General features: G+C 44.5%; 5 protein-coding genes across 14 annotated transcripts in view; 2 read left to right on the top strand and 3 right to left on the bottom strand.

The window, feature by feature from the left end:
- The window catches only part of brsk2b (BR serine/threonine kinase 2b), a 102,937-nt gene extending 74,774 nt beyond the window's left edge, over positions 1-28,163 (bottom strand). For 2 of the 8 annotated variants that reach the window (XM_076997635.1, XM_076997644.1), the window contains exon 1: positions 27,760-28,163. In XM_076997635.1, the coding sequence (XP_076853750.1) occupies positions 27,760-27,850 (91 nt within the window). In that variant the 5' untranslated portion in view covers positions 27,851-28,163. The remainder of the gene's footprint in view (positions 1-27,759) is intronic. The other 6 variants (XM_076997652.1, XM_076997661.1, XM_076997671.1 and 3 more) reach the window with 3 other exon arrangements.
- Positions 28,164-34,606: 6,443 nt separating this feature from the next.
- Positions 34,607-39,424, bottom strand: tsg101b (tumor susceptibility 101b). The gene is made up of 10 exons (XM_076997574.1): positions 39,209-39,424; positions 39,033-39,120; positions 38,851-38,916; positions 38,552-38,715; positions 38,226-38,352; positions 37,847-37,907; positions 37,550-37,638; positions 37,200-37,402; positions 36,486-36,725; positions 34,607-35,906 (listed from the first exon to the last, which is right to left on the bottom strand). Exons 1-10 carry the CDS (start codon positions 39,248-39,250, stop codon positions 35,817-35,819), a joined length of 1,170 nt encoding a protein of 389 aa, XP_076853689.1. The 5' UTR covers positions 39,251-39,424; the 3' UTR covers positions 34,607-35,816.
- Positions 39,425-40,552: 1,128 nt separating this feature from the next.
- On the bottom strand, positions 40,553-45,906 carry hrasb (HRas proto-oncogene, GTPase b). Of its 2 annotated transcripts, none has more exons than XM_076997592.1 (6): positions 45,541-45,906; positions 43,558-43,691; positions 43,202-43,380; positions 42,946-43,105; positions 42,572-42,695; positions 40,553-41,917 (listed from the first exon to the last, which is right to left on the bottom strand). In XM_076997592.1, exons 2-5 carry the CDS (start codon positions 43,666-43,668, stop codon positions 42,576-42,578), a joined length of 570 nt encoding a protein of 189 aa, XP_076853707.1. In that variant the 5' UTR covers positions 43,669-43,691; positions 45,541-45,906; the 3' UTR covers positions 40,553-41,917; positions 42,572-42,575. The 2 variants fall into 2 exon arrangements, with proteins under 2 accessions (XP_076853707.1, XP_076853703.1); XM_076997588.1 differs by having other exon boundaries at positions 42,568-42,695; positions 45,541-45,884.
- A 1,086-nt stretch (positions 45,907-46,992) lies between these two features.
- Positions 46,993-60,938, top strand: rassf7b (Ras association domain family member 7b). Of its 2 annotated transcripts, none has more exons than XM_076997561.1 (6): positions 46,993-47,120; positions 56,958-57,116; positions 57,322-58,193; positions 59,656-59,812; positions 60,146-60,253; positions 60,627-60,938. In XM_076997561.1, exons 2-6 carry the CDS (start codon positions 57,014-57,016, stop codon positions 60,656-60,658), a joined length of 1,272 nt encoding a protein of 423 aa, XP_076853676.1. In that variant the 5' UTR covers positions 46,993-47,120; positions 56,958-57,013; the 3' UTR covers positions 60,659-60,938. The 2 variants fall into 2 exon arrangements, with proteins under 2 accessions (XP_076853676.1, XP_076853674.1); XM_076997559.1 differs by lacking the exon at positions 46,993-47,120 and adding an exon at positions 51,490-51,765.
- A 7,021-nt stretch (positions 60,939-67,959) lies between these two features.
- Positions 67,960-69,397, top strand: ascl1b (achaete-scute family bHLH transcription factor 1b). Its single transcript, XM_077021334.1, has 2 exons — positions 67,960-68,724; positions 68,828-69,397. Exon 1 carries the CDS (start codon positions 68,107-68,109, stop codon positions 68,716-68,718), a length of 612 nt encoding a protein of 203 aa, XP_076877449.1. The 5' UTR covers positions 67,960-68,106; the 3' UTR covers positions 68,719-68,724; positions 68,828-69,397.
- The last annotated feature ends 1,804 nt before the right edge of the window (positions 69,398-71,201 follow it).

Below are 71,201 nucleotides of genomic sequence, written 5' to 3'. Positions count from 1 at the left end.
GCTGCTCCATATCTCAGCTCTCATATCTCCCAGTCCACGCTCGCTAAGGCCGCCACCATGTACACGCTATCGGTCCCCCACTGTCCTCTAGCAGTATAGCCCAGATTGTGCACACCACCCTACACAGCAACACCACCCCCCCCCCCCCCCCCCCCCCCCCCCCCCCCCCTTTCTCTCCAAGGGGAAGTGGCGACTGCATTCCCCACTTTGTCATTGTGGAAACAAATCCGATTGGCTAAGGCGGTTCAAGCTGTGGAATATCCAGAGGCTTTGCATTATGGCGCTTAAACGGGATGGGAGCCCTGACAGAGCAGGCGCCCAGGGTTGGGGAAGCCTGAAAACGGGGGGGGGGGGGGGGGCACGGCCCGCCGTAATCCCTCAACTATCAATTAGGATTCCCAAACGGAGTGTTCACAGCAGGCCGCGCTGCACTCTTCTGTTTCTGATACGTCTCCCTCACCCTCCACATCATTAAGCAATGTACCAGGGTCACTGATTCATTACCAAACTACACTGCACACAACGGCGTGCGGTGCGTGCGTGTGCGCGTCTCTCTGTTCGTGTTTTAAACACAGGCAGTCAAGAGGCGTTAGTGCGACACTCAAGTCAAAATCAAAATGAGGTAAGCATTTGGAGGACTGAATTATGTTTAAAGTGAGCGCATCTCACCGCCACTCAACCAGCTGGGAAAAAAACAGAGCCATCAGCGTATTCAATGGAAAACAACAGGCCATTAGGGTCATCACCACGAGCGGCAACACCACCCGGCAGCACCCAGCCTATCTCAGCTGTGGGGAAGGTGGAAAAAGCACCAACGCTAGACCGTCTTGAACAGCAATTTGCAATAAGGGGCAAGTGCAACCTGTCATGGGCTGCAAACATGCTCGTGCCAATGACAAAGTTGCATATTTTGGCACAGGAGAGTCAGTGTGTATACACAACTAATGGCCCATTCACGATATATTCGACCATCGTCAAACAGAAGGTTCCACCACATCTCACAGGAAATTGGAGTTTGAGGAGAGGTCATCATTTTTGGTACCAAGATCTCTGCATTATTGTGTGTGTGTGTGTGTGTGTGTGTGTGTGTGTGTGTGTGTGTGTGTGTGTCGATGTTAGAGTTTGAGCGAAAGAAGCAGGAAACCAGGAAACAGAGAGAAGGGCAGAGAGAGAGAGAGAGGGGGGGGGGGGGATCAGAGAGGAGGCGAGAGGGAGCTGGAGTCCTGCGTGATGTTTTCCGACGTGCAGCGTTGAGAGGAGAGGCCAAGCTGATGAAGGGGAGGTGAGAAACGATGTAAAGGTCAGCCAGTAATGTCTCTCCGCCCCTGAACTCCCTCCATCCCATCTGAGCCGCCACCAACCAAGAGGTGAGCGTGGGGTTGTTGGGTAGGGCGGGGAGGAGGTGAGGGGAGGTGGTGGGGGGGAGGAGCCAACGGGGGGGGTTAGAGCCACTGCTCTTAATGCCTGTCATTTCAGTCGTGTCTAACAGCGATTTCTCTTCTCGCCCGGCCCATTTGGAGCGCGTTAAAGCATGATGGGGAAGAGGGGAACACCTCTGGACATCGCCGATGCATTATTCACCGACACTCAAGCAGTCACGGAAAAGCGTGAAGTGCAACAGAAATGTCCCGCTGAAGGCAGCAAGCGTGGATATTCTGCTGACCCTCCAGCGGCGGTGTCCAAAGGCCCGCCGCCCCTTCACTCGCGGAGAACGCCTTACGCTTATGTGGTGCTGGGAGCCTGCACAATCACACACTGGGATTACTCCGTCCGTCATGCCCTTACTGGAAGAGCTCAACTGTGTTTTTTTGTATTTTCTTTAGTGACAAGCTTGAGCACAAACAAACTAATGCACAGACACACACTGGCAACATGAATATAATAACTGCGAAGGCATTACCAAGTAAATAACCGCTGAAATATAGGGGTGGAATGTTCCATGCGGTCAGCTCCAGAGGACAGTAATGCTATTTGAGTTGCTCCAGAAAGGGGCATTCGGTGGAACCTCCTTTTGGGGAGTAATCTACATAAATTCCACCATCTCCTGGGAGAGTGACGCCACATGACAAATTACAGCCCCAGGCCAAATGTGATTGTGCAACCTTCCTCATGCCACTGTGTGCATGTGTGTGTGGTGTGTGTGTGTGTGTGTGTGGTGTGTGTGTGTGTGTTAAATGCCTTCTGACCGCAATTTACAACTCTAGTGAGCACCTTCCCCTCCCTTGTGTGAGTTACCATCAAAGGTGTCGGGCAGAAAATATCACGGCTGCAGGCTGAGACTCGGTGCTAGCAAAAGACTGGGCAAAATCATCTGAGAATTACACAAAGATGTGCTCTCCCTCAGTGTTACACCGACACCTACACACACTCGCACACACATACAAGGATCGAGAACGCATGATTAACAGTGCATGACTTCACATCGCACATTTCCAAGTAAAAAGAGAAAAAAAACGGTTGTTACAACCATGCAATAAAGAGTAAGCATGTATTCATAAGGGTGTTACAAGTACGTTTACATTGCTTGTGAGGATAGGCATTTACATTGTTTGTGAACAAGTTCATATTTTCAGTGGGTTACTGATACAGAGAGAGAAGAAAGCTGCATTTAACCACATCAGCACCATGGACAGTTCCCTGAGCTCTGTAATCCCATGTATCAGACTCTTAGTGCCTCTACTTATATTCCTACGCTTATATTTATATTTGAAAGACACACCAATGATCTGACATTAGAGACCTCATGGATGAGGACATCATTTTTTGTTATGTACTTTCAGTCCACCACAAAAAAGTCCTTGCACCATTTATTTCAAATCCTACCCAGAAACAAAGGCACTCAGACACACTATTCAGATCCTATCCAGAACACCATGTACAATAGACTGTTCACACACTGACCAGAAATCTAAGCCCACCAATGCTGCACACTGTTCAGATCCAGAAAGCCAATCATAGTTGTCACTTCAGGCCCAGTAGAGCTCCGCCCCCACTTGTTCCGCTCAACACTGTGGCAGTCAGCAAATGTGACTTAATAGGTGGAAATTATGAATACACATGCGGGGAAGTGTTCCTGTCCGCCCGCATCGTCTCACCCATTCCTCACCGGAGTCCTCCGCTCACCGAGTACGCCCTGCCAGATAAATGATGGTGAGACCTGAAGGGCACTCAGGTGGAACATCTCACACTTCAGAAGACATGGTTCCCTCTATCTTCTAAAGATATGGTTCTCCCTTTCGCAAAGCTCCATCACCACCCCACTGCTCCCCTCCAACCCGTCTTCTCCCCGGCACACCTACGAGCCCAGCTTTGATTCGCTGATGAACAGAGAAGGGAGGAGTCAGCTGCTCATTTAGAGAGAACTAAACTGAATTTACTGATTGCGACGGCTTGATTACACTGAAACAAAATGTACGTGGTGGTGGGTGGGGGCAGTGTAAAGGGTGGGAAGGGTTAAAAAAGGTGGAGGGGTGGGGGTGAAGGGTGGGGGAGGATTAAAGGGAGGGGGAGGGGTGTTTGGAGGCGTGTTATACTGGTGAAATCCCCCTGGAGCAATTCTCAGTGACATTAATACCAGAACCACTGAGGCAAACAAGGTCAAATCTGTTCAAATATGCAGGTGCAGGTCTGTCCTCGTATTATTTCATGCTTATATGATGTCACTGAATGTAGTGTTTTAGGAGAAGTGGTACAGTCTGATGATCAACAGACAATTCTGAGCAAAAGAATGCAACGGCCACTTTTTTTTTTCCTTTTTTAGACATTGCCAGCTCTATTTCTGAAACTGGTCTCTTGCATCTAAGTGTTGGGGTGGGATGTTGGTACAAAACAAAAAAAACAGTGTCAAGAGATAATGGGCAAGTGGGGGTGGGGAAGGACAATGGGGTAGGTTAAAGCTGCCTCTACCTCAGTCCCTACCCCAACCTCAGTCCCTGCCTCTACCTCAGTCCCTACCCCAACTTCAGTCCCTGCCTCTACCTCAGTCCCTACCCCAACCTCAGTCCCTGCCTCTACCTCAGTCCCTACTCCAACCTCAGTCCCTACTCCAACCTCAGTCCCTACTCCAACCTCAGTCCCTGCCTCTACCTCAGTCCCTGCCTCTACCTCAGTCCCGCTGCCTCTACCTCAGTCCCAGTGGCAGCTGCTAGTCTTTCAATTGGTCTTTCTCTTCAATTTATTTTTATACATAAATTCTGCCCTCCGTTCAATGGTCAGTGACCCTATCATACAAAGTAGGCATCCTTTCCAGGGACCTGACCAGTGTCCTGTCAATGGCCAGCAGAGGTATGCTCCTGAGGCAGCCTTGGCGCATTGTGTTGCGGGTGTAAGACTTAAGCCTTTTTAAACAGGAGAAGCTTTTAGAGCCCAGTCAAGGTTTGACAGATCCCCAAAACCCAGTTTTGAACAGACATGACATGATCCCTGAGATGGTTTCATCAAGAGGCATGGCCAACAGTACATTTTCTTTGTCACAACACCTCTAATCAGCCAGCTAACTTTGTCATACCAGGAGAGCTGAAAAGACCTGTTACCTTTCCCTACTCTTTGCACCAAATCAATCTTAGGTGTTGATCTGTCCTGCAGTCCTACCCTGCACTGTTTAAAGTTTCTCCTTGTAAGGAAGACAATCAAATGGCTTTGCCAATATCAGATTGACAATATTATCATTACTGCATCATGTGCACCTTGCTAGTTCAGTCCAATCTAGCCAACAGTATGAATGATTGATTGAACAAACTAACGAAACAATATTACGCTCGAACAAGGAAATGTTGAAATTATGTTATACTGAAACAAGGAGATACTATGAGTGTGTTTTATTTACAAAATGACCAATGGAAATAGTCAAGCAATTTTGTCAAACAAATACTGTACCAAGAAATGTATTGAGGTTTGTTTTATGACTTCACTTGCAAAATCCATGATGGGACTGAGCTCCCAATGATTAGGTGAAGGTGGATATCTCAAAATAGCCATCAATCAAAACAGGATTCAACCTTTCGACTGATCAAATGCGTGTTTCTACGCCGGTTTTAAAAGTATTAGCGGCTCGCTAGGCTTGTAAACTAACCGCGCACCACGAAAATGTAGCAGTGTGTCGCCCCGTTTGTGCAGGTGAGCCCGCGGACCGGCTGGGGAGCCGCATGAAACCAGGCAAAGAGCCGCATGCGGCTCGCGAGCCGCGGGTTGGCCACCCCTGATCTATGGGCAAATGCATTGATCATAGACTGTATAAGAAAACAATTTCTTGAAATCTATGGCATTGATGCAACGGGAATTGCAATGGAATGTACATATTTGACATTTTAGGGGAAACTGAGCTTCCCTTGTAGTCTTAGAGAAATTGCAGGTGCTCAGTCCTTGCCTCTACCCCAGTCCCTGCCTCTACCCCAGTCCCTGCCCCTCCCTCAGTCTCTGCTCCTACCCCAGTCCCTGCCCCTACCTCAGTCCCTGCCCCTACCTCAGTCCCTGCCTCTCCCCCAGTCCCTGCCCCTATCTCAGTCTCTGCCCCTACCTCAGTCTCTGCCCCTACCTCAGTCTCTGCCTCTCCCCCAGTCCCTGCCCCTACCTCAGTCTCTGCCTCTCCCCCAGTCCCTGCCCCTACCTCAGTCTCTGCCCCTACCTCAGTCCCTGCCCCTACCTCAGTCTCTGCCCCTACCTCAGTCTCTGCCTCTCCCCCAGTCCCTGCCCCTACCTCAGTCTCTGCCTCTCCCCCAATCCCTGCCCCTACCTCAGTCCCTGCCCCTACCTCAGTCTCTGCCTCTCCCCCAGTCCCTGCCCCTCCCCCAGTCCCTGCCCCTACCCCAGTCTCTGCCCCTACCTCAGTCCCTGCCCCTACCTCAGTCCCTGCCTCTCCCCCAGTCCCTGCCCCTATCTCAGTCTCTGTCCCTACCTCAGTCTCTGCCCCTACCTCAGTCTCTGCCTCTCCCCCAGTCCCTGCCCCTACCTCAGTCTCTGCCTCTCCCCCAGTCCCTGCCCCTACCTCAGTCTCTGCCCCTACCTCAGTCCCTGCCCCTACCTCAGTCTCTGCCCCTACCTCAGTCTCTGCCCCTACCTCAGTCCCTGCCCCTACCTCAGTCTCTGCCTCTCCCCCAATCCCTGCCCCTACCTCAGTCCCTGCCCCTACCTCAGTCTCTGCCTCTCCCCCAGTCCCTGCCCCTCCCCCAGTCCCTGCCCCTACCCCAGTCCCTGCCCCTACCTCAGTCTCTGCCTCTCCCCCAGTCTCTGCCCCACCTCAATCTCTGCCTCTCCCCCAGTCTCTGCCCCTACCTCAGTCTCTGCCCCTACCTCAGTCCCTGCCCCTACCCCAGTCCCTGCCCCTACCTCAGTCCCTGCCCCTACCTCAGTCCCTGCCCCTACCTCAGTCTCTGCCTCTCCCCCAGTCCCTGCCCCTATCTCAGTCTCTGCCCCTACCTCAGTCTCTGCCTCTCCCCCAGTCCCTGCCCCTACCTCAGTCCCTGCCTCTCCCCCAGTCCCTGCCCCTACCTCAGTCCCTGCCCCTACCTCAGTCTCTGCCTCTCCCCCAGTCCCTGCCCCTACCTCAGTCCCTGCCCCTACCTCAGTCCCTGCCCCTACCTCAGTCTCTGCCTCTCCCCCAGTCCCTGCCCCTACCTCAGTCTCTGCCCCTACCTCAGTCTCTGCCCCTACCTCAGTCCCTGCCCCTACCTCAGTCCCTGCCCCTACCTCAGTCTCTGCCTCTCCCCCAGTCTCTGCCCCTACCTCAGTCTCTGCCTCTCCCCCAGTCCCTGCCCCTACCTCAGTCCCTGCCCCTCCCCCAGTCCCTGCCCCTACCCCAGTCCCTGCCCCTACCTCAGTCCCTGCCCCTACCTCAGTCTCTGCCTCTCCCCCAGTCCCTGCCCCTACCTCAGTCTCTGCCCCTACCTCAGTCTCTGCCTCTCCCCCAGTCCCTGCCCCTACCTCAGTCTCTGCCCCTACCTCAGTCTCTGCCCCTAAGAGCCCCAGTGCTGCAGTCTCTCTCCCCCCCCTATAGAGACAGATAATGAAGGTAGAAGAAGCCCTTCAGTCACCCACCCTGTCAACATCACAGCAATAATCAGCCAGCACGTCTGTACATGCACACACACACACACACACACACACACACATACACACTCTCTCACACACACACACACACACACACACACACACACACGCACACACACGCACACACACGCACACACACGCACACTCACACACACACGCACTCTCACACACACACGCACACACAAATTATTCATCCAGCGTTTTTCAGTCTGCTGCTGACACCAGTGTTCTCCTGTTCCTCTGCCATTGATTACTCTAGTTATTTACCCATTTGCCTCTGGTCTTGTAAATGGTGCGTCCATTACAGAGTGCGTGCTTTTCCTATAGTGAACTGGCTGCAGAGGTGAGAAATATCTCCTCAACCTGCTCTCATTTCCCATAAAATGACAGCAAAGTTCCTGAAGCAGTGGGACATTCCAGAAATATTTCAGACTTTGCATGAAGCATGGAGCGCAGCCAGGAAACTGCACAATGAACTCTGAGGGGGGGCGGGGGCATCTGATCCAGGCTGAAGCTAAGCCGATCCTACACAGAGCCCACAGTCGATTCCTGATGGAGGGAGTCCTGGCCAGCTGGGAGGAGCTATGAGGCTGCCAACAAGAAGCAGAGGGGCTGCTCTGGGCAGGCATGGCTCCTCAGAAGACCTCTCCTTCCCACGCTCAGCGCACCCGCCAGGGCTCCCAGGAAGATGCATTAGTGCACACTGGTGCACTCACGCGCGCACACCGCAGCTCACGAAACACTACAGGACAGCCAGACATAGCTGCACAGGGCTCGGAGCTACGAGAGACATACTGCACTACACACTGACTTTGTTCACTATAGCTTATACTATAGAAGGACATCATGTTAATAAAAGCACACACACACACACACACACGCACACACACGCACACACACGCACACACACACACACACACACAGGATTGGGTCCCACTACACATCATGGACCAGGCTCACAATGCTACAACACTACAGCATTACACCAGACCTGTGTTGTTAGAAGTACATAAAAGACCTTTTTAGGCCTGCAGAAGTGTCTAAGAGAATCCCTTAGCATTACAGTGCATACAGAGTCCTGCGTCCCTAGTATAAGCAAAAAAGACTTTGATTTGTAGGGAAAGAACATAAGAACTAAAACCATTTCAAATAAATTGCCAAGTACTGCATACATAAGTGGGTATGTGTTCTCCAAACAACGTTGAGCATTTTCATAGAAATCCAAATGATACATACACAGCAGTGAGTTATATGCACACAACCCCCCCCCCCCCCCCCCCCACCACCACACACACACACACACACACACACACACACAAATATGACAGCCCAAAGGTAAGCACCATACTGAGAGCAAAGGTGAGTGGGATGGCTGGGGGGGGGGGGGGGGGGGGGGGGGGGGCTCTACTGGGACTGGAGGAGACGAGTCGGCTCTCCAAGTTAAAGATGAAGAACCTTTCAGCACGGCTTTCGTCAAGGGGAAGAGGAGGAGACAAAGACAGTCAAAGAGGGGAGGGGTGAGGGTTAAACTCCCATCGCTCTACTTATTGGAGCTAAAATATGGAAAACAGGAAAGAAGGTGGAGGGTAGGATGGAGATGGGGGAGGGAGGCCTTAATCCACCCTTATCCACACCCCTCACGTGGCCCACAGACAAAAGCCGGCCCACCGTGACAGCTGTGCCAAAAATTTGGTTCGGAGGGTGGGCCAGGTGCGATTCCTGAGCACATTCTAATCTCCAAACGAAGACGCCTGCCAACGGCCCGGAGATAATTCCAAATGTCATCTTTACTTTCATAAGCATTTCCTCCTACAGTAAGCAACAGATAACGCATCATCAAAAAAAGTTTGAAGTAAAGAGGGAAAAGATGTGAAGATTATTACCGCCGTAGATCTGTCCCCAGCGGCGCGTTCTAATAATGTCTCAATATATAATATACGGAAGCCTGATGGGTAGGCAAAAAAAAAAAACACAATAAAAAAAAAACGAATATATTTATACTGCTTTTCAAATCAATACAAACACAGCAAGAAATCCAGAACGTAAAACATTGGCTAATGTTGCACGCTGAAGTCTGCATGCTCAGGAATTACTCGTTTACATAAGCTCAAGCTTGAGACAAATGTCCTCGCAAACGCCTGCATCAGACGCTCTCACCAGCCATTTAGTTTGTTGGAACTTCTAATAGGAAGCGCCACGTCTGTGGCAAATGGAACTAATCGTGCCTGAAGAACGACTTTAATTCCCAGCCTTTTAGCTGCACGTTTTAGCTGCACGTTTTAGCTGCACGTTTTAGCTGCGGCTAAAAGCCTTGAAGATCCTGACAAATGTGGAGGTGTTGGAAGACAAAAGCTATAAGATTTCCAGGCATCGCTTCCTAGTATCCATGTCTCCCACTCTTGACTCCAGCACACGCAGGAACTGGATTTCCATTTAATCGCTACGGGACGCCGAGATTAAAACAATAATGAAGCAGCACCACAGGTCAGAAATCAAAAGCGGCCTCCAGCGAATGATATGAGCCTTATCGCACCAAGCCACGGGGCTCCTATGATGAAATAAAATGCCGGACTTCATCTCCCATTTATCATTTATTTATGGCTGCAGTCTGCGTGTGGTGATGCTCCACTGGAAGACATTTATTTGAGTTTTAAATTGAACTGCCAGATCACTGCAGAGGAAAACCCTTTACATGATTGAAACTTAAACTGCTGTATCCAGAATGGGTCCATTAAGATTACATTACTTCCCTGATAAAGTAATGGGGGAAAAAAAGACATTCCTCAGTTTACCTTTTTATTTTCATTGGTCCTATTTTCTGGTTGTTTTTAGCTTCTGTTGTAGGACATGTCTTGTTGGGTTAAGGGTCAAGACCAGGGAGTCCAATTCACATCAAGAGTCGATTCATTTCAATCTACATCACAGAGTTCCTGGGCAGCCTCACTTCCGGGGATCAAGCGGGTTAAGGATCAAGTGATTCTTGGCATCATCTCATCTCCGGTCTCATGGCCACGCAGCCTAAGAGCAAAGCTCTGCTGGGAGTTGCTCTGGCCAAGAGCATCAAGAGCACAGTAGTGTAAAGACAGGATCACCGAGCCCTTTGGCGCACTCAGAGCTGATATGACGTCTCCCACACAATGACCACCAACAGGCGATAGAGCTCTGCTCCACAGCTGGACTCTTGCACAGATCTGGCAGCAGTTCACACACTATGCACCTGGCCCCTGTGTAGCTTGCACCCGCAGGGACAAAATAACATTTTTTTTGTCACATTCTCTAATAATACCATATTACACGTAATAGATCACAGCCTTTAACCCGGTCACTGCACAATGGTTTATCTGTCCACCATATTGAACCCGTCTTCCGTCGGGTTCTAGTGGTCCTCCAGCCGGATTGCAGACAAACTTTATTTGGGATGCTCTGCATGTTTCAGCATGCAGGACACGTGCAGGACACGTGCGGGGAGAGAGAAGGCATGCGCTGTGAGGAAGGGAAGAAGGATGGTATTTATTTACATACCGACGTCAAGACATTCTTACCAAATTAAGATATCTTTACAATGTGAAACTATCCAAACAAAGTTAAGCTATCTTTACTTGATTACAACTTTAAAAACTAACGCCTTAAAGAAGAGCTAACAAAGTATTTAGGCAAACTTAGAAGATGAGGGCTCAAAGAGACTGAAGAACAGCCATGAGTGTGAGCATATATAGAATGCAGAGAGTAATAGAGCAGCAAACTGTAGGGCAAATTTTTTCCACCCACTCATATATGCTGACATGCAGGTTTCTGGTTCCAATGACCGATTTCAATGAGGAACCCACAGAGTGATGAAGTAAAAATTCCATCATGGCCGAACATCCAGTTTTGTTCAGCGAGAGTGCTAGCACTAGAACACTAGAGTCAGAGCCCTCTGGTCAATTTACATGATCTGGCAACTCTGACCATTCCCTAGTTTAGATACCGTGTTGAGATACTGTGATGTAGCTGAAAGGAGATCAGGAGAGGCACTTTAGTGTAGCTCCACAATAAAAAAGACTTTGTAATATAGAGTCAGAGGTTCAGCTTGCCTTCAACCACTGCTGAATGTTTCTGAAATGTCTGCAGGAGCTAAGAATAAGTCAGAGGAGAACTATTGTTAATGTCAAAACACACACACACACACACACACACACACACACACAGAAAAGACTAGCATGTTTATTTTAATACATTGTAAGGATGTGGGGTCATACACGTCATAAACGTATCATTTATACAGGGCTCCTGACTGCAACTAAAATGGTCGCAATCGTGACCATAAATATTAATGTAATAATTATTGCAGTAATAATTGTTCAACTCGCCAGTGGCAACAGGTGATGCGTGAAGATTTTTTGTAATTGTAAAAAATATCCAACGTTTTCTTTTGAGTTTGTATTTGAAAAGTTGAACGATAGGCCACTTTAACTCCCACTCTCATGGACGTCTCTGCCCATCAACAAATGCATGCATGCTCGTGGGAATTCGATCAACAACGTGACTTGCAAAATCAGTATAGCCGAGCAGAAACTTTAGCACTAAGCGTTAGCTTGTTAATAATGGGGAAGCGAAAAATATTTTTTCACACAATCTACATCTCTGTCCAATCACAGCCACTCACAATGAACTCGTTTGTATATTATTATGGCACCTAGAACAAGTTATTAGTAATATAAAGTAATATAAACCTTATTTTTTCCTTTTAGTAGCCACTGTTTCCTTGAATATTTTTTTTTATCTGGATCCCTGGTATATGTACCAACACTATATCTAACTATAACTATAAATTAATTAACTGGGTAATAATTATTCCCAAAGTTTTTGTTTCTTTGTTTTGTTTCTGTTTTTTGTCCTGAACATGTACTAAAACAAATGGACACACTCACACACCCACACACACACACACATCCACAAACTTTCCACTGCCTTCCCCCACACCCCTAACACACATACGCAAACACAAACACACTTCAAAGTAAATCACATTTGTCAGTGATGTCAGGGTAAAGACCAAAGGGCCTGGAGGGGACGCTTTGTTTGGAGATCTGTGAGCACTCGGCACAAGAGGGGACAGTTTGTTTTGGAGATCTGTAAGCATGCTGCACTGGAGGAAATCAATCTGGGCTATGAAGAGCAGAGGGTCTCCGCCCCCTTCACTGTGTGGCTGACACACCAGCCCACCCAGAGCAACCTAAACAAACCCCCACCCACCCTCCGCGCCACCCCTCACCCCACCTCCAGCAGTTTGGACAACCGCTGCTCCTGAGGTCTTGATCTCCTAAGGTCTCTATCTCAGAGCCAAGACCGAGACCTACAGATTCAAAGCTAGGCTCCCACTTCTGGGATGAGATACACTCCTCTGTGCGAATTACAACGAGGCCTTCTGCTTTCTCTTGTTGGGGAGACGACTGTGGATAAATATAATTCACAGGTCTGCTTCAGTGAGGGAGACGAAGGGAGAGTGAACATGACTCCTGAACCAGAGGATCGCATCACTGGTTTAAGGAGCAACCAAGAGGGCCACATTACCCACGCGTCTTTTTCGTTCCACCACGTTTATATGAGACGTCGCGTTTACATTCGAGAGCTAAAGCATCTCTCAAAATTTCTCTTAATGCATTAGGCATAACCACTTTCATCTTACATAATGAAATTTTAATATTCTCATTTTATTTCTAAGAGTACATAGATGAGTATCGAGGTTTTCTTTTTTATATATATATATAAAACTGCCAAAAATTGTTTCATGGCTCCCAGCAGTTGGTGGAAAAAGCGAGGAGGGAATCAAGGAGAAATAATTAAGTAAATCTCAGCATAGTTATCGGGAGGAAAGGACAGATAGGCATCAGCAGAAAAGTAATTTCACCGTTTCTGATTGTGCACCAAGTCAGGCGGGGGCGGGAGGGGGGGGGGGGGGTGTGTGTGGTGGCTGGGCGTTAAATACTTCCTCTCCTCCAGTCAGCAAGTTCCTGTGTGTGCTCGGGCCTGTAGTTGACCTTGTGTGTAGAAACGGATGTGTGTGTGTGTGTGTGTGCAGGGATCTTGAGACATGCTGATGTGGGTGTGTGATCTCGCGAGCGCTTCATCAAACTTTCAGCACCCTCTCAGGCGGCTAAATGGTGTTTGATGGCCACTTCGTCTTTAAACGCTGAAGGCAGGTCGTTCGTTAAAGCTAGGAGCCCTGAATTTGCCCGGGGGCTCGTTCTGCTTGCAAACTAAAATGTTAACGCAGTGGTCAGTGTGTGTGAAATTGTTTTTTTTTTCCCTCCCATCCACGTGGTTTATAAAAAGGGGAACATAATCCTACTGGGAATTGTACGAGCAAACGGATGTACAAGGTTTGCAGGACTGGCCCGACATTTCACTGGGGTCTCTTTATGACTTTGGCATTTCCAGGGTAGTGTGGAACAGAGTAGCCTCATGTTCTAGATCCAGAGGGACGAGGCGAGATGACTTTAGACAAGCCTGATCGTTTCACCTGTAACGGCTCCGTCTCCTGCGATGGTTTGGACTGGCCTGTCCTGCACGCGTCCTGAAGAGCGGTCGCAGGAGCCGAACTCTACATCCGTTTTGTGATACACGGTCGGGTCCAAGTCCAACACATTCTCAAAAGATATCAACAATACGTTCATACGGAGCTTCAGTAGTATCGAGCAAGGGCGTCCAGCGTGCCTTAGTGTGTAATATTGTGCCGTGTAACACCAGACTGATCACGCGTGGACAGAAAACAGCAGTTCTATTATACATCTCCGAGCAATGCTATGCGCTTCAGAAGGGACACGCAGGACAGAACGCAAGACAGTCTTCCATTGTCGTCTTCCAGCCATGAAGAACACAAAAGAAGCGAGAGCGGGCGAGGCAGGGTAGCACCATGACGTCAACGCTTTAAGATGTGCAAATTCCACACAGCCACGAAGACAATGACAATGACTAGATAACAAAGCAGCCGTTAGTTGGCTGAAACGCCTCTTCCATTTATAACACATGCCAGGCAAACTCGGTAACAGTAACACAGATATGGATACCAAGCGCGCAGGAAGCCTCAACAGCATAAGCCACAGGAGTCATAACTTATGCTCTTAACATCACACCTACAAAGTCCGCATTCCCAGTCTTCCCAAAGAGCCCTCCCAGTCTTCCCCGACAGTATTCCCATCTCCCGACACCAGACACAAGACTGCTTCAAGACCATAAGCTGCGCGATGAGATCTTTCCCGCAAGCCCTGAGGCTACCGATAGAGGTTCCTGGCAGACACGGGTCTGTCGGCGCACGAATGCAGACGTCTCGAAGCCGCTTCCGACTCCCCCCAGCGCAGCCAGGGCCAAAGCTACGCTCGTTTGCGCACTGTCTCCAAGTCAACAGGGCGCCGGCGACAGCGTTCCTCGGAGCCCAGCGAAGGTTCTCTCGCGCCGTCCCCCGACACACACACACACACACACACACACACACCCCACCAGCGGACAGGGCTAAATGACGTAGTGACTGATCCGTTGTTCACGCTTTTCACTCCCGTGAAGTGAAATCAATGCGTCCTGACAATGTCCCCTCTTCATCGTGGGCAGAGACATACATTTGCCACCAAGCGGCTTCATTCTTCACGGGTTCTGACAGAAGCGGCGGGAAACGCTCTCATTCCTCGACGAGCGCTCGCTCCGGCCCGCTCTTTGCTCTCGCGGACTCCGGGCCTCGAGCTGTGTCATTAGCCCCCCCCCCTTTGATCCATACGCTGGCTAGACGGGAACAGAACCAAAGAGGAGCGAGCTCTTCTGCGGAGGTAATCATCAGACGAGCAGAGCCAGGTGTGGAGAATCGCGTGCGGTGGTTGGCTTTCTTCTCCCCCTCCGCCCTGACGCGAGCTCACCCAACCGTTCACCCGCCGTGCCGGTCGTGTTATGACAAGACCTCACCTTGTCCCGGCACGAACGCCAGGCTTCCGTGCTGCGCGGCGGAGACGCTAACTCGGGAAGACAGGATGGCATCCCGCTGTGGTTCCTCGGGTGATCGAGCAGACAGTGCAGCTGGGAGCCTCGGAGATGGGGATGGGGGCTCCAGGGACCGGGGCCCAAATGGCTGCGTGGCCTGCCAGTCCACAACGGAGACGTGGTGGCCAAAAGGTCACCACCAAACCGTCACACCATCACACCACCAAACTACAAGACCATCACACTGTTTGAAATTCCCTTTCAAAGATGTGGTCTATTTTTATTATCATCTAACTATGACAAGCATTGGGAAGATAGGGCAGTCATGGCCTGGTGGTTAGGGAACTGGTCTTGTGACCGGAGGGTCGTGGGTTCGATTCCCAGACCTGAGGCCATGACTGAGGTGCCCCTGAGCAAATTGCTCACTTGTATAAAAAAATGAGATAAAAATGTAAGTCGTTCTGGATAAGGGCGTCTGCCAAATGCCGTAAATGTAAGATGGCAACAGAATCACTCATATGCTGATCACACTGAAACTATTGCAGTCTATTATTTATTATCATCATGAGAGTAGAGTAGAGTAGAATTTTATTCCACCATATTCTATTTTACCATTATTATTATGATACACACAAAAAAAACACCTTTTTAAGAAAAGGTAAAAGACATTAAGTAAAAATATTACTTTACAAACATTGCGGCATTTCACATCCATGCTAAAATGTCAAAGGAGAGCCCTGCAAAAATAAATGTCAACCCAGCCGTAGCAGCACAATCTTCTGAAAGCGTTATTTGACGTCAAGCTACAGCAGGTGAGAAGACTTCCCAATCACCATAAGCAGAAGCTTCATCAGTGACCAAATTGTGTTGATTGTTGCATATCCTTGCATAAAATTTGGCCCATTTTTCCATAAACCTCCTTACACTGCATTTTCGCGGGGCTTGCGGGAGGCGCGTGGCGGAGGCACAAAGAGAGCTGGGGGAAGGGTGGCGGGCCCGGCACAGGCTGCCGTCAGAGAGCCGGCTAATCGGCTTGGAGCCGGCCCGGAGTTGAGCAGAACAATAGAGGAAGGGAAAGAGACAGAGAAAGAGAGAAAGAAGAGGGAGAGGGGGAGAGAGATACAGACAATAAATAAGAGAGAGACAGAAAGAATAAGAGAAAGACAGAGAGAATAAGCGAAAGAGAGACAGAGAATAAGAGAGGGGGAGAGACAGAGAATAAGAGAGAGCTGAGCTCCTTCTGTTACTCAAAAAGATCATTGTGAAAAGACAGGGGTAAAAGTTAAGGTTCCTGTGCCATTAAGCCCTCCTCTCTATCTTCAGCAACTCTGCTCCCGAGCAGACGGATGAACCGTCACCAAAACAAAAGCCTTTTAGTCCGGATCAAAGGCTGAATCTATATCACAGCATCACTAACCTCCGGTCCCTTCTGGCCCGTGCGATCTGAGCCGGGGAGCCGCAGCACCTCAGGACTGGGCTAAATTATGCTCGATAATGGACGTGGATGTGGAAGGGCCTTTATGGGGCTCTCTTCCTCCCTGGAGGAGGCAGCACAGAGAGGAGTCGAAGCTGAAAATACAGTTCTGCTATAACATGAGTCACAGGCCCGACACACACACGCCTACACTACACTCAGATGAACACACAAAAGAGTGTGCAGAAAGCGGAAGTGAGCTAGAGATAGACAGACAGAGAGAGAGAGAGAGAGAAAGAGAGTGGGATGGACAGACCAAGAGGCATAGAGAAGGAGGCTGGCGTGCGTCGAAGTCCGGGTCTTGTGAAATCTGGGACGTCATCCAAACCTGGAGGCAAATCGCAATGACGTAATCTGTAATTGTTACCCGCTCCTCATTAGCGTATGATTATGGATGAAATGTGGCCAATTATACAGTGACAGCAGTGTGATCCATGCTCTGGGTGGGGGCAGAGAAAGGGAGAGAGAGAGAGAGTGATGGAGAAAGAGAGACTATAATTAAATTCATACTCGTCAAAATCAGTTTAGTTTTGACACTTCTGTGCGTCAAGCTATTTTCAGAAGGCACATGGGCTATTCTGGCAGTTTGGCAAAGACATCTATGTGTAGTAATTCATTCAGCTATCAAAGAGGCTATCAAAGAGGCTTGAACTGCTGCTCAATTATGGAATAATAACAATCGGCCTCACTTGTTTCCCTGTGAAACGATGGATGAATAAAGCCCAATTACAGGTCCACAATTACAAAATCAGTAACCGATACTTCAACAGGATGATGAACATATAAAGTATGTGCTTATATGCATGTTTTAGATATATGACGTTCCCCAGACAATACATTGTCTATAATCAAGATCTGCACAGTGAAGGTGTGATCCGGGATGGGTCTGAGCTCTGGAAGCTGTGTGCAGCGTCTCCTCGCAGTACCTGCGATGCAGACCCATGACCTTCAGCACGTCTGGCCCTGAGCCAGTGGCCGCGGTGACCCAGGCCTGACTGGCGTGCCTGCCGCGTGGCTCTCAGCTGCGCGCGCGCGCGAGCACGAGACAAGAGACGCCCGCGCGAGCGGCTTTTACGGTCGCGGTCGCCGCCCCGGCGCAGTCAAGGAGACGATGCCACGACGCGACTTGATTTATCACTTCATTTACGTGCAAATGCGCTTTCGGCGTGCGCGCGTGCACGTGTACAGGCGCGTGCGTGTGTGTGCCACGAGGCATGCGCACACGTGCCGGCATGCGTTTTATCAAAGGCGGCGGCACCGGGCAGTGGTGGGGATGACTGGGTCCGTAGCCACACAGCCATCTGTTCATGTCAGGGCTGGCTGCTGCTACACATAACCGGAGCAGAACCGAACTCAGCTAGCAACAAGCTAGTTGCGACCCAGCAGCAATATGGCAACGAGCTAAAAGATCTTCTATTCCCTCATACTCCCATATACAAGATTCCCCCAGTATTCTGGTCGTGTATTCAGCCGTCATATTTTTGTTGTCTATCCCTAAAATACACATGACACAGACGCTCGTGTAAACTTATACATGCGCGCGCACACACACGTGTTCACTTACAGCTGTAACCATAGCAATGTGAGGCAGAAGGAAGATGCCAGAAATAATGCACTGAAATCAAGGCCCTTTTCTTCTACATATAGCTGGCAGCAGGACATAATGGCTTTCAAAAAGCACTCTATAGCTCACGCAAAAGCAGACTCGGGAGAAAGAGGCAGCCGAATAGGGGCTGAAACAGGAAGAAAAATGCAACACAGCCCCACAAGAGTACAGGGCAAAAACCCACTCATACCCTAACAACAGAGCACTTGAAAAGCATTTGCATGATAAATTTAATTCATGCATTAATTAGTAAAGAATAATGTACACCATATGCATAATAAAGTAACCATGGGCATAAACTTCATGTAGACTTGGAATAAGCCATTAGGTAAAAAGGCAATTAATCTGTGTTATTTTTCACATTGTAATTACACAGACAAGAATGGAAGGAGATAAACCAATCTACCCTCCTCGCAAATGGTTACATAAAAATATAATATTTCAAAGTTTTTCTCTCTTTTTTTTGCAGTGAGCGATGTGCGTGTGTGTTAGCGAGTGTGCAGGTCTCTGCAACAGCGCTGCTCAGTGGGGCGATGCTGTTGCCATGCTGAGACGGGCAGCGCTCAGCCAGGCCACATGTGCGCAGCAAGTGCCCCCCACGCCGTCTCCACGGATACGTGGCCGGCAACCGTTGCTGTGGTGTAATGCAGCACGGCCAGCTCTCACTCTATTAGCTGCACTCTGGAACAGGGCTCTATTAGATTAGAGGAACTCCTCTGCTCACACACACACACACACACACACACACACACACACACACACACACACACACACACACACACACGCTTACAGGCATATGTACACATATACATCCACCCACAAGCTTAAACATATGCGCTTCCCCCCCCCCCCCTCTACCCTGCAGCAGAGTGTCCAGAGTGCTACCTGCTTTTGTTGATGCCAAAGTGGAAATAATGGTGGTATTTCATCCCCCTCCGCACCCCAGTAATCTGATTATGCCACACGATTGGATGCTAGGACCGAGGCTAACGGCCGCAGAGAATCACACATGCTTTTCTCACACACACACACACACACACACACACACACACACACACACACACACACACACACACACACAGACACACACAGACACACACAAAAGTAGTCAGCGGGCCATCTGTGTGTGTTCTGTGAGGTGCGAGGACTGACTAAAGATCACAGCTCTGACGTAGCCTGAGGCAGTGTAGCGCCGCGCATACAAGCTCCGCCACACATGCAAAACGCAAAACTTCACACCTTATACCAGAACCTCACGCTCTGAGTGAAGGACTAAGTCTGGAAGAACCCCACATACTTCCGCATTGTCATCAGTTTGCGTTTGGGGCACACGTTCACTGTTCAGTCCGACAGAGTTAATATATCTCATCTGCACTGAAGTGCCCTATAAAGCTATAATGCTTCTTTAAAACCTGTATATACTCCTTCAGATTGTCTCCCTTCTATTTCATCCAGCCTAAATCATATACTGCCCAGCATTCTGGTACAGTTTATAATTCTATTTTTAAATGTTCCCCCAAACAAAGGCAGCTAATGAGTTATCTAAAGCCTAGTAATCTAAGTCACTCCATTTATATGGGTCAGATGGAAATCAGGCCCTGGTCACCTGATGTCATTAGCAATACAGGGTATATTCAGGAAAAGCCAAAGTCAATACTGCAGCAGGACCATTATCCAGAAATAGTCATTATCAAAGCCTTCCTCTACAACCCTTGCAAGTCAATTAAATCTCTCTCCAGTCCATTATAAATGTAATTGACCAAAACACAAAGTATCTGTGTTTATAGTTTTCATTAAAAAGATTAAAATATAAAAAGCAGTTTCATTGGCTTTGTCCTACTAGATACAAGTTTAGCCCATCCAACAAATCATTCATATATGGCCTAACAATTCTTACAAATTGGGAAATTGTGTTTGTGGCGCAGAAAACTACTCAAGGTTACCTGAAGGTGTTTCACATACAGCACATCGTCTGGGCTGTGTGACTCAACTAGGGTTGCAGCGGTAACCGGTTTCACGGTATACCACGGTATTAAAATGCACGGTTATCATACCGTGTGCGTTTGCTTATTACCGGTAAAAAGCAAGCCAGCGGAGAAACTGACCCGCGCATGCGCAACTCCGCTCCGGTTCAGCTACTAAGCACACAGCGGTGAAAATGACAGAAAGTGCATCAGACTTAACAAATGTTTTAAAAAAAAAAAGCTAAACTAAAATCAGCGGCGAAAATGACGTTGGCTCCACCCGTGCGCGAGGGTCTCGCGCGCTGTCTCGCGAGGTCGTGCACTATGCGCGCCGCGCCAAAGCGCAATGAACAAAGTCATGTTTGCAGGGTTCATACACCTTTATAAGGTGGAATTAAAGCACTTGTACGTAACTTTAAAGGTCCGTTTCAATATTTCCCAACACTTAAGTTAAATATTTATACATATACTCGAAATGATTAGCTTTTTCATCACATTATTTAATGGTTGTTTATTTTCAAAACGCCCAATCTTAACGTCTTCACGTTCTCTCATTTTTCGTCCTGGAATTACAAGAGGCTCGTATTTGTTAACGTAATGCAAGAGAACTGTGCGGAGTCGCGCGCTACGGTCACTAGTGAAAGTATAATTCTAGCTTTTTATGGTCCTTGCTTTCACTGGATGTGAAAGACGCCATTAATTTACATGCGTTCATTTTCAAATTCTAACGTGTCTGTTTTTCATACGTTAAAACCAGACTCGGTGTGAACGCCTTAAAATAGAAATCTCTATTGTGACGGTCATGTCAGAAATAAATCCTCTCTTTCTGCAGTATCTGGTTATATTCTAACTTGGCAGTACAACGGACGTTTACAACAGTTGTTGATCAGACACTGACCCAGGCTGAGTTTATCAGATACTAAATAATTTAAACTTAAATAATTGTACTGAAATCCATGATTTAGGTTTCTCTAATTTTGCAGTATTTATATAAACATGTTTACAGCTTTTTTTTTTTTTAATGGAGACATTTTGTATACAATAGTTCCAGGTTTCTACAATAAATATTTAATTGAACAAAAAAACTTGTAATTTCTTTAAGGGTCAGTGTATCTTTTAATAATATACAAACTAACTGTGATACCGTGATAACCGTGATACCGCGGTATTTTCTAAGACGGTTATCATACCGTGAAAATCTCATACCGTTGCAACCCTAGACTCAACACAGTCTAGCAGAGCAATGGTTCTGTGTCTGATTCACCACAGGATAAACACAAACTGCCTTTAACTCCTTCGACCTGATGAGAACTCTATGAGATGCTTCTCAATAATTAAACCATAATCCACTTTCCTTTGGTCCATGCTGTAGCCTACATTACACACAACAGCTATAAATACACATGCTTTAGGGCTTTAGTTCAGATCTGGACTAGAACTAGATCTCATCTGTAGCTCTGTTCTCATGGTTCTTGTCTAGTCTGCTTCTTCAAAATAGCTTCTCTGCATAATAACAGTCTAGGCGGACAGTCCCAACAGCTCTCTCTGTGATACACGATGGCGTTTTAAAGAGCAGACAGGGTCTGACTGATCCCTCTGGAGAATGAAAGCCTTAAAAAGTTCCTATTGTCTCAGTGGCTGAATTCTTCATTCATTACGGACATATTAGCCCTTGCTGATGGAGGGCAGAAAATTAATGAGGGAGTGCCACAGCAAAAAGGCAGAAAAGGTGAAAAATAACAGTCCTGCCTTTGTTCACAGAGGGCTTGCTACGAGTGTAAAAAGAAGATAGAAGTGGAGACCCAGTTACAGCCCATTTCTCTCCACATGTCTCTCTGGAGTCACAATAAACAGAATTCATTACATTTTCCCCCCGATATGAAAGATTAAATAACCATTAGTTTCTGAGCTTCTGAAATGACCATTCGCATCCTTTAGTTGATCTAAAAACTGAACTAAAAACCGACATTTTACTCATTAATACATAAATTATCTGCCAATGCAGTACCTCGTGTTGACACACCTTGAATAATTTTGCCAAGCAAGCACTTTTTGCTCAAGCATTTCAAAAACCTGCACTTTAAACTTCTCATAGTATTACCACATATATGACAGAAGACAGATCCTTGCCATCTTCACCATAAATCAAATCATTCTCTCACAACACATGACAAAGGAATGGCTGTCCAGTGTCCGCTGTCCCCCGTGGAACTCACTGGGGTGAAAGGTAAGACGTGAACAATACCACAAACCCTCTTTTTCCTCTTTTCAAGGTTACCGTGATGCCACGGAGCTTTCCGGAATGTAAAGATGACAATCGAGTGCCAATAAAAGGACCCGATTTTGATTCAATACCTCTCGTCATCCTGAAGCAGATATACCAGCTAGCGTAACATATTGAATCAATCTATATAAAATTATGAACTCGCTGCAAATATTGCACAACAATATGGGTCCTATCTTTAATTTGGCCTATAGGGATACCATTCAGCCCAAACCAAGGGATGGGGGCGGTTCCTCATTCACATTCTAGTAGCTCAGGTGGAGGCTAGAAGCCAATCAATAGCCCCAGCCCTTCAGCTTAGGTTGAAGAGCACTGTACCACAGCCATTCACTGCACATATGTATAAAAGTGGGTGGTTGCCATAGAAACCCCCAACTTGCCTTTGACTAAGGGCGAGAGATATAGCAGATATTCTATTGTTGGCTATTGCGATCCAGCCAATGCTGAAGTGATGTTACATTGCGTCGATATGCCGAAGGAAAGCAACGGACCTTTACGGCCCAAACGCAAATACTTTTTTTTTTCTTTTTTCCAAAGTACGAAAGTAATCCATTGGTACACTGTTCTTCCACCGTTACCTCAAAGCTATAACTGATAAAAGTTACAAAAAATAAATTGATCAAAGATTGTATGATGTAAAGAGTAATAGAGGCGTTACCTCGCTGTTGACACAGTACCTTGTGTGTGCCTGTGTCAGTAACCCCCTCCTTCACTTATTACCCCCTCTTCCATTTTCATCTACTAACTCAATGTAAAGAAGGATGATCCCTCCATGAATAGAGTCTGAACAGCCAGGCATTGGTGACCACCTGACTAATGACCAGCCATCATGGCCCAGTTCAACCCAGCCATCTGGACAGGATATACCCCCTCTGGTTCCTTTACCAATCAATCGCGCGTGCAAAATGACACGCCGCTTCATCCCATTCATACAGTACCGAGGCAACAGCGACACCCTCCAGACGAATAAATTAATAAATAAATATTACTTCTCCAGTGGCTCTTGGGACGCTCTAGGCTATTGTATTGTGGCTTGTCAGAAAACAGTGAGACGAACTTGAATGGAGGGAGACACGCTGATGAACAAAGAAAGGGCGAGTGAGTGAGTGTGTGTGTGTGTCCCTGCCTCTCGTTCTCTTTCTCTCAGCACCGTCAGTGTCCCTTAACCCTGACTGCACTCTTTTCACCCCGAGTCTGGCCCACCACCCTCAGAACCAGCACACAGACACCAGAGCGCTTTCACCGGGCTGAGTGCTTCTCCTAATTAAACCCCAAACAGGCCCATCTGTTGAGCTATTGACCACAGTCGCTGCTCCGGTTCCATCACAAATGCAGCATTCAGCTTTGAGGGAGTTCGTGATGAGTAATGCTCTAACTAAAGCTGCATGATTAATACGCTATTTTGGGGAAATATGTCACCATGGTGTCTGACACCACAATACTGGATATTCGGTAAGACTTGCCGTGGAGTTTAGAGAAAGGATTCGCACGGGACATGCCAAAAATCAATATACAACCATCCTGATGGGCTGTTTGAGTTTAACCCCAGTGATGTAACCTCAAGGGGGCTGTTTACAGAAAGGCTATCCCACAAAGCATCTGTGACAAGGTAGCAAAGGTTACAGCATGAGGACAGGGATGGAGAGATGGAGATAGAGAGAATAAGGATTCAGGACAGAGGAAGGAGTTGTGTGACTCTGCTGGCTTTCTCTGATAACCCACCCCCACTCCCCAAGAGAGCAGCCTGCCCCAGAGAGAAGCTCTGCAGTCATGGTGGTGGAGGGGGGTGTAGGAGGAGTCAACACACCACACACAACAGACTACCACGCTGACAATACAAACACCAGCAAGATGGGCAAACAGGGAGAACAGCCGCTTAACAATAAACCACAAATGGAGCGCGGCCCCGACCTGAAATCACCGCTTAACAAAATATATAAAGGCAGCAAGAAACCACAGAGAACACCCGAAGTTCTGGCCTAAATTCACTAGTCACACTGGAGATAATTACACTGTTGACTTGTCAGGTGGCTAGTCCACCTGTCCAGCCCTGAGGGTAACATCTCCGTGTATGAAGCTGACTCAAATTAACAGGCTACAGCAATCAAAAGTAGTAATCTGGAAGCTTTCCCATCCGTTTCACGCTCTAAAGCTTCAAACATAAAAATAACTTCATCCTCTACCAATGGCGATGAGATTTCATCTGCACTAATGCCGATGTCCTTGTCCATTTCAGGGCATTTATGATGCATTAAGAAAACTGCCAGGCTGCACAACATATCGAAGACGCTTTATTCTTATTTTGTATCCAGTGAAGCCAAAAGGTAAAATGTAAATTTCAGACTCCTGGATATGAGTCAATCATTCAAATGAAAACATTGCAAAATAAATTTTGAATTTATTTTAAAATCCATTCTGGGCACAATAAGCAAAAAAATCCAAATTCAGCTGAACATAGACAGTGCGACTCTTACAAATGAGTGTGGGCATGGGGGGATTCAAAGCCTGGCTGTTGCTGTCTGCCTGTGATCTCCAAGATGGAAAGCATGGGCATTGTGAGAAGAGCCTTGTGGGAAGGGGGTGCAACCATGACAACCAGTCACTGTTATCCAGCACTCTACAAATGAGAGCCAATTGAATGCTGGGACGTGTCTGGGAAAAAAAAAAGAGACTTCAACCCCCTCAGACAGAAACACACAGACAAATTGTTCAGAAAGTCATCACAGCAAGACAACCAGCCACTAACACATCAAATGGGCTTTTCAGGCTATAACACAAACTATATGTTGCCATTCGGAAAACTTAATTTTCACAAATTCCCCAACAATAGTGAAAAAAATACATTTTCAGCAGACAATTCAGGCTTATTTTAACATTTTGGACCATGACATTTGCCCACTATAATGGCAGATGGCTGCACCACGACGTCTTGGATGTGCAGAAGCCAAGAGAAACACTTTCGAATCCGGACTGCTTGCTTCTCACGGAGATCAGACTTGGGAGACAAGGGCGATCAGGTGGGTGCAGAAACTATGGGCCTCCGCCTGTAGCCTCTTCGCAGGTGTGGTTGATCAGCACTGCCAGGCCGCCAGACGTCCACTGGCCCAGGAGTGGACCGTACATGGCTTGATCATCTCCTGCGCCTCGTCCGTTAGCGTTTCTGGAGGCGCGCAGCTTTCACCGAGCGCCACGTGGAGCCTCGCCTACAAGCTGCGAGCCCGTGACCCAGCGTTCCCGCTCCGTCTCCTGGCCCAACGGGCTGCGTGCCCCGGGTACTTCCCCGCTTCGTTAGAGAGGAACCCTTGGGATGCCTCGGCTGAGTGAGTAGAGCAGGAGAGAGAGAAAGAGAGAGAGAAAGAGGGAGACAAAGAGGCGCAGAGAGGCGCAAGAACACAGAAGAAAGAATAGATAGAAAATAAGGGAGAGGTGTCGGGCAAATGAGGAGCAGCTGAGGACCGAGAAACGACCGTGCGCGGCCCCCCGCACGACACCGCGGCTTAACGTTACGAGCCGCCTCTGTTCAAAGCGGCCATGCAGATAGCTCAATCTTCCTCGCAGCACGAGGGCCTCTAATCTTCACCTCTGCTCCCTTTCTGCAGATTGTGCAGAGGAACAGCGGCCGGCACGTCCCTTTTTTAGGCGTCCCATGGGGGAGTCCCCCTTTAGTGCTCCCCCCCACCCCCAAAAAAAACCCCACTCCCCACCCCCTCTCCCATCATCCATCTTGTCCCCTCCCCCAGCCCTCACTCTCGCCATAGGAACCTCTCTCGTGACATATGGGCGATCCTCAACGACGGAGACGGTCTGTGTTTATTGGGCGGCATTGCTTTCGGCAGCTATGCCAACGGCAGCAGAAAGCCCTAAAATCCCCAGCACTTAGCGGGCAGAGGCAGGCCCTGCCTCAGGCTAGGAGCTCAGGCTAGGACTCATTTAGGGATGAGGGGGACAGGAGTTGAAGATCATCAGTGAATTACTGTATGAACAAAAGCCCCACGGGAGTTCAGTCTTTGTGTTGGGCAACAAGGAACACAGCCAGCGTAAAAGTGCATGTGTCTCACATATCCTTGACACTGGAGATGTGAGGATTTTCAATATAGAAAGGCTGAAATGAAGTTTGAATACACTATAAAGTTTGAAAGGGAATTTAAAAATCCAAAAAGTGGTTAATTGTTGCTTTCTGTAGGATGGCAGCTACCTTACATCCGATGCCATAGGTTTAAGGTTATCCCTTACCAATCACAATAAATGCCTACATTGATCCAGGGTTTAATCAATATCATCAATAAGCATATGTACACAGTGGTAAGCTATGTACACGCATGCAGGTCAATTCTAACCGCATGAAACACTGGCACTAATCCTAGCGTGCCCTCCATGCCGTAGCCTCTCGTACCTTCACAGGAAAAACTGACTTTGATTTGAGGACTTAGCAGGTACTGGCTTGCATGCAGTCCAAATCCTGGCTCTGCTGAATACTGGCCTACACAGGACTAGCAGGTACAAGTCTGACTGCACTCCATCAACACTGGTCAAGGAGCTTATAGGTCATCCCCAGCGTCATATCGCAAAGAGCACCCACCAAATGAAATATAGGAAATCAGATCAATACATTTCTCATGTAAAATGCAGCAACGACAGCAAAAAAATTAAAAATCACCACCTTTGCTTTCAGAGCAAAAACCTTACACTCTTAAACTGGAGATTTCCTGGACTTAACCACCAATTTATCCATTACTTCGTTATGACAGACTTGTCTGACTGCTTGTTAATAATACCACTTTACACAGGCCAAAAACGGATTAATAACGGGACAATAGCAGATCAGATCAGCAACTACAAACTACTGAATTTATTGTGTGTGCATTCCTTCTGGTTTTAAAGTGCAGAGTACAGTTTTAGAGTTAGCAGGTCACAGTCACAGAAGCACAGTGAGGTCGCAATGCAAACACAGCGATGCACACACCATCCCAAATGTTCAGATGTTGGAACACTACTGCATGCTAATGAAATCTTGAAGTTCAGCAACCAAATTTCATCCCTATTAGGACTTGAGCAAATCCAGTAGCCAGCAGCGGGAGCCATTCAGATAGAATGAAGGAGAGCGTTCCTTAAGGACAGCTTGTACCATATCTGCCCAGTCATAGAAAACCTACAAAAAAAATGTGTCCAGGCAAATACTGAATATACCATCAATTCCTTTAATATGCAAATGTGTAACTGAATGTCCTATAAGCACGGGACACAATTCAGTTGTTGCGACAGAAGAAAAGTAGACCGGGTCTCCTCCTAACCTGCAAAAACTGCACGATTGCCCTGCCTATACACAATTACATATTTAACCCACCCGGCATATCTAGTCCATAACTGAAGTCAACATCAGTCTCTACTATTTGCGTGTGTATAAAGCATCACGAGTCCCATAAAACACAAAAGGACAAACCTGTCTGTCCCTTGCCCAGCGTTTTTTCAAGGCGATACGGTCCCACGTAATTCGCATGTTGAGCGCTGTTGTCTTTCCCAGATGATGACATTTTGCTTTGGACGAAAGGGACGCGTTAACGTTAAATTGCTGTAATTCAGCAATTTAGTGTTTTTTCAAGGCCAGAACTGCAGTTACTTCCCCGCCCAGCTTGTTCCAGTCGGTACCTCACTTTGTCGCTCGAGGGTCGGTGGAGCTCGCTCTCTATCTTTCTCTCTCTCTCTATCTCTCCCTCTTCTGTGCTTCGGAGTGTTCTAAGCTCACACCATCGTAGGCTGCGTTGCCACATTCCGCCTGCGGTGGCGCTAGAGAGCAAAGCGCATATGCGCGATACGTAATTCGTGAAGAATCGCTGTGATGGACGTGACGCTCGAGCGAACAGCGGCACGCGCATGCTCCGGTGAGGGCAGGGTGGTTATCACACAGAGATGAAACTGCTTCTTACAGCATTTCTGAACCAAATAGGGGAAAATATTACATGGGTTACCGTATAATTGCATTTCTATTTTTCTTATTACAAACTTGATTGTTAGGTGTGAAAAACGGGTTTTTTTTTTTTTATTTTTCAGTGACGTATCAAACTTTTTGCCACATTTCACCTTTCCAAAATCCTAAAAACACACCAACACCACAAAACTTCAGTGTAAAATGCATGTTTTTGTATCCTCTCTTTCGGGTGGTTTGCTGGATATTCAGAAATCCAGTATGTTGAATATGTCTTGGCTTCTGAGCACAACACATGGTTGTCTCTGAGAGGGGCATGGCACCGAGAGCAGCCTGGCCCCATTTCAAACCCAGATCTCAGAGTAACTTACTTCTGAGTGCCACTCTGCCACTTTGAAGTCACTAGGAACATCTGCGCAGGCTGCAGCTACCATCACAGCATGTCACCCCCACCACCTCCACCCACCCCACCCGCCCTGGCTCTTTCAGCTGCACATTTTAATAGAAGCTCATCTTCTCTAATGTGGATGGGTATAATTGTTATAGGCAAAAATCCAGACTGGCATATCCAATTGTATATTAAGATGTAGTTGTGTGTGGGGGAGTGAGACGGTTATGATTAGCCAAAGTGCAGTGCTTCCTAAAGAAGTGTTCTCACTGTATTTTGGGCATATCTGTGTAACTTTGGGGCATATCTGTGTAACTTGCTTCCTTGACAGATGATCCTGTTATCAAAATGGATAATTGCCTGGCACATCTTTGCCAGGGGAGTAGCCCAAAGTACTATTGTGAGAGCACTATTGTTATTATATTAGAGGAAAAAATTGTGTCAGAGACTATACCTTAGAATTTTCAGTGTAGAATGACACCCAATACACACACACACACACACACACACACACATACATATATATATATATATATATATATATATATATATATATATATATATATATATATATATATATATATATATATTTTTTTTTTTTTTTTTTGTGGTGTCAATTCCAGGTTCCGCGATTGTGTGTGTATTGGGTGTCATTCTACACTGGGTGTCAAATCTACTATACATACATATATATATATATATATATATATATATATATATATATATATATATATATATATATATATATTGTGTGTGTGTGTGTGTATGTGTGTGTGTGCCACTGTATGTTAAAGCTTCTCAAAAGGGAAACACTTCATTAGTATATGTAGCCTGACAGGGATTTTACAAGCTGGATTCTCCATTAACCATGAGTCTCCATTTTTCTTCAATATGCCATACAATAGTCTGTTTGGTCATAGCATAGAAAGAGAGAGAGAAAGAGAGAGATCTAGGTTTTTAGACTGTGTGCTTTTTAACTTTCACTGCCTTAATGTTTGGAGTAACTCACCCACTACAGCACTTGCCCTGTGGTAGGCAGTATCAGGCATAAGGGTGGACAATTTGATTATACAGTGGTGTAGGGGAGGGGCATGCAGGCCACACAGTCCAGGGGGAGGGGCCCAGGTATGTGTGGGGGAGGGGCATGCAGGTCATACAGTTCAGGAGGAGATGCCTCGAGATGTGTGGGGGAGGGGGATTCAGGAAGGAATTGTAAATGAGAAATATAATAATGAAATAATGAAAGGCCCACCACCCCACCACTATTTTCTACCAGTTGTTTACTTTTTTTCCTGTCCCTTCTGAGATTTATGATGAATAAACAATGGCCTTAAATGTGTCACAGCTGTTTGTTATATCCTCTTCTTGTTAACATACCTCGTTGACGTTTGAATTGTTTATCACCAATAATCAGACATTTATACCAAATAAAAAGGGGATGACCTGAATGTAAATCTACTAACTGAACTGAAAATACCTCCTCCTCGCATTCCAGATCCAATTCGCAAGACATCACAAACGAGAGATTTTCCTTTGGACCACACGGGCAGAGGACACTCACGTACTAAGACTGTGCGGATTAACGCTCCACGTGCACCTAGCTCATGAATGTAAATAATTGGCTGCTTAGCAGAGTATGACTGTTGTGCCTCCACCGTCACATCTACGCAGACCTGTGACCTCTGTTACGTTTCTACATTTCAAGCTTCCAGCACATCCAATTTACATACCCATTAGGGGGAAACAACCTCATATATTGCATGACTTTGGCGTATGTCTTGAAATATATTTTCTGCACATTAATTTTGCTTGACAAGTGCAAACATGCGCAGATTGTGAGAAAAAAAAATATGCCTCTCTGACATAATATCTTCAGAAAATTAGAGGTTTTCCAGTTTTATGGTTCTTAATGTCACTTTATTGTGTGTTCTGAATAATGTGAAGTATGTAAATCAGCTCCATAGGCCAACATTCCAAGCATAGATGAAGTGGAACCTTAGGTGAAAATATGCCATCAATAAGCAGCTCCCAGTGAAACCTTTAAGATCTACAGATTGGTGGTTTGGAAATCTGCCTGGAAAAACTAGCATTGTGTTTTTGTTTTTGAGAATTGTTTTCAATATCCCATACTACCAGACTATTGCTAAATATTACAATTTTGGTACATTAATATTTACATTTGGAAATACATTGGGGAGTTCTGCTCAAAGTCTAGTAACGGAGGACAAGTCAACACACTGAACTCTTTGTCATGTTCCTCAAACCATTCCTGAACAAATTTTTTGCAGCGTGACAGGGTGCCTTATCCTGCTGGAACTGGCCTCTGCCATTAGGGAATACTGTTGCCATTGAGTGCTGCAACAACAACAGAGCACTGTGTTCTCACACCTTTCTATCATAACCAGCATGAACTTCTTCAGCAGTCTGTAGATGTTGTCTGGGATCAGACCAGACGAGCTTGCCTTCACTCCTGACGTGCGTCAGTGAACATGGGCCATTTTTGGGTTTTGGGTTGGTACTCACCCCTGTATGTGTTGTGTATGTGACCGGGAACACCCCACAGGATCAGACATTTTGGAAATGCTCTGACGTAGTCGTCGATTCATCACAATTTGTTGGGTCACAGTCACTCAAATCCTCATCCCTGCTTGTTTTCCCAAGTCCCAACACATCATCTTCAAAAACTGTTCTCTTACTACCTAATATATCCCACCCCCTGACAGGTGCCACTGTAATGAGATAATCAATATTATTCACTTCACCTGTCATGGTTTTAATGTCATAACTGACCAGTGTGTATACGCACACCCCCTTACACACACTCCCAGAGAGAGAGAGAGAGTAAACACCACAGATAAAGTACCTTGTTCATGACACATTTCTCTCTCCCAAGATCTGGCAGTTTAGTGATAAAAAAAATGACCCCAAAAAAAAAAACAATCTGCAAAAATATTTGTGTGTGTGTGTGTGTGTGTTCGATGTTGGAATCGGACTGACATCTGTTTGTGTAAGGGCAGTTTGAATAAAGGCTATATCCACTGCTGTGTTTACTCAGCCTTGTGGAGACAAACACCATTGTCTCGTCACCTTGTGTCACATAATGAAATAATCACAGCACTTCATGCATAATTGAAAGTGCTGGAATTGCTCAGATATTCAATGGCTAAGCAGAAGACCGACGTCCAGTAATCAACAATGTCACACTTCCAGCTTGGTCCCTTGCATAGTGCCTCAAGAATCATTCTGCGTGTTTTAAACATTTCAACCAGAGCTATTTACCAGCAAAGAGACACAAAATCCAAACAAAGAATCTCTTCTCTAAAAAAAAATAATAAAAAGAATGAATAAATTACAGAGTGGGGCATAGGGAAAATGAATACATACTGTTCTTGTTAATTGTAATTTAACATGCATGTTTATGAGGTAAATAATTACAATGTAAGGTACAACTTGTTAGCGATTGAAAAAAGCCTGGAATGCTAGTGGGTAATTAGGACTGGGCTGCCTGAGTAATTGTACAGTCACTATGGCAGAATGCTGTGCTGCAATTCAAACCCCTCCAAGTGCAATTATACTAACCAGGCACAATAATTAGCCCTGCCAGGGTGCTGTGTGCATCTTCTCCAGGCTTTGACCGGCTCGAAAGCAACAGCGCTGCTTTGATGTCGGTCTGTTGATGGTCATCATCAGCTCCATCCTTCTTTTAGCGTGTTTCTCAGTGCCGTGTCATCCTTAATTGGTAATTTTCCATTTGTCTGGAGGAGGATGAACAGAACATTCTAGAACATCACAGGTCCGCTTTGAATTATATTTCCCGGTGAAGAGGAAACACCGTCTGGAGGTCTTGACCCCTGGACTTCTCTCACCCGTTCCTGACCCTCTTGCCATAATGGAACCTGTCACCAGTCCACATGTTCTGACTCGCCTTCCCATGAGTCACTTCGGATCCTAAGGCACTTTGCTACAGATGATATATGGTGGCAGTTAAATTGAATCCTCACAGGCGGTGATCCCGGCAGGGGAACACAGACACACGTCGTCGCCAGGGACTCAAATTGGTCAGTTCAGTCAAATCCGCAGACCCTGGGTGTTTGTCCCAAATGAGCTTTCTTAGATTGAGGTCAATAAGCTGCCAGAGAGGGTAACCTAGCTGGTGGAGCCCACAGCCGACAGGGCGTCACTCTCACAGCTCTGACCCCGTCACCGTGGGATACAGCCGTCACTCCAGCTGAAAGTGTGAAGGCAATGACAGTGACTTGACAGCCAATAAACACACCTGCCTGGCTTCTCTGCCTCAGTCCCACGGGGTGGTGAAAATCGACAAGTCCACAGCCGCACATTAAGCCCCATAAATGCCTTTGTGGGCCTTGTTTTGTTTTTATGAGCTTTCTGTCGAGCGCTTAGTGGCCTGATGTACTACGGTGCTATCAAACACACGGCACTCTCAGTAAAACCTCACTGCTCTGTAGATACCCCAAGAGACAACCGAATGTCAGAAAGGTCGTTAATTTGCTTGTTTAAAAAAAAGCGAGGCAGCAAACAGGGCCAGCAATCTCTGCATAGTAAAACGGGACACATAATTATATGTGTAAAACCAGTATACCGGCCGTTATTTCAGTATAGCGCGTTTACAGATAAAAAAGGATAAAAGGGCGGGCAAACAGGTTGAATGTTCCGATAAGGACACTGAAGAGTGTAGGAGGAAAGTGGCAGCAATGACTGACCCATTAGCAGCCGCAGCTCTGTTGAGGAGCCACTGTAATATCTCCCGACTGCCACATTTAAAGTTGCAGGGGGGGGGCTTTCTCTTTCTCCTGCACGCAATAAAAGCTGATTAGAGTTGAAACAGTTGGCCGATCCTCCCCTCCTTTTCCAGCTCTGGATTAGAGGCTGCAGCCCATCATCTGTGAAATGAAATTTTGGACAGTTGAGTGGGGAGGGCCCATGTATGGGTGAGCGGATCGAGAGGGGAAGGTGTAGGGGGGGGGGGGGGGGGGTGCTGGGGCAGGAAAGATGGCAAATTGAAGGTCAAAGGTTCACTGAAAGTGTTCTGTTCAGTATATAATCAGATATCAGACAATCATATCATATTTGACACCAGGACAAACTCCTATAACCATGCTCACGGCAGACTGTTATGTGGCATTTATCTGATGATGTTATAAGCTCTTTATAAATCGGTGTCCTGTCACATATGCGGTGGCATATGCCATCTTGGAGGCATGGACCTCGAGGCAGGGCTTCATGGCCACATTACAAGCTGGTGAACTCATGAACCTTCCAGCATCCTGATTGAATGTGCCCTGAGATGAAATCTCTCCAAAGCAGGGAAAAGCCTGTGGTATCAGAAATCCCACCCTAGCCGTCTGATCCAGCCTGGTGGAATGACACTCAGCCAGTGACAAAGCTTTAGATCTTTAGGCCACACAGGTTAAAGAGCAACTGCATGCTGCTACCAGATTCAGATCTTAAGTAGAAGCATTCAAGAAACAGGGACAGTGCAGTCCTCTGTAATGACGCATACTTGAGAACTATTCTCTGTGGATGTATATATGCGAGCTGTTCTCTCTGTGCATATATATCTGTGAGCCATTCTCTGAGGATATACTTATGTGAGCTGTTCTCTCTGTGCATATATATCTGTGAGCCATTCTCTGAGGATATACTTATGTCGGCTGTTCTCTCTGTGCATATATATCTGTGAGCCATTCTCTGAGGATATACTTATGTCGGCTGTTCTCTCTGTGCATGTGAGCTGTTCTCTCTGTGCATATATATCTGTGAGCCATTCTCTGAGGACATACTTATGTGAGCTGTTCTCTCTGTGCATGTGAGCTGTTCTCTCTGTGCATATATATTTGTGAGCTGCTCTCTCTGTGGATATATTTACATGAGCTGTTCTCTCTGCAAGATGCAAATATTTCATTTACTCAAAACATAATGACCAGAGAACATATGTGAAAGCATCTAATGGCATAATATAAAAATTGTCAGCCTTGATTGATCATACAAGGCTGATATTTTTATTAATATATATCTCCACGGATCAAAAAGAAGCAGTAATAATTTTGTGTACCCTTTAGAGAATAGGTCTTCATGTTATTTTCAAGTATTTAACAAAATCAAAAAACATTAAATCAAAAACATTATGTACATGTCATAACAATAGTATTATTATTAACATTACCATCACTACTAACTGTAGTGTTAAAGCAATTAAAGCACAAGCAATATTATGCAACATACACTGATTTGGATTTTAGTTATATTTAGTAAATTGCCTACCACGCAATTTTTTTTTTAATCAACAACTGAACACACCCCCCCACCCCAAAAGCTTTCAAATTTATTTCAAGCCAGAAAATAACTTTCTTCCTATTTAGTGACCACTTTTGATCAATGAACATGTCACAAACAGGTATGCAATCATTTATATAATAATAATAAAATATATATTCATCTACATGATTCAGGGTATATCTAACCAGGATGCACTAAAAAACAACGCATACAAATTGTCAGAATAATATGTGCGTGTCTATCGTTATGTGAGGTTATTGCAGACTGATTCATCTTTAAGTGCTTTGACTGGCTGTTACATTAGACTGGGTGTTCTGTTGTAACAAACATGCTAGCATGCAAAGTTTAGGTGGAACATGAAGATGCATGAATGTTACAGCAATTAAGGCAAAAATAAACAAACAAAAAAACCTTAAAGAAAACAAGCAAACCCCCCCACCAATTAAATCCTTCATTTTGCAACCATTACAGTAGTTGATATATTTTGTAATTATCCCATGTTAAAGGTGCTGTTACCAAATGACGGATTGTCAAAACAGTAAAAATCATATGAAAAGGTCACTTCATATTTATATTCATAGCAAAGAGAAAGTCAATCTTAACTATTGGGTCATAATTCAAGATTAACGATTCCAGGAGGTCCACGCCCCTAAACCTCAAGAGGAAAGTCACATTTTTCAAAGCTCCAATATTCTTTTGGTTATAGAGACACTTGCCCCAATCGAGAGTGATTTATGACATAAAAGTACCGTGCTGAATCGCCGACAGTCTCAAAGCCTTCAGCAGATGTTTCATTGTTGTGGGAAACCTGGTCCTTGTTTTGTGGGAAAAGCCACAGCACCCATGGCAACTGGAGGTGTACAGGGAGCCCCGCCTGATCCGGGACTCAGCAGAGGTCGCTAAGGCCGGCGGTTTTCCTAGCCTTCTGCATCAGCGCTCGCAACTGGAACTGCTTCCGTGAGAGAAGCCGCACATGCTGCCAAATAACAGGTTATTTAAAAAAAAATAAAATAAATAATAATAATAACACTTCAAATTCTGTTTTGTACCATCACCCTCCCCCGTCCTTAATCATCATCAGTCCTGTTTCAGAAACTTTACTGGCTCCCCTTAAAAGGCTGTACAGACTACAACGTTCTAATCCTCACTCAGTGGATTGGCCCCTCCCACCATTCTGACCTCCTCTCTTACCTTACCCACCCCCGCCCCCCTCCAATCCCTCCACTGCTAATCTTCTTGTCACTCCCCCTTTTGTCCATCTTCGGTTGGTTATTGGGCCTTCAGTCACATGGCAAGCCACTTATGGACTGGTCTCCCCTCCACACGCAAAAGATCTGAGCTTTGTTGCTGTGTGTTGTCTGGTTTGCTACACAACACTTCACGTTCCCTCTATTCGTAATGCATCCTTGAGTTTCTTGAAAGGAGCATGAAAATGGATTATTTGTATTTATTATCCCTGACAACAGCCAACAACATGAGCTCTTCAGTGGATGGAGAAAAAAAGGCTGGGATGAACAAGAAAAGGGAGAAACAGGGGGCTGATATAGAGACTGACCTTGAGGAAGACGTCCAGGTCTATGACATCTCTGCGCAGAGCCTCTCCCAGGTAGAAGATGGTGTCCTCTATGGCGTTCTCCTCAGCATACAGGCTCAGGATCTGGCGATAGAGTGGGGCTGTGGGCACAATGAGGTCATCAATGTCGTTGTTCTCAGCGCGGTTCTCCATTTTGTCCAGAGCAGCTGTCAGCTCCTCGTCTTTTTGCTTCAGAAGCTCAATGTTTTTGTCCACATCAGCCTGGTAAGAAATGGAAAGTTGTTGAATGCCATGCTGTGATGAAATCCCCCTACCTCACCATTCTTACTCACTACTGTAAGTAAGAAAAAAAAAATCACCTTAGAAATCTGTAAAATGCAACCAAGTCTTTAACAGGGTCACAAGTATTATGTATTATATATATATATATATATATATATATATATATATATATATATTGTAATACTGCAATGTAATTTTCTGCATTATAGTCTAACCCAGTTGCTCCAGCCCTGCAGAACACCACTTCTTACACCAATAGCTACACATCCTTAACCATGATTAATTACAAACAATCAGGTACGTCTTAGCAGGGTTGGACTAAAATATTGCAGACACTAGGCTCTCTTGGCACATCCTTATTTAGCTCACTGCCTTCACATTTTACCACCCATATAAAATGTTCAGGTCATGGGGAATGGGCCATTTTCTGTTTAAAAGCAGAAACCATCATACTAGCTCTTGATCCAGCTTGGTGACCATCTCCTCCAGTTTCTGGTGTCCCTTTTTCAGGTCCTCCTCAGTCCTCTTCAGGGCGTCCAGCTCGGCCTGTGACCGGTCCATCTCCTCCTTCATCCTCCAGCGCAACTTGTCGCTCACGGCGGACACCAGGGACGCACGGATCGTGTCCTCTCCGATGGTGGCGTCTCGGCCGGGACCTGGGTCGTGAAAATGCGTTCTCGTGAAAACCTGCACAACCAGATCACCGTGGCAGGGAAACGGAATACGCTAAACTGGGACCGAGGCCGAGTCCTAGCGGTCTGTCATCAATGGTATCGAATTAATTACTGTCCATACTAACATACCCCCAGGAGTAGCAGGAGGGTACTGTGTTGCACCTGATGTGGTGGGGTATCCAGAACCTGCAGCAGGGTAAGGATAACCTTGAAACCCCCTAAGAGAAATACAAGATGAAATGAGAGCTGCACGGTTCTTTGAAGTTTGTCATCATACATCCGCTAATATCACTGAAGGCAGAAACCTGAACAAGGGCTGTAATAAACACATTTTTGTTATGTGTATCCTGACCAACTTCAGACATTAAAAGTAGATTTTAAGACAAAAAAAAAGCAATGAATTAGTCTTCTCCAAGAACACCTTACCCTGGGTTAGGAGAGTGGCTTTGTGGAAATGGAGAGCCAGGTGGGTTTGGCATATAGGAAGCTAGAAAGGAAAAATAATTTGGTAACTCATAACCACATAAAATAAAACTTTTGCCAGTGTCAAGTAAAACAGAAGTTTAAGGTCACAAAACATTTCAACAAACTGCAACAAGCACTGTTGTTGAACTCCATACAAAGGAAGTCATAACATAAGAATGACTGGTTAGTTCCTTCATGTGTGCTATTCATCACAAGATAAACATGAAACAGCAACCAGAACTTTTTATGTGTCTTAATACTCTTATGGAAATTAGTATTTTCAGTTTATACTGAATACATTAAGACCACAAATGTTATCCTGCAGACAGTTTTAACATACGGTTAGGTGGGCCAGCCGTTTGAAAAGCAGAGTACGGTGTCTGTGTCGCAGGCCGAGAGAATACCGGCGGTTCATCTCCAAACACCACAATCATCACCTGGATCAGGCCAAACAAGTCGGACTGTGGCTAAACAAAAAAACAATTTCAAAATGAACAATATTAACAGAGTTCTGCGCACTTGTAAATTACTGTTGACAGTTGTAGACACTTGAGGTCAACTGCTGACGCTATACAGTTTCAACTCAAAAAGCAAATGGTGAAAACATTCTAACAAGATTACAGGGGAAAAAAACAATCATCTAGCCTGGAAAATCATGTCACGTACATGCTTCCATTCATGCAAGTATGGCAAGTAGATTTTTCCATTGGCATCAATATGTTTTCCTGTTTTAATCATCATAGTACTGGTGGGCTTGACAAAGCAGATGGGTGGGTTGTATGGATAGGAGTCAAGCAACCACAGGCATATGGGAATGTTGTAAATATTTCCTGAAAATAAACAAGAAAAGTGAATAAAATAGGGGGGAGTGACCACAAACACAGAGAATGCAATAACGGCGTATGGTAGTACTGTGCTAGTGCCTTTAGACCAGTGTATTGACTCCTGTGATGGATGGTTCATACCTCGGTATGTTACTGGCACAGTCCCCGTAAGACTCAACAGTTCTTTGGTGGAGCCGTCATTGAACACTATGAAGACAAAAAGGTTAAGAAACCAGTCATGTTTCATGAGAAACTTTATCTTTATAATCCTCAAGATATGGTAAATTACACGCTGCTTGGTCGTAACTACAGCTAACGCTTACCATAGCTGTCCATCACGGGCCTCAGGTCTTTGTACTGGGCGGTCACGTTGGTGATTTCCCGCACGGTCAGGTCTCTGTATTTATAAGTCTGTGTAACGGACACATTCAGTTTTAACAAACAACCCAAAATACTCCGTGAAACGCGGCTAGTCTCAGTTAGCCAGCTAGCTACCTACCTTAGACAGCATTTTCCGAAGAGCGTTCTCATTTGCAGCCATGTTGTTTGATATTTTCACCCAATATATATATTTTCACCCAACGAGCTGGGCGTTTTTTGTTGTGTGGTTGAGTAGACTCACACTATAACATCTCTAGTCCTGTACCCACCAACTAATCTGTGCCTCGGCTCCCACACAAAATCACGGAAACCACAGTTATGAACCATTTCCGGTCAGCTGACTAATAGGGCGTGGTTACAGCAGTTCCCTGGGGTTTGTCTAGGTTGAGGAGCGTGTATCGTGATATATTTATATTACCTACGTGTGTCTCAAGAAAAGAAGGTTCTGAAATATTTAACACTTTTATCAATCTTTCACAACATAACTTTACAATGTAAGACATCGTTTAAAGAACTAAAGTGCACATACAGAGACAAAAGTGAAAATTCAAAAACTCATATTTCTGTTTTCAAATGAATATTTCTAAGCTTTGTTGGAAGGTTGTATGTTAAAATAGCAAACTCAATGTTGCTTTACAGGAACCGACCTAGTTGTGAGATTTTGCAATAAAAATATCACCAAACACTTTAATTTAGCAGCAGCCCTCGTAGAGAAACCAACAACTGATTTTAGGCAGTAAGCTTTGTGACATACAAAACTATGACATTTCAATAAGCAGCCAGTCATGTTATTTCATATAGAACTATGTTCCTCCTAACAAAATGAAACAGTTCTGGGCCAGTGCCTTTAAATGATTTGGATTATCCAAATGTGATCTACTGCAGTTGCAACAAATCACTTTGTTTCATAACGCCATTGTGATGAAGTTTGAAGCATTATCTAAATGTGGTTATTGATGTCTTGAGACAGAACCGTCCTTAGAATCTGATGGAAGCAAACCCTATATAAGCTATCCATCAGATGAATTGCTTTTACATCACAGTGACGTAATGCCACAAGTTATCTACAATATCAGTCCTTTAAAACCAATTCAAAGACCATGAGATTGCATTCAACAACTTGTCATTAAGGACTCTGTGAAGAAACACAAATAACAAAAGTAGGTAATTGCAATTTTAAACACTAAAAAGTCATAGTCTCATTTATTCAGACCCCAACCCCCCTTACCAGATCAGTCACATCAGCCCCATCTAAAACTCCAAATTGGAAAAACAACCAATGCGGTGTAATAGGCATCTCAGTAGTATCTCTTAAGTTTATCAGCATACATCATGGCACATGTAACTTGCTGTTTAAGAGTGTATGGTACCATAGCACCGTTGCCATTTATTTCATGCAATATAAGAAATTAACAGTTGCAGCAAGTGCTCATGGCAGAACACTGCTGGGATGTCTTTATGCCAATTTATGGTATTTTTCACCCAGTGAGCCATTTAGAAAGAAGATCAACCTTGCAGGATAGAGAAAGCAGTTACTGCTCTTTATCACAGCAATTTAAAGGCAATGCATCGTTACCGAAGGTGGTATCAGTTAAGTCAAACACATCACCAAGTTATCGTTTCAACTTTTCGTTAACAGTAAGAGTAAATTAGAATAGCTTTGTTTGCCAGTGCAGGTTTGAAAATTAGAATAAATACCCCTAAAATAACAAACCACCCCATTTTCATATAACTTTTAACATTGGAGCACATCATCCTTGTTTGTGAATGGTAGGGCACAAGTTTGGTACAATGGGGAATAGGGAAGTAAAAAAATGACAATCTCAAGAAAAACCATTTACAAAAACACAAGAGACTCCAAACCAAACTACAATGTTTCAACCCTATGCCCTGAGCAGAAATTGAGCACAGTGATGAGTAGAAACAGTGCTTTAGGCTTTTAAGGTTGCAATATGTGCAATTCAGTTAAGAGTCTGCCCTCTGACAAATAATCTACAGGCACCACATTTCAATGCTCCAGAAAACAACATATCACAGATAAACCTTGTAAAATGTTTTTGTCATTAGAATTCTGCTTTTTTCCTGCTGTCATTCAACTAGAAACCAAGGGATAGAGAGGACAAAGAGGATCACTTAAAATGTACCTTCCCCACTTGAAACACAGTCCTATGCCATGTGCAAATTGATGATATACTAGAAGCGTGTTCCTTTTATCACTGTACCTTATTATCACCATTGGGAACTATTGCACTGGAGCTAATGAGATTTTAAGTATATGAGTGAAGAGCCTCTTTGCAAGAGAAGTCAGTAAATATGTACATGACGTTGAGTTAGGGCCCTACCAGCAAAAGGAATAAGAATCAGATCTTTTTTCCCCACATCATTACATTTTGCTAGTCTAAGCATTATCATGTTTGCAAATCCAAGTAATGTAGCAATTATACTCTCATTTGGTCTGTCGACGAAAAAAGCCCACAGTTGATGAGGTGATAAAGCAAGGTTATTTTGTCAGCTACTGTTTCCAGATGAGAGTAGATAGTATTTTAATGTGTATAACATATGTGGATAAGTGTGGCGGTCCTTCAAACAACCCAAGCAAACCCAGTGTTTAGACTAGTCTTTGAGGTAATATTCTTTTGGCTCCAGTAAAGGCCAGAGTCAGGTGTCCCTCAGCAGACAGGTGTGGACTCTTAAATCCACTAGTGCCAACATTAAAAGAGTTTCCTTTGATTCAGTCTGTAGTCCCAACCTATAGCGTGTGGGAGGCATCGCAGTGTTGGAGCAGCGCAGATTTTTCCAAAAGTCCTTTCCAATTGTCACAGGTTACCTGGGAGACGGAGACATTGTGGATGAGCAACCATGCAGACTCCTCACCAGCTACTGGAAGACCTTCACTATACACTGCATATGTTACGGTGACTTGTAAGCACCCCTGGCATCACCATTGTACTCAGTTGAATGGTTGTCCCAGAACTTTAAACGCTTGTATGTTGTGGCAGAATGTTTTGGCCTCTTTCATGGGCAAGTTAGGTTTGGGGGCAGGTGTTACGGTGCTGGATGATTTTAATATACATTTATACAGAAATTACACTTGTAAATTCTGTTTATGCAAGCACTTGTGAATACATTATATACCGAGATATACAGTATATATAGCATATATATGCATTTATATCTGTGAATAAAATATGCAACACCACCTGCCCTTTTTTGCTAAAATAAGTCTTTCATGGAAGAGGCCACTGGAAACATGGCACATTCATCCAAAGAACAAGACAAGCTACCATCAGATTGGTGGTTGGTGAGATCAGTAACCTATATTTGTACAGCTGTATGGAATAGGGGCACTTAATAAACTGGCAATTCTGGGTAACTACACCAATCTATACTGATTGAACAGAAAGAAAAATCACTATTTGATTAATGTGGCCTGTATGGAACTTTTTGACTTTGTTTAAACAGAAAATTTGAGATTACTTGCTTGGTCACGACACCACACAGCGGCAGTTCATGCAGTCTTGGCCGTTGTCATCGGGTGGATTCAGCTTTCTCAGCTTATGCTGTCTGATTTCACGGACAAGTGTGTAAAAAGCATCCTCGACTCCCTAGGCACCAAGCCAGTCCACATTAGTGCAACCTACCACCGCATCTTCTAAACAACTCCTTAGGTATGTTCTTATTGCCTATTCATAATTATATATCTTACACATCTACATACATTTTCTGGCACCGAATATATACCACTTCAAAAATTCTCAGGTTGGTCACAAACTGCACATAGTCATGTACTTAAAGTTAATAAATCAGCTCATACTCATTTTATCTGCGCATTGCAAGACAGCTTTTGAACCTGACCTGTCTCGTCTTGGCAGAGGTTTCAATGTAAGGTATACCATAACTCCGAGCCAATTCTTGGGCTTGTCTGGTGTCCACCGTACGTGCTGGTAGGTCACATTTATTACCCACAAGCACCATGGGGACATCATCAGAGTCTTTCACCCTTTTGATCTGTTCCCTGTGAATCCACACACAAAACACATCAAGCAAAAGACACGCGACACTGACCAGCATTTTCCCCCCAAATAAACACATTGCCATGGAACGCACTAACCTGTACTGGTGGATGTCTTCAAAGGACTTGGTGTTGTTGATGGCGAAGACACAGAGGAAGCCCTCCCCTGTCCTCATGTACTGGTCCCTCATGGCGCTGTACTCCTCCTGTCCAGCTGTGTCCAGGATGTCCAGCAGGCATGTCTCCCCATCAATCACCACTTGCTTCCTATAGGAGTCCTGGAAGGGACAGAAAGGGTAATGAATATAATGCCACCTTCCTTTTTAATTTGGGTACCACATCCTTACACACTACCGAACGGTAGCTACTGTATGTGTATATATATGTATATACAACAATAATGTTATAATCATCTCCAAGCTGAATAAAGAAGAGATGAAGAGATTGGGTCTTACTTCAATGGTAGGGTCATACTCATCAACAAAGTGGTTCTGGATGAGTTGGATGGTGAGGGCACTCTTACCCACACCACCAGCACCAACCACAACTAATTTGTACTCCGTCATCCTCCCGGCTGTAGTAGGAAATGCTGAAATGACATGAAGGTGTGGCGACTAAATCAATGAGATCCTGACGCAATTCTTTAAAGGAACAAGTTACTCAGGCTAACACAAAATTACGGTGGACACCTAAATCGCTGTCAAGAATCTAAGATAAACTTAATCAGTAATCAGAGGTTTTTCCAAGTTGTGATTCTATCACTGGGAAATAATGACAGAATCCCTGATTACAGCAAATTTGGATGCCCCCTGCCCCCTGCCCCACAACAAGTGAGAGCTCTCGACTTTCCTGCAACCAACTCTCCCTGAACAGTGCATAGCAACCAAGCATCTAGCCTTTTGTTGCCATGACAAATGAGGCAACCTTTTTTGTAGTGACGTACGTGAGACGGAAAAAAAGAAAGCCATTTTGGCAGACAAGCGAAACTCTCCTGCTGTCACTGACAGGGTTTTCCCTGTCAAAACCCTGCTGGTGATTTATTAGTAGCTCATGCGGTATGATACACCGCCTGCCAGAAAAACCCCGTCTACTCTGTGGAAACTACCTGCCCAATTTATCATCCGCCAATAAGACGACCGCTGCTCGTCATTTTAAGAATTATTTTAAAGGAATTGTTCCAACACTGTTGTGTATGTAGAAATTGGAATGGGACCCCCCCCCCCCCCCCCCCCCCCACCCCACCCCATATATATATATATATATATATTACACACACACACATAAATACATATATGCATGCGTATATACATACATACATTACATACACATAATATATATGTGTATATATATATATATATATATATATATATATATATATATATATATATATATATATATATATATATATATATATATATGTGAGAGAGAGAGGGCCCCATTCCAATTTAAGGTCGCCAGGTAATTAGTTAGTCAAACTGAAGGTGAGTTCAAACGTAATATTGCTTTCTGTTGGGACTAGTGATGTGTAAGTCAACACGTTTGGTTTCGTATTGTTTTAACTAATACGTCAGAGAAAAGGGAAAGAAACGAAAGAACAAAAGAAAGAATGGCCTGCAATAAAAACGCAACATCCTGAGCACCGCTCCTTCTATTTATATATATTTTATTTATCTATACATCTATATTTATTTCTTTATTCATTCAGGGGCGTTACCCTTCAACAGCATTCAGTAAGTACACATAAGTATACGGCTTCACCTAGCTTACCTCACCGCAGCGGCCTGAAGAGGATTTTGTGCAAGTTTACCGTGCAAGGAAATCATAAACAATATACTTTATTCCCCTCTAAGCGAAGGGATGCAATTTCTATTATTGTTTGCCGTAGCCCATAGCAGTATAAGGGCTCCCGGCCGCAAAGTAAGGACGCAATGAATGACATCAGTCTTATTGATTTCCCTGGTAGGCTATGTAAACAATCATTAGGGTGGATGTGTAGCACCATCAACTAGCATGGGCAGGCTGTCAGCTATAAGCCGACTTTAAAAAGCGTAACCAAACATCAATCATTAGATTATTTATGGATATATAAAACAGCAATCAACGTGGATTAAATATATATTGTTTTTGTCTATTATCAGGAGTCTAATTGTTGTGACTTGCAAATAAATAGTGATTAAAGCCGCATTGTACGTAACCTAGAGGACCGAGTCAATGTTCAAATGAACATAGTTGTGCTTAACCTGCAGGTTACTGCATGTTCTACCAAACTGTAACAAACTATTACACGGCTGTAGCAGACATATGAAGCAGTGATTTGGCGAATTGCTTCGTTCCTGCTGTGTTAATGCTTCCCGAAGCGTTACTTAAAATGCAAAACGTAATGGAACACAATGTCCTGCTGGTGCAGAAACGTGAATAAACTCGACAGGACTACTTACAAAACACGATGTTGGCGTTCCCTTCGAGGGCAGGTCGTGATGTGTAGGTTACCCCGAAGACAAGTCAATAACGTGTCGACAGTTGTCTGAACGGACTTAAAAACCTCAGCCTCGTTGATGCGAACATGCCACCTCTGGATTCTGAGATTTTACACGGTTGGAAATGGCGTTTCAAGCCAGTAACGTCTCCTACAGACTCCGCTGAGCGTGCACGACGGACTACCGGCGAGGTCCGAATGTAACGAAGACACTGAGGGGGAAACGGCGCTCCCGTTACCGCAGCCCACGCCCAAACACAGCAGCTCGGCTCCAGCCCGCCGTCTGCCTTCCGTCCTTTACCACATACTTTAACCACGCAGGCTACCACCAATCCGCACCAATTCCACAAATTTGAATTACTTTGATTTTACTTTATTAAAATGTAGCATCTAAAGGTCGGTAAAATACAAGGTACTGTGGTATACGCTTAGCACGAGCTCATCTGAAAGCTTATCAATTTAGTTTTTGTGTTTGTGCAGTAAATGTATTTTCATGGCAAGCAGGAAATATTTCCTGGGCACCACTTGCCAAGAGTTTAGACATAGTGAGCCCAGCACGAGAACAAAGGTTCACATAATCTAAGGTGGGTTGTAAAGAATGAAAATAAATCAGTATTTTTCTTAGTAGTATGTGTGATACTAAGAATTAGCATCTTCAAATAACATACAAAAAATTAGGAATTGCTGGAGTTATAAATACTCATAGGCTACATGATAGCATTTAATATTTTACCAGTATTTGTGTGTGTGTGTGTGTGTGTGTGTGTGTGTGTGTGTGTGTGGCAGAACGTGTGTGTACTTGAATTAAGTACTTCATATTTCATAGTCAAAATTTCTTCACATTTAAATTTACCCAGCTGTACATCATGTGACCTTCCAGTAGAGTGCAGCACACTCCAGGTTTTGCAGTAACTCTGGTCCTAGGGGGGAGGGGGGCAGTAAACTCATAGTCAGCGATGTTCCCTGGCCCATGGGTTAACTTGCAGTACTGCAGATGGGTTAACTTGCCATACTCCTTGTTCTATTGCCCTGCAGGTAAATGGAAGTTTATGCCTACTACAACATAATTGAAGAAACCTTTTTGTGGCTTTAGGTACCAAGCTATATAGTCCAGCATGTGTCTTCAAACATTTTAAATACAGAAATATTGTGATTCCTGTAATGCAAAAACATTCTCTTGGTGATAACGCATATTTTTCCATCCAGCTATGGCAATAACGGTAGGCCGCAATGGTTACTGGCAGAAAATCAGTTATACTGCCGTTCTCTGAGTCAATAATCCTCACTCCCCATGTCTCCCTTTCTTCTGAAAAGCAGCCTTGCATGTCACATGGTCCTTTGTGTGTCTACCATTTGAGGTTCTCATTGGCTGATCTGCTTGAAAAAGCATCCGTATCCAAGGCAACGGAGAGAGTAAGCAGGTCCTCTTCACTTGTCTGCTGAGGCCTTGTCTAAGTCACATTGATCCATTTTTTACACTGTCCTGTCTTTCGTGTCTGCTTCTTCATTGTTTGCCCCCGTGGACATCAGGTTTTAGAAGAGGTGAGTCCATTCGCGAGGCTTCTCCTAACGCCTTTGTTTTTACTCAAGGACACATCCTTTTCCCCATTAACTATTCCTTGATGCTTTTCACACAAGTGGCGTATGTGTTTTCCTTTGATGTGATTCTTAATACAGTACTGCATGTTAATGCACACCAGCTAGGTTAATACCTTTTTGTATAATTTTTTGATTTTTGTTGTAAGTAGAAGGGTAATTTGATCATTTTAGAAACCAAACTGCAGATGTTGTGGGGGGTGGGGGGGTGAAGGGGGATTGTTTGTGAACTGGGCTTGTGACCAGCTCGGACCATGACCACCTGAAAGACCTGCCTTGTTTATCACACTCACTCACCATTACAGATTTATGCGATGCGTTTGTTTGTGTTTTGAACATTTGACTCGGGTTTATTTATGCTTCCTCAATTGTTACATGCAAACACACTTCACTGTGGAGCATTGCTCTGCAAGATGTTCTATTGTAGATATCAGATATCACTGGCAGTAGGTCTGGTAATAGTCCCTCTCACTGTATTGGAAGATCAGTAGGAAACATTCTGGTATCTCAAAAGCTGGGCTGTGTTGATAGGGAGGACACAGGCCGGTCGAAACGTAGACCTTTTCACAGGGTTTGTTTCTGTCATGGCTCCTGGCCTATCTGAGGTTGCCATGGTCTTATATAAAAGGCAATTCTGTTTGTAGTGAAAAGACTCAAAGTTCACAATGATGGCGTCAGCAGCTGGAACCTTTCACGCCCCGTAATGTTCACAACTCTGTTGACAAATCTCTCATGAGACTTTTTGCATTTATCTCTATGCTAATTAATGAATGATTCTACCGACATCTTTGTTGTGGTGTCCCACTAAAAATTCTGAGAAAGGAAGTTTTGAGAATTAGAACCTATTATTGGTTGCTGCCTAATTTATTTTTATTTGTTGTTCTCTTTCTGTGTAGTATAAATTAATATATGTTAAAGTGATATTGGGTTTTTGTCACGTATGACCATGCCCCCCTCCGTTAGCTGTCACTCCAAACTCCCTCGTGTCTGTGTTTCGTACCTGTTTACCCCGCCCCGCTCGTTCGTCTCTGTGATTACCTTGTTTGTCACCACGCCCCTTGTTATTACCGTCACCTGCCCCTCGTTAGATTCCTTGTATTTAAGCCCCTGAGTCTCCCTTGTCCTTTGTCTGGTATTTTGTTTGATTAGTTTGACTTGTTCTCGTTCAGCGTTGTACCCGACCGTTTTTGTGTCCCTGTCCTTTGATTCCTCGCCTGTTACTCGTGTTCCCCTGTGTTGTGATGCCCGTGTTTGCATGTTTTTCGGACTGCCCTCCTGTGATCGACCCTGCCTGGCTTTCTGACGATGAGTATGGTATTCCCTTTAATAAATCTCGCTCTTCTCAGCACTTGTGTCCGTCCTCTCGCTCCGTGGCGCGAGCCACGTTACATAATACCGGACCATCCAAGGACACAGCGAGAGAGCGAGACTCTGGTGAGTTCAAACACTGTGAATGGATGTCGGCTGGTTTAATCCGGTTCGACTCTCCGGTTTTTCAGTGCGAACAAACTAGAGACAGGAATACCCCTGGCGCTGCGGGTACAAGGAAGTCTCGTCGCCGACCAAAGAAAGCGCAGTCTCTTTCTACTGGCTTTCGCGACGAGACTCCATCTGAGCGCTGTGTGTCTGCCCGGTTTTGCGAACACGACAGGGAAAAACCTCCTGTCGTGCGAGCAGCGGGCAGACGGTCTGAGCGCACAGACAAGTTTTCACTTAACCCTCGGTTGACTCTCTCTGACCACCGCGAGCTCCCGGCGCCTCAAGGGAGGCGGAGCCGCAGCAGAGAGAGCAACCGAGGAGCTTCTGTGTCTGTGTGTTCTGCCAGGCTCACCCAGGACCCTGAGGAGAAGGACCCACCGCCGCTGATCCCGCCAGCGACTCATCGCGGCACCCCCAAGTATTTTTTGGGGGGGAGTACGAGCCACGTCAGTATAGCGGTCACGCCCCCCGATGACGTCAGTATGGCGGTCACGCCCCCCGATGACGTCAGTATGGCGGTCACGCCCCCCGAGGACGTCAGTATGGCGGTCACGCCCCCCGAGGACGTCAGTATGGCGGTCACGCCCCCCGAGGACGTCAGTATGGCGGTCACGCCCCCCGAGGACGTCAGTATGGCGGTCACGCCCCCCGAGGACGTCAGTATGGCGGTCACGCCCCCCGAGGACGTCAGCCCGGTGGTTCCGCCCCCTGAGGACGTCAGCCCGGTGGTTCCGCCCCCTGAGGACGTCAGCCCGGTGGTTCCGCCCCCTGAGGACGTCAGCCCGGTGGTTCCGCCCCCTGAGGACGTCAGCCCGGTGGTTCCGCCCCCCGAGGGTGTCTCATCCACGCCGGTTCCTGTCCCCGCGACCCTGGAGGGGTCGTCCACGCCGGTTCCTGTCCCCGCGACCCTGGAGGGGTCGTCCACGCCGGTTCCTGTCCCCGCGACCCTGGAGGGGTCGTCCACGCCGGTTCCTGTCCCCGCTGCCCGTCGGCAGTCCACGCCGGTTCCTGTCCCCGCGACCCTGGAGGGGTCGTCCATGCCGGTTCCTGTCCCCGCTGCCCGTCGGCAGTCCGCGCCGGTTCCTGTCCCCGCGACCCTGGAGAGGTCGTCCACGCCGGCTCCCGTTCCCGCTGCCCGCCAGCGGACCCTGCCTGTCCCCGCTGCCCGCCAGCGGACCCTGCCTGTCCCCGCTGCCCGCCAGCGGACCCTGCCTGTCCCCGCTGCCCGCCAGCGGACCCTGCCTGTTCCCGCTGCCTGTCTGCCGGCTCCGGTTCCCGCTGCCTGTCTGCCGGCTCCTGTTCCCGCTACCTGCCGCCCGGCCGCACCTGTCGCCCCAGAGACTGTGCTGCCCCCTGTTGGGCATGGACTTGGTGTTCCCCCTGCTCCGCCCTTTGCCTCCTATGTTCCGTTGCCCGTGTTCCCCTTGCTCCCTGGTCCCATCCCTGGTTTTGTTTTGGTCCCTGTCCCCGTGGTTGTGTCTGTCAAGGTCTGTGTTCCTGTTCCCGTGTCTGTTTCCTGTGGTGTCGTCTCTGTCCCTGTCCCCATGTCTGTTCCCCAAGTTGTCACCCACCTTGTGCCTGTGCCTGTCTCCGTTGTTCATGGTGTCTTTGCCTCTGTGTTTGCCTCCGCCTTGTCCCCTGGCCCCACTCCCGTGTCTGTCCCCGGTCCTGTACTGTCCGGCCCTGCTCCTTGCCCTGTCCGGTCTCCATGTGTCCCGTGTACCGCCATGCCCCAGCCCAGCTCCTGGCCCGTCTCTGGTCCCCCTGTCCCTGCCGTGCCCCGGTCTCCGTGCCCTGCTTTCCCCTGGTCTGTTCCTCCGGTCCGTCCCGTGTCTGCTGTCCCTGTCCCTCGCCGTGTTCCGTGGTTCCCTGTCTTGTCCTAGTCTGGTTCCCTGTCCTGTCTGCCCTTGCGTGCCCCAGAGTGGCACGCTTTGAGGGGGGGTTCTGTCACGTGCGGCTACGCCCCCTCTCCTAGCTGTCACTCTGGGTTCCCTCGTGTCTGTGTTCTTGCCCGTTTGTCCCGCCCTGCTCGTTAGTTTTATGAATCCCTCGTTTGTTACCACGCCCCTGTGTCATTGTCATCACCTGTCCCTAGTTTAGTTCTGTGTATAAAAGCCCCTGAGTCTCCCTTGTCCTTTGTCCGGTATTTTGAATTTATGTGTGATCGTGTCCTTCCCACCGCTGTTCTCTGTGCCTGACCGTTTTCGTGTTTCTCCTGTTTCCCGTGCCCCCTGTCTTGTGATGCCTGTCTTTGCCTGTTTTACGGACTGCCCTCCTGTTATCGACCCTGCCTGGCTATCCGACGACGAGTATGGTATTCCCTTTAATAAATCTCGCTCTTCTCAGCGATTGTGTCCGTCTCCTCGCTCCGTGGCGCAAGCTACGTTACAGTTTTTTGTATAGCATATTGTCAAGATCACCTGCTTGCATTCAACATTAGTTGTGGGATCTGCTTATATGTACAGTACTTTAGTAATTAAATGCATGCAAATGTCTATGTAATTTTGAATGTAATGAAACAGTGTTATAGGTTTATAGGCAATTTTCAAGTTGACAAAAAGAAACGAAACTATACAACAATTCATTGTATCGATGTGTTGAAGTTTACACAGTATGTGTAATAGGTCTTGTAATTTCTTAGTTAGTTTCTGTACAGTTTATTTAAGCAATTGCGTCATATATGTTGTCTGTTTTAACTCCAGTGCAAATGCAGGGAGAGGGAGGGAGAGAGAGAGAGAGAGAGAGAGAGAGAGAGAGAGAAAGGGAGTGCTTTTTTGTAGCTATCACCTGTGGAAGGGGGAGGAGCATCAGAAGACTACAGTATGTGCCAGCATAGCATAATAGTGAGAAGTGCGGAGAGAGAGAGAGAGAGAGAGAGAGAGAGAGAGAAACACTTTCAGAAACTTAAGCATTTATGACTGTGTCATTGCTAGGAGAAGTCGGCTGACCACCTGTTGGACTTTATCAAAACACAATGCCAATTTTTTTCTTTTAAAAAAATTTTCATTTACATTCGGAGACACACTAACAGAAGCCGGTACAGTTTTCTTTGGACTGGCCCAACATGATGACTGGAAAGTTTGACACGCAGGAAAGAGGTTTCAACTCAAAGGTAAATATAGCCTCCTAGTTCAGAGCAGCAGGTTTGTCGGGTTCTTCGACGGGGTCCGTCTGGTCTACCAGATTTTCCAGTGGTGTTCATGTCTGCTCTAGCCTTTTTTTGCTGTAGACAAAGAAAAGTAATGTTTGTATTAGCATGAAATGGTGCTATATACTTGGTTAATTTAAAACAAAACAAGAGGGGAAACAAAAGGACACCATGCCCTGACTATATGTTCATTCATCATTAGAATTTGCTGTTTTAGTGATAATTGTACATTTATAGCTTAGACAAATGATCTCCACACTTATTTGATTCAACCTGGTTCATTTGAACATTTGTCCAATTCGAATGGGTGGATTTTATGAAAGTATCTCCTTAAACCAGGGATCACTTGCTTATTGGAGGTCATAGCTTGAATTAACTTGAGCTGCTGAGCTGGTTTTTAACATGTATTTCTCTTAGATCTTAGGTTCCATTGCTCATTTAGTTATAGATATGTGAAGACACTATGGGTCCATGGCAAACAGATATATACATATGTAACTGTTGACTTTGTCATGTTTCTCATGGGGAATGCTAATACAGACTCAGAACACGTTCACGTAACATCTTGTGGCTAATATTGGAGATGTGTGTCTCCATTACAAATAATAGCATTTTCGTTTTTTAAATATATTTTTACCCACTGGATTGTTATAATGAGTTCAGTAAGAACATTTAGAATTTTTTTTTGTTTCAGACATGTTCAGACATCTTTACTAATTTCACTTGCCAGAAATTAATAATTACGTCCCTAATTTCTCACAAACAAAAACCTGATCAATCCAACATGAACAGGTAACAGGCACATGTGTAACAAAGCCAGGTCTACGGTCCAATATTGCATTTCTTTCTCTATATATGGTTTTACTTATTCAAGATTAAAATGACCAGCCATTATTTCCTGATGGAAATTGATCGATTTTTCTGTAAGTAATCACGGATATCATGACAGAATGGCAGGTATATAACGTTATAAATGTGACATTATCCACAGCCCTGGAACCTGGGCGAGCTGATGTGAAGACAATAGTGAGAATGCACACCCATGGGCTTCAACACTTGATACACCACATTGTCAGAGAGAAATGACTGGGAAGTTTGAGGACTTTTATTCACGGAGACAGGAAGCTTAGGTGGCTGAGTTATTATTTTAAACTTAAAGTCATTTCTTCTTTCGCTAAATCCACTCTACTGGCCTTTTTTAAACTCCAGTTCCTCGAGACCGGTGTTAGATGCCTCTAATGGAAACACATTTGAATATTCAAACAAAGGTATCTAGCTGCATCTGTTGCAATTCACAAACTTCCTGTGTCTGCTTTCTGCATGTATCCATAGCCTAATGTATACATATACATATATTAAAAGGACATAGATGACATGGAAGGAAGTTTCAATTAATAATTTATTTTCAAAATGGGACTTTGGGCGCTCCGGACAGGAAGCTGTAGGTCGACCCACCTGAATAGCTGCATGCCAATGGTATCATGCTCAGCTTGCGATTATTGTTTACTTCCGTGCTTTAGTGAGCTCATATACGCAGGAGAAAGAGAGCACTCCTCCCTTTGCACACAAAGAGGAAGGCTAAGATATGCTGTGAGAGTTAAGCAGGCTGGTTTCACCCCCTTTAACCAGACATGCGTAACCTAATGCCTGTGTGAGAAGCCACTGGACCTGGTTCTGCAAGGCTTACGTGCTCTGTGGAATTCACACTCTGAAGGTTTTCTTTTAAAGGTATCATATGTGGTCACTATGTCAGAAGGAGAAGTCAATAAGAACCCCTTCCGTTTTTTTGCTGGCATTTCTCGGATCTTTTCAGCCGAGATCTTTCGTCCAAAGATCTCAGGAGCTCATTAGACACGTCATCATGCGGGACAAAGGCAGCCTCTCCTGTTTGCCCTTTATTTCTTACTGTTTACGTTGTCACGTTTCCTCCTTGGGACTGATCAAATTTCCATGTGGACAGGAAAACATGGGAAAATAGAACTGTATATTATCTCAGGAAGTGTCTCTGGTTACACCATACAGTAGCATTTACATAACACACTCACTCACCTATCCACATATCTAACACCCCCCACACACACATTTAATGAAGACTATGAATTAAAGTTCAAAATAAACATTTTAACTATTAATTTGGAACTGCTTTACATAACACTCCCATAACTACCAATAGCACACTCACTCACACACATACGCACACACATGCACCATGTTTGGGTTTTATTGAACTCCCAATGTATAGCGGAACACCTAAATCTTTGATGTCTCCGGTCATGATAGTGCTCTCAGATGAAGAGTCTAAAATTTCAAGCATGGAATGTATCCAGTTTGGCTCCTCCCTCTGGCCCCAAGCTCCTCCTCTGCCAATGGCACATCAGAGTGGTTAGGAGAAGAGCTGGGAGAACAGATGCCTCTTTTGTCAGAGACATTCACAGCGACCTAATCTGCTACAGGTTGAGTGCTGAGTCAGGCGATGGGTGTCTAATTACACACAGAGACTGCATTACTAACAAAGATTTAACTGGATCTTTTGGTGTCTGCTGAACAGGGTAATTGGTTGGATAAGGTGGGGGGGCATAAGCAGATTTGCTGTCGATTAACACAGAGATGATTGACAACAGACATATAATACAAACTATTATGCATATTTTTTTATGGTTGAAGGATCGTGCTTTTATGGTTAATATTACTTAGAGATGTTAACAGTGGATATCCCTATTAAAAATAACATTTCTAATTTTAATGTACTTTAAAGCAAAGCGTTTCGTACTAAAAATGTACACCCCCCCCCCCAAAAAAAAACCAAAAAAAAAAAACCTTAACCATCACAAATGAGGAAAAATCATTACAACAGTTCAGCACCAGTTTGTCAACAGTTAGACAAACTGAGAAGAGGTTCATCTTTAATAAAACTGGGGAATATAGAATGAATCCCTGAACCATGAGACACTGGATAATTACATTTTTTACTTTGATTACTTTTGCACATGTTTCATTAATTAAATTACATTTTCATCAGGCAATTGACTTTAATTCTTATATAAAGGTGAATAAAATGTCATTCCAGGTGGATTGGTGTGTGGGCCTTTTACAATAAATGGAAATCAAAAAGGTAAACCAAAAGGTGCTGGTTTTAAAGTTCTCACACTGTCTCATAATTAATAACCTTTAAAGTGAAGCCTTGAAGATGAATGCTAATGCGGTAATGATTATAAAAGAGTTGACTTACACCCCCTAACCCTGCAGCATGGCCTCTCACTATGTTTCTACTATTATACCTAGTTAAGGGTAAGGTGGTAAATGTTTATATAATAAGGACGCCAATGCTGATAAATTGAACAAGGATTCAGTAGAACATCAGTGATTTTGTACTTGATACCTGTATTATTGTCTAATTATTACTCTCTGTATTATTATTATTAGGTTTTGGGTCCTGAGCTAAATAAATAAATAAACAAGCAATCTCTGAAAAGGAGATTAAAATGCAAAAAAAAGAAGCCGAGATAGAACTTTGTGATACTGTGTACTTTGTGATACTTTGACAACGCACAGTGTGTGTGTGTGTGTGTGTGTGTGTGTGTGTGTGTGTGATTTGAGTCAGTTCAGATCCAGGGCGTACAGGAATGTGAGTGCTGGTTAATGATTGCCTTAGGCATGTACTGTGAAAGGCTGGTAGAGACTGGTGCCACCTCCAGACTGCACTTGCTGGTCTTTGCCCTCATAAGGAGCTGGTAGAAATAACTGGCCAGTTAAGGCCTCAGTCTACAATGCAAGTCTTCACCCGCATGTGTGCAAGTGTTGTCTTGAGGAGTCACTCTACCCTGAAATGCATATGGAGGCCTGGATGATCGCAGGAAAGGGCTGATCCCTGATCAGTGCCCAGAAGGAAACACGTCCAACCAGCACTTTTGATTTTGTCCTATTTCATTAAGCAGAGACTGGACTGAGTCAACCAAAAGGAATGCGAAAGATCTGCAGAAACTAGACCTGCTAAATAGTTCCCTGAAAACTATTCACATGTTACTACCGCATGTTACTACTACTACTACTACAACTAAGTAGTTTCGTATTCTGAGTGTGAGACATTGTTCTTTGTGTAGTTTAGAGCTTCTTCATTTCAGGTATGAGTGGAAGATCTCCTGTAAACAGTATAGTTATGACACATTTTGGATAGATTGGACCGTGGGAATGGATCAGTCTTCCTTTTCACCACAGCACTGTTTTCTGAGAACACACATGTTATTTGAGGTATTTGTTTTAAAACTACACAGCCTACTGTGAAACTGTGAATCGGTCTCACATTTTTTGACAGTATCACATTTTGTGTAACATATTGAACATCAAAGGACATTATGCACCATAGAACAGAAGTAAAAATAGCCACCGCTTAAGAGTACAAGTACAAAACAAAAAGTTATCAGTTCATTGTGGATTACTTTCTGCTTGGCGTCACAGCTCATCTGTGTTACAAATGTCCTGGTTTTGCTCATTAGCTACAACTTGCAAAGCTGCATTCCTCACTGGGTCACGCAGGAATGCCATCAACAGTGTGTGAAGACAAAGCTGATGTAGCAAATGTAGAAAAAGCTCGGCCAGAGGTTCCTGTTTTGAGACGAAGTCTGAGCACTTCCAGGATCTCAGATTCTCAGACATTTACCGGCTCAAAGGGAACTAACCTTGTTTAAGGTGTTGGTATTATTGATGCAGTTCAGAAAATTAACCAGAGAAATAAAACATTTAATTATTTTACAAATATTTTGAACTGCATTGTTACTGTGATAGCTTCATAACTACCCTTCTTCATAACTGCCCTACTACAGAAATTCTACTACATTTTAAAAGTTTTTTTGACCAGGTTTTGACTCAATCCTTCATGAGTCTGTTATGTGCTTAAGACTCTCAGAATTTCTTCTTATAAAAAGAGAATACATCACACTGTTGGAATAGCTTTCAAACAAATTCACATTGTATACTGTTCCTGAGAAAAAGTAACAGAAAGATTCCGTCAGGACTTTCACACATTTTGACATTATCAGCGTGCACGTTTTTGTGTTTGTCTTCAGTGAGTCACATCAATGGACCTATCTTTAAAAGACCTGGAATTCACACAGACTCTTCCTTTTAACTGAGGTCAAGTGGTCTCTCTCGCCCTACAGGACACTGAAGAGAGGGCCATGTGAACGGGCCTGCTGCGTGACGCTGGTGAAGAGAGATGGAGCTAAAGGTGTGGGTGGATGGGGTGCAGCGCGTTGTCTGTGGCTTATCTGAGGAGACGTCCTGTCAGGATGTGGTCATTGCCCTGGCTCAGGCTATAGGTATGTGTTGATGTGCCTGCAAGAAAAAAAAACTGATAGCTCTGATTTCTTTTGCCTGACCAATTTCATTTACTTGATATTTACTTCATACAGAGTATTTACCACAGATGTTTAGCTCAAATATAATAAATATTCATTGAATGTTCATATATATTCATTGAATACCAACACTTACATCTCATATTCTTATTTATTTGTCCTCTAGGGCAAACAGGCCGTTATGTCCTCATCCAGAAGCTGAGGGACACCGAGCGACAGCTGGTAGCGAATGAGCGGCCCCTGGAATCGCTGGCTAAACTGGGCCAGCTGAGCAGTGAGGTGCAGTTTATCCTTCGCCGCACTGGCCCCACCAGCAGCGAGGGCTCAGACCTGGACCAGCTGCCCGCAATCCCCAAGTTCCTGGAACCTGAGGCCCCGAAGAGGAGAGAGCCCAAGAAAGCTCTCAGCTTCAACCTGGGCCCCACTACCTCAATACAGACGCACACCAAACAGCCGAGGAAGGTGACCAAGGACCCCTCAGACCTGAGGGCACCCTCGTCCTCTGCCCAAGTTGGCCAGTCCAAAGAGGACGTATTCCGGCAGGTCCTTCAGCAGCAGGGGAAGCTGCAGGCCCTCCAGGCCCATCTGGAGGCTCTGGAGCAGCAGGTGCAGGTCTTGGAGCAGCCCTGCCCTCCTGGACTGTCTCCAGACCTGCTGGAGGAAATGAGCAACCTGGGAGAGGCGTACAGGTGCAACGAGGCAGAACTGGCCCACGTCGAGTACTGGGAGTCGGAGTACCACGTGGAGGTGCAGAGGGAGCAAAGCATGTTGAGACAGCTCAGGGAGCTCCACGCCGCTCTGGATGAGCACACTCGCCAGATCCACGAGACGGGAGACCAGTCCGAGAGATTTGAGCGAGACCTCCGGCTCCAGGTGGAGACCAGGAAGAATGGTCTGCGTTACGCGCGGGCGAGCATGGAGGAGTCTCTGGAGCAGATGAGGGGACAGCTAGATAACGCCCAGCATCAGGGTTCTGAGCTGGGCTTTTCCCTTGAGGAGACAGAAAAAGCTCTCCACGTGGCAGAAGACCTGCTACAGGTATGCAATAATATAAACTTTGCAGAATACATTACAAGTCTGGAAGACATCTAAAGGCAGTCAGTAGTATCCAACCGTTTCGCACAATAGCACTTTTTTCAAACTACATAATTATACATAAGTACTCTGCAGTTATGCATTTTCACCCCTTCTTTATTCTGATGGCTCTAACTTACCTGGAGATGTTGTCCTTTAAAAAAGAAACAGGTTCATGGAATTAGTCTTGATGTCCCGGCAGGAATCTCTGTGAAGCAGGACACAATGCATTTCCTTTACTCATTACCTGCATAAATATCTCAAATGCAGGTCTTGTTCTGGCAGGCTACCGGTTCCAGTGTGCTTTCAATGACCATTTCTGATGTGCCCTTAAGCAACGTGCTTTAAAGCCAGTAAAACTGTAGATTTCCCAAAAGGCAGTTCAAAGCTGAATCGTTCCTACATAAAGCTCTTTGGGCCGGTTTCCAGATCCATAAGCACACACACAGATTAAAAATAACTTTAATACTGGTAGTGTAATTTAGTAATTTAGTCCATGTCCAGGAAACCTTTCTGCTTGCCCTCTTTCTTTCTAAAGACTAGGGGAATGCATTTTCTTAATTGTTTTCTATGCAATTAAGAGATATTGACCTTAGTTATTTTTGACTTTACAGTCAGGAAACATTATTGTAATGGATATAAGTACAATGCTTTTCATTAAAGCATTTTGCTGCATTTACCATTTATCATAGTTTATGTGAAGAATTGATCAGGATCATCACTATAATTGATCAGCCTCATCACCACAATCTTCAATTATTTTAAATCAAACACACGTCCACTTCAATTCTGCCATTGTTTTTGTTAACAAGCATGCATCACTGAGTAAACAGTCAGATACACTTCAATAAACACTGCATGGTATGTTTACCCTGACATGCTAAACATCTATTCCACCATTCCTCAGTCAATCTGGGTGGCAGTCATGTACAAACAGTAAAATATCATTTTAGTAGTGAATCTCACGAAGCTTAAAATGCCACATCCAAAAAACTAACAAACAAATGACCTACCAAACAGATGAAAACAGATTTAGATTTGACAGATGTTAACTAATGCTTGGGTAAGAAATAAATACATCAGTAAATTCATAGTACATCTCTGTCCAGGTTGGAAAGTGGTGTATTCTAGTGACTCATATATATGGACACTTCCCACTCAATTTTACAGCACAGAAAGTACAATTAATCTAGATCTTCTTTCAGAACCAACTATGATGTCTTCAGCAGGACCTGCTGTTATAATCACTTATATGCACTGCATCACTATTATCTAAATAATGCCTCTGGTTCTGGTTCTTAGATTAGGCCTTAATTTACATCAAATGCGACAAGCTGTCTTTATTTATCCGTAATATCATGCTCGCAGCTAACTGCAATTTAGCACGGTGGCTTAGCTTGCTGATCATTTTTGCTCTTTTTTAAAGGCTAAAAGCAACGAAGTGAACGAGCTGAATAAGGAACTTCGGCAGTGTAACCTGCAGCAGTTCATACGGCAGGCGGGAGTTCCTCCAAGCCACCCCAGCCTGCACCCAGATGACTCGGATCTGGCCCACCTCATGCCCGACGGACAAAGCGATGAAGGTAATGGGTATAAAAGTTACCTTCACAAAAAACTTAAACTAGACAAAAAATTAAATAAATAAAAATAATATGATACAGTCTGTGGCAGCTCGCAATGTAGGCTACTGCGTTACTTTTGCGGCTTTAGTGTGAACCCATGTGAGCTTGACAATGTAAACACTGTCAAAATTGCCACAGCTTATCTCCTGCATGGTCCGAGCAAACTTTAGGGTTATGTAAAGAATAAAGTAAAAAGTATGAAGTAAGTACACAGTATGACTTGAGCTCTATTGTGCAATTCGTGCTCAAGGACATAGCCGTAAACGCTCTACGTCTCCTGCTCTGCTTAAACAGACTCGAATCATTCAGTGTTGGAGTTCAACCCTCGCACCACTGCCAAGCAGATCCTGGGTAACCCTCGCAGCCTTCAAAACCCACTGGTCTCCAGTCTCCATCCAGAGGGTGTGTATGTGTGAAACCGAACCAGCCAGTATCTGACAGTCAGTACTCTGGCGCCCCCTAGCGTCCTGTCTGTAGCGCTCTTCCAAGCCTTCCTCTTCCTACTTTTCCAGGCTGCGCCCTCTCCTTCGCTTTGGCTCCTCCCTTCTTCTCTGTTGGCTCTTCGGGTCTGTGTGTGCTCCTTTGGGGATTTGTAGGTTGTAAGACAGCACTAATCTGACTGAGAAAAGAATAGATAAACACATAACACAATATTTCTTAGGAAAACTAAATTTCAAGTGATTAAATGAATTTCAAGTCTTTAAATGAACATTAGATATTATCATTTTCATTCCTCATCGCACTGGAAAGCTCAAACCACTTTTGTGTCTTGCAGTCGTGTCATCAAGAGAAGTGTCATGGCGGTAAAGCTTGGATTACAAGCCTGGGGATCTGTTCACTGTTCACTTTATATCCTGTCTACACAGTTTTGTTTTCTAATTCAGGATTTTTATTTTTGTGCGTCATTCCTGAAATCAGTTTGTGAAAATGTCATGTGCAAGCATAAATACATATATGTAAATATTGTTATCTTTTTTTAATTATTGAAGAGATTGAGCTGTTGAATGTATTTTATAAACCTTTGTTTTTTTTCTTACATTATTTCTAAATACATCTGTAAACATGCATAATTAAACAGTAAAACATGCCCGGATGTGTTTTGTATATAACCCAAAGGCCATTGTTATATGAAACTATATATTTATGATTTGTGTATATATTTATGATCACATGGTATGTTACATATGCCATTATGCATGGAAGCATTAACCTATACTGCAACCTTTTTGTAAGTTACGTGCACATGCAACCTAAGTGAGAGAAGTTATAGAGGAAGTGGGAACTATGGATGCTTCAAAACCCAACACCAAAACAACTAGGTCATCTGCACCAACATCTGTACCATCTCTTCTGTACCAAAATCTGCAGATCGACAAGTCCAAAGTGTAGCAGGGTAACAGCACGAAAACAGACCCACCAAAGCCTCTTCCAGCCTCTTTCCTGCTAACATACAGCATTTGGATATTGGATCTGGCATGTAGTCTCCCGTGTATTGTGAGATTTCTAGTTTTGAGATCAGTGGCTTTGGTTCATGTCATGGCCAGTATACTGTGTCTGCATTGGTTCATGGTTTAGATTTTATTTCTCCTATTCAACTCACTCATCCAAGGACCTATGGAGGTTTCTTCTTTCTCAGTTCTCCGTGTGATTGGAGGATCCCCTGTCCTTCAGGTCTGCTCCACAGCCTCGAGGAAGTTCGGATATCTGCTGTGACCACGTTGCGTCTTTTTACTATCAGCTGACCACACTTCTCCGTCCTGAATTACAATCCAATATCTTTGCTGTAGATCCTAGTTGGGTGGATCATTCAGTCAATGTCACGTTCCATCTTGGTGTACCGCTTGACCTGGCTGATGGTAATTCTGCTCCTGAATCTGTAACCTTACCCACTCTTAATCTGCTTATGTAAAATAGCAGCTGGAACAGTTAATGATATATACCGTGATATTTCCTTGATATATACACACTACACTTTATGGTGTCCTTGGCAGTTATCTTCAGGTTGGCTTCTAGTGTTGTTCTCCAAGTTGATGATGATTTATTATTATTATTATTATTTACTACTAGTAGTAGTAGCAGCAGTAGGTTACCAATGGTAGACATTTAAGGGAGCAATAAATAATGTTTACAATCAAAACTTAGGAAACTAAATTTGTGGAAGTGATTTCCATTTTTATGGTTTCAATTATTTTTTTCTATAAAATGCAGCTCATAAGATAGACAGTCAAATATGCTTGATAGAGCAAGTCGCTTAAATGGAGGACACCATATTTACAGTACATTTAGAACAGAATCTGAAACATCCAGGCTTCTAGCTGTCAATCCAACAGTTATTTCTTAATATGAAGAAGAAGAACTGCAATCAAATTCCTTTCAGATTTTCAGGTAAGGATAAACATAAATTGTTTATGTAGACTGCTGTAAATTAGCAATATATAACCTCCAGGCATACTAATACTAGCTACATGACCTAAGAATCAAATACATTCTTTGTGTTTCTGTCTGAATTAGTTAACTTATGTTGCTTTAGCAAGAGCTGGCAATATTAAACTGTATTTATCCAGCTGTTAAGCCGTATGTGACTAGCTTAACTATATATCCTAGCTAGCTAACGGTAAATGGTGTAAAGTTTCCCATTTAAAAACCTTGAATGCTTTTTGGGAAAGGCTTCTCAAATTACCCTGACAGTATGCTGCTACTTATATTACCTAGGTGGAGATAACAAACAAACAAAGAATAATAACAACAAAACAGCGTTATTGCTACATAGCTTAACCAGCTAACAACACTGACTTTAACCCTAACCCTGATCCTTACCGTGACCCTGACCCTGACCTTACCCTGACCCTGACCCTCTCCAAACCGTAACCCTTCAGTGGGCAGTCCGTGACCACGCCGCAACACTGTAAACATCTCTACTGTTTTGCCTGCATTACTGAATGGGCCAAGGTAAGAGAATACTGCATAATACACAGTAATAACAGTAATTGTATTGTATGGATGAATTGGCTTTGATGATTTTAAAGTGAACCAGTTTGGAGAGTGTTTACGTTTGTAACGGACCGTTTTCTTTCTAGACAACAAATTCTTGTCCTGTGGATCGACTAGAATTTAATGTCCTATATAAGAGTTGTGTTGGAGGCAATATTTAAAAAATTGTAAGGCCAAGTTATTACCCTTGATTATTGATTTTTTATGTATGTGTGCTTTATGGTTTTTATGTAGATACGTATTTATATGTACAACACATTAATGTTTGTGGATTTGAGGTTAAAGTGGAGCTCCCTCAGCATCGTGGATTAAAGGAAGAAGATGCTTATGTGTGTGTGTGTGTGTGTGTGTGTGTGTGTGTGTGTGTGTGTGTGTGTGTGTGTGTGTGTGGAGTGAGAGAGGATTGACCGGAGACACCTGACGCTCTTCAGCTTTGTCTGTGACTCAAGGTGAGACAACCTCAAACACACAATGTAATGCATAATCGGGGTTAAATATGGCATTCATGATAATGTTTGTTTTGATCTTGAAAGGTTCTACATAGGATGCCTTTGCCTACCTTTAAGTGCCATGCCATTTGAGGACTGGTTCTGTGAGGAATGTACCGGTCTTACCAACAATGGTGTCTCGAGAGAGGAAAGTGAGATAGACGCGGTTGAAATAACAGACCTCCTGGCTGAGGAGGAGATCGTTTGCTTCTTGCCTCAGACTTTCCGGTATGAGGCAGCAGTTCTCAATACCTCACTGCACACACAGAAGTGCGAGGGTCAGGCCCCTCAGAACCAGAGACATGCCAGTTCAGTTCAGGCAGTCCAGGTTACATGCTCTCTCCATAACTTTCATTTATTCTTGAATGTTTTAAAAAAGAGAACTATTTATTTACATTGTACATAATTGTGTTGAGCAATTTCAGCTTTCCTTAATGTTTTTGTTATTTGTTTATTTAACAGCCTGTGCCCAGATGCCATCTGAAATCAACCTGTTTTAGTGCTGAAGATGCTACAGGAAGCAACATATTAAATACTCAAAAATAAGAGAAGCAAGTCAAAATAAATAAAGAAAAAAGTACAAAAAAGACATCCATTTGCTTCCTGTGCTCTCCTATGGTCAGTGTGGGGGTGTTCAAACAGACTGAGCAGCAAGAGTGAAAGTGTTTTCAATGTTGCTGGTATATTATATCGTTTGAGGTGTAGGTAGGACACCCAAGTATTTCTCCACTGCAGGTTTGATCTGAACATCTTCCCACTCAGTGCACCGAATGCAGCAGAATCACAGAAGAATGAAGGAAGGTCTCTGCTAGTGTACTGGAGTCATCTGTAGAAACACTTTGAGGAGACAAATAAACTCATGCAGTGTTAAGGCACAAAGGATGCTGTAACAAAAAGATAATTCATTGCCATGGATGACCAGCCATTCTCTGTTGTTGACAATGCTGGATTTTGAATGTCCCACAGAGCCTAATATGTGCCATTTAAAATTAGTTTTGGTTCTCAAAGAAATAACTCATTTATACTCTTCAAAATATGCTCTGTTTCAAACATGAACTAGTATCACATTCTTGGACTTCCCTGTCCAAATCGTGCTGCTTCTCTGGGTGTGTGTGTGTGTGTGTGTGTGTGTGTGTGTGTGTGTGTGTGTGTGTGTGTGTGTGTGTGTGTGTGTGTGCATGCGTTCTATTTAATGCAGTTGCTTATTATGGCCACATGATGGAAGCACTCGCATCAACACTTCAAGATATGGGTAATGTGACAACACAAAAGCCACCCATTGATTTTTCAGTAGACAAAATAACTGAACAAAAACATCTCTTATGTGAAACTGAAACAGATAGCTTAGAGTAAATGAAAGTGACACTGTATGGTCTCAAAAAAAAATTAATTAGTGTGATACTATAAAAAGTATTTTACAGCTGAAATAATAGGAAAAGGTTTCATTGTTTGGCTTATGACCTCATCATGATGCACCTGAGCTTTGAAACAGAACAAGGAAGTGGTTTTCACTCAGCACAAAGCAACACTGCAAAGTGAGACTCCCTAAACCAACTAAACCGAATGGAAGGTATTTGGAGACACTCGTGCCCATTTCAGGTGCAGCAAAGCACCGAGGCCCCTCAGATTATTGTGGGTCAGCACGGTGAAACTGGCGATCCAGCTGTTCTCAGATGTGCTCCACTGTACTGAGAGCAAGTGAGTCAGGAGGCCAAAGAAAGACACCAACATCACAGTCATGCTCCTGAAACCAATCGTGCACCACATTTGCATGGTTAGTTTGGGCATTTTCCAGTTGATAGGTACCAATACCTAGTGGCAAACCAGAGATGATGCTGATGATGAACTATATAGTTAACATCAACAGCTTAAATGTGACACATTAAACATATGTCTGCTTCATATGCCCAGATGTATATGGTGTTCCCTGATACCTCGTTTCTCCTGTGTTTGTTACAGAGGTTAACTGCTCCACTGTGGTGCAGCGATTGCTCTGTACCACTGGATGGAGTCATCATTCTCCTTTGGCATCAGTGGCCTGTGGGACACCACTGTTATTACGGAGCATGTCGAGAATTCTCTCTGTGCAGCCTTAGACAAGGTTGCGCCATTGTGATCTAAGAGAGAAAGTGAGTAAAGAATGTCTCCTTGGTACAATGGCCACACACATAGTCTCAAACGAGCTGTGCGAATGCTGGAATGTAAATGGCGAAATTCTAAATTAGAAATATATACAGAATCATGGAATATTGAATATAAGCATGTCCTCCATATAGCAAAATTGTCATACCTGTCATCTTAAAACAATCCATATATTGACATATTAGAATAGACGTATACAAAGAAAATTCCAAGTGATTATGTAAAGATAAGCAAAATTGCAGTGAACTACACAAATTCACAAGTTCCACCGAAAGAGGAAGTGCTTCTTATTTGCTTGCAGAGATGATGCACTTCTGTTTCCCTCTGAAACATCCTATTCCTGTATCTCTGTATCTTTCTATAGACAGACACACACATATATAGAAGCATAGAAAAGTTTAGATATGCGTCAACATGCAGTCATTCTTCTCTATGACATATTTTGAGAATGCACGTCATCGGTCCTTCACAAAAATGCTGTCTACGGAAAGTAAACGGAAAGTAAAACGTCAAGTAAAAGTCCTTTTAAAATTTAAAGAATTTGTGTATGCGCCCATATTTACCAACTTCTCTCTGTGCAGCCTTAGAGAAGGTTGCACCATTGTGATCTAAGAGAGAAAGTGAGTATGTTGTTTTTACCTTTTTCACTGGTTTGTAATGAGCACATCCTCCTCTTACCCCACCAACTGGATCGTGAAGGATCATTGTCTTCTGTCCAACAGTAAAATGCATGTTCTGCTCCAAGACTGTGATCACTTCCTTGAGAAGGCAAGAACAGTGATGGTATTAGGTTTTGGTTGCACATACAACTATATGTATACCATGCGCTGAAAGACTATAAAAAATATTCAAATTCAGATCTGCAAATAATATCACACCTACAGAATTATTTTGCTTTGAGTGGACAGACTGGAAAGCCTGGTTAGATTCTTCTGGATCTGAAAAATGTGAAATGTAAGGCAATTTATGGATGGAAATGTTATTAGAAGTGATAATAAATGAAAGGATGCTCCTTTACTGTATTGTAGATGTGGGCTTTTCTATGCCTGCAATTTTTTGAAAATTACAAGTCTAAATAACTTGTATTGCATGTTCCTGCATATGAAACAAACACTTTTAAACAGTTTTCTAATTCCTGTGATACGATAAATTTTTATTAAGGAAATAAAGTAGTGTGGTTTTAGTGTGGTTTAGCCATTAAATTAAATCATTAGTGAATATTGTGTTTATGGAAAATATCTGTTATTCTTTCTTTCTTAGGATTTTGCTGGAGGGAAAACGTATGACTTGATCACTCCATCCTTGATCACGACAATATTCCTGCCACTAGAGGGTGTTTTTTTGTTAAGTCAGTCTATCAGAACTATTAAAAGCACTAATAATATCTCTTGTGGAGTCTTTGCCTTGGCTATGACTATGTCTGCCTATATTTGTTTAATGTAGAGGAATTAAATGGCATAGAGAGATACGTTTGATTCACAGTACTATTTTAATTACCATGTGAAATATGTGTAAACTACACGATTCCTTAAATGCTTTTCACACGTAGGGGTTTGATTTCAGATACGACTCTTTTGCTCCAGCGATTTTGTTTGTTTGTTTGTCTGTTTGTTTGTTTTTACTTTGCAAATGTATATATCACCAATACATTTGTATGTTAAGTTAGTATAACAAACCTGAACAAACTGGGCCTAAGCACCTATTTAAAGACTGCTAAATCATTCGAAGAAACGTCTTATTGATAAAAAAAATAGTATGATATTATATACTATAAATATATGTTATCATGGACGTAGTTTTGATTTCATAAGTGGGGGGGACACAACCTGGGGTGGCGAACTGTTGAGCGGGGGGGGGGGGGGGGGGGTTGAATGAAAATTGTTGAGCGCTGTGAACAAAAATTGTTGAGGGGGGGGGGGGGGGAGCTCGGAGCTGCATGATCCTAGTGCTAGATTTGTCGCTATTTGGATATTGTTTTTTTAACCGTTAAAAAGTGGGGGGGACATGACTTCGTCGCTACTTAAATATTTGGTTTTAACTGTAAAAACTGGGGGGGACCAAAACCGGCTTTTGAAAAAGTGGGGGGGACATGTCCCCCCCGTCCCCCCCCAAAACTACGTCCGTGTATGTTATAATATAATAACATAAATTACCTGATTTAAAACAAACAAACATGAAATTCGTTAAACTGACAGCGCGCATGTATGTAATTTCAATGAAATCTAACTGGTTAATAAGCTGCGATGAGATGACCACAGCCAAATGTAAATGTGTCCGGCTTATGCGCGTGGCGCAGTGTAGGCGCAGAATGGTTTCTTTCAAATCCTCAAAGCCACGCGCCCGACTCGTGAAGGCAGAGCCGAGGAATCATTCATCGGGGCGGGGTCTTCTCGGGGAGCGTGCAACTCCAAAGGGGGGTGGGGAATGTGGCGCGCGTGTTGAAAAGGACCGCGTGTCACACATCACTTTCAAATCGGTTGTTGAACAGGTGCCACCAACATCTAACAAATTCCTCTTGCGTTCCGGTTGCGCGAGCCACGCGAAAGGCACGAGAGCGGTGCGCTGCCGTTCCTATTGGTCGTTTGTCGTGCAACGACTTCGCATCTTACTTTTTGCACCCCTCGGTTATATTTCATGTATTTTACGCAAATGGAGACCACCGTCATTACAGCCGCGCATTTCACTCACGGTCCGTACCGCCTGCAACTGTCGGAGAGTTTTGTGCCTCTGCAGAAGCTTCCCAAGGAGCGCAGCTCGCCACACGCAGACCCAAAGGACGGCAGGTCCAGGGTGCTGAAGAGACAGCGCTCCACGAGCCCCGAGCGCCTGAGGTGCAAGCGCAGACTCACTTTCAACGGCCTCGGATATTCTATCCCTCAGCAGCAGCCGGTCGCCGTGGCAAGGCGCAACGAGCGGGAGAGGAACAGGGTAAAGCAGGTCAACATGGGCTTCCAGACGCTTCGTCAGCACGTGCCCAACGGTGCGGCCAACAAGAAGATGAGCAAAGTGGAGACGTTGCGGTCCGCGGTGGAGTACATCCGAGCGCTCCAGCAGCTCCTGGACGAACACGACGCGGTGTCTGCCGCGTTTCAGTGCGGCGTCCCGTCGCCGGCTGTCTCACATACGTATTCCGCGGGTCCGGAGTCACCTCATTCTACATATTCATCTGACGAGGGCAGTTATGAGCATCTGAGTTCAGAGGAGCAAGAGCTGTTGGACTTTACCACATGGTTCGACAGGTACTAGTTACAGGTAATGCAGCTTCTATTATACAGTGCACATAGACAATTCATGATTACAATGTTTGACTGTGTAATGGACTATGAATTAAACCCACTTTTCTCTGTAACCCCAGTCTAGGTGATGAAAAACTCATTTCTATGGTGCTGAAAAGGACAGCGGTTTTGAGGAACATCTCCGGTGTTCATACCAAGTGCGCAGAAACCAATATACTGACGAATCGCCAAAGCACCCTATGCGCGAGGACCGTTCCGTGCGGCGCACGAGGCAAAGTTGTTTCCTGTGCTTATCAGCCACGTAACTCACACACATCGTGTTGATGATAAGCGCAGAACTTCCAAATGTTGGACGCGGAAGACCCGAGGACTATCCATCAGTAAATGTGACGCAGAAAATGCTATATTTTTTGTCACTGCTGTACCATTTATGATAAGGGAAACATCTTAGGTTGCGCTTGATGATGTTTGTGGGTGTGTTCACATCAAGGAAAACGCGCTGAGGTTAAAACATTCCCTATAGGCAAACCGAATGAAAAATGCATGTGTATTAGATAAGCAGTGAGGTTTTTGTACTGAATGAATGACTTTTATATAAAAGTGTGCACTTGTGTTTCATACAGACTTGTGTATATGTAATTGTTTTGTAAAGAGAATACTTATTTTATGTATAATAAAGATAATTTTATTTATTCAGAAACTTTGTCTTGTTTTATATATTTAAGACCAGGATTGCTGTATGTTCACCCCTTTGCTGTGTTTCTGAAATTTTAACCTAGAAACTCAAAATGTGCAGAGAAATGTAACCCTTGATGCTTTTAATTCTGTTACAAAACTCACAACCTCCTTCAAACTGAGATCAAACATAAAGGCTATTATGTGGATGTTTTACTTTAGCTCTTTAGATCTATGTTTGTCCACAATCATTTCCCCATCTTGTAAAATTAAGCATTAATATTATGTGTCCAGCATATTTCAGTTTTGAATACATCAAATCTAATGCTCAATGTTTAATTAATCAGTCAAGCGATCACAGCAAAATAAGGCTGTATGCCCTGGGGAATGAGTTTATCTACTCTTCAGTGGTCATTTGTAAAAATCATTTATCTTGGTCTCACATTGCCTGGCATTTCAAAAGGAGCACCTCTGAACTGTGTCAGCTTGGTTTAATTGATGGTACCTATTTATTACTGCACAGAAAAGTGACACTGACTGGGCAAAGGGAAGGATCCGTGCAACCTTGAAAAAAACATGCCTGCTGGTTAATATGTAAGAGACAGCAAAAAGCTGAAGTTCAAAGTAATTCATAATACATGAATACTTTTAACAGTGTAACCAATTTGTTTGCAAGTGAAGAAAGGCAGTGAAAAGACACCAGAAGACACAACACTAAATTAATTTGTTCTGGAGGACATCCAGATTTTGGCCACGATCTCTTTAGAGTCACTTTTCTTTTACTCTTCATGTCATTTGCTTCTCATATACATGCTGTCTCCTTCTAGTCATAACGCATTCAATGGTGGCTTAGATTTATGAAGAAAAGTCAATACAACAACATTTAAATATAGCTCTCGTGCACCAACCTGTTTGTATGTATCTAAACCACCTGTATGAATGTAAAATGCTTGAGATATTAATCTACAAAATGCAGGGGTTCTGTGTGTAATCATTTGCATTAACCATTGTGTCTGCAAAGTTTGAACGCTGCACAAGGCCCTTTTGCCATTATCCAATCAGACGAGCTTGTTCTAATAGTGAATGGCCCTTGCATAAGTGACACAAAAGCACTTTTGTGCAAAGGGCCACACCATATTCATCATGTAGTGCCTTCAAGACAAATCTGATTGGTTGTTCCAGGCACTTTGATGTTGCTCCAATGTGCAAGTGGCACAGTGATGGCTAACTTCAGCCTGTATTGCCTATTTGCAGTGCTTGGAGCAGGGGGTCCCTTTAATCTGTGAAAGAGTAAATTCATAATAGCGTTCCTGCTCCTACAAAAACAATCGGGCTGATTGACACTACTTTACAGGCGCGCAAACAAAGGCCTGATTTATGTCCAGTGGCAAATCAATGGAGCTGAGCGTGGGCCTCATTCAGACAAATTTGAATCTCACTCTCCCTCTGTCTCTTCCTTATAGACTCCCTCCAGCACCACTGTTTGGTCTGTGTTCCCTCTGCTCTCCAACGCTTTATTGGGTGCGTGTGGCTATCCAGGGCCATTCTGTTTCAGACGAGCAGCTATTTGTTTCATGTCAGACTGGGGACTGCCCCGGACTTCTCTGTCATACGCAGCGTCTGTGTGGATGAACCATACAAGTCCAGGATGAATTTTACTCAATGAGTTAATGAGGGGAATAAAGACGGAGGGAGAAACACAGCATCAGTTTTGTTTTGTTATTTTTTATTCAATTAGATTGTTCGTTCTAGCACTTTAAATGAGGTATTTGGGTCTGGCTTCCGGGCTTATCATTGCACAGAAATAGCACTTAAATT

This window comes from Brachyhypopomus gauderio, chromosome 1 (genome assembly GCF_052324685.1).
Source record: "Brachyhypopomus gauderio isolate BG-103 chromosome 1, BGAUD_0.2, whole genome shotgun sequence".
NCBI lineage: Eukaryota > Metazoa > Chordata > Actinopteri > Gymnotiformes > Hypopomidae > Brachyhypopomus > Brachyhypopomus gauderio.
This window is presented reverse-complemented; position numbering and strand designations above follow the sequence as displayed.

Coding starts and splice junctions, on each gene's coding strand:
- tsg101b (XM_076997574.1), bottom strand. CDS start 39,250: ATGGCTGCAAATGAGAACGCTCTTCGGAAAATGCTGTCTAAG. Junction 39,121..39,208: donor TTCGGAAAATGCTGTCTAAG/GTAGGTAGCTAG, acceptor TCCGTTACACAG/ACTTATAAATACAGAGACCT. Junction 38,716..38,850: donor TGTGCCAGTAACATACCGAG/GTATGAACCATC, acceptor GTTTATTTTCAG/GAAATATTTACAACATTCCC.
- hrasb (XM_076997592.1), bottom strand. CDS start 43,668: ATGACGGAGTACAAATTAGTTGTGGTTGGTGCTGGTGGTGTGGGTAAG. Junction 43,381..43,557: donor AGTATGACCCTACCATTGAA/GTAAGACCCAAT, acceptor TGTCCCTTCCAG/GACTCCTATAGGAAGCAAGT. Junction 43,106..43,201: donor GAAGACATCCACCAGTACAG/GTTAGTGCGTTC, acceptor GTGGATTCACAG/GGAACAGATCAAAAGGGTGA.
- rassf7b (XM_076997561.1), top strand. CDS start 57,014: ATGGAGCTAAAGGTGTGGGTGGATGGGGTGCAGCGCGTTGTCTGTGGC. Junction 59,813..60,145: donor CGACGGACAAAGCGATGAAG/GTAATGGGTATA, acceptor CTGCTTAAACAG/ACTCGAATCATTCAGTGTTG. Junction 60,254..60,626: donor CTCCAGTCTCCATCCAGAGG/GTGTGTATGTGT, acceptor TGTGTCTTGCAG/TCGTGTCATCAAGAGAAGTG.
- ascl1b (XM_077021334.1), top strand. CDS start 68,107: ATGTATTTTACGCAAATGGAGACCACCGTCATTACAGCCGCGCATTTC.